This window comes from Pseudorca crassidens, chromosome 12 (genome assembly GCF_039906515.1).
Source record: "Pseudorca crassidens isolate mPseCra1 chromosome 12, mPseCra1.hap1, whole genome shotgun sequence".
NCBI classification, from domain to species: Eukaryota; Metazoa; Chordata; class Mammalia; order Artiodactyla; family Delphinidae; genus Pseudorca; species Pseudorca crassidens.
In genome coordinates, this window is record NC_090307.1 from 31,145,389 (window position 1) to 31,214,893 (window position 69,505).

Consider the following 69,505-nt stretch of genomic DNA (forward strand, 5'->3'; position numbering starts at 1 on the left):
CTCCTCAGGCTGGGCCCACAGCCTAGCTTTCGCTTCTGAGAGAGTGCTGTCCCGAGTCTCTTCCTGGAGCCAGTCGTCAGCGCGGTGTCTTTTGGCACCGCAGTTCTCTTTCCGTCAAGGAGGCCGTGCGACTGACTGGCAAATGGAGTCCGCCCAGCGCTGCTTTTGCCAGTCTCTCTGACGACTGGGCCGCTCAACCTGGGCAACCCAGAGAGGAGTACACTGCCCTAGCTATGAATGTGAAGAGCTGTCTCCAGGGGCCTTCTTACGCTAAGGTTCCTCAGAAGCTAGAGGCCGCCGTTCCGGCACGGAGAGAGGTCATCCTGCGAAACTGGTGAATGGGCTCCTACCCTGTGTGTCCCCAGGAGCGTCACAGGGTTAAGGCACTCCGAGGTGGAGTATGGCCTCATTGGAGACCCCTGCACACCCAAGTCCCCTGACGTGAAACACTGGAACTTCACCTTGAGGCCCGAGGTCACCTTTCTTTTGGCCGGAGCCGAACCTGGGGTGCCGTGGGAGGAGTTCCTAGAAAGGGATTGCCAGCACGGTTTTCGCTTTGGGAGAACGCGCAGCCTCGGCCCACAACGACAGTCCTGCCGTGCAGAGACGTCGGGCCGCTAGTGCTGTTCCAGGCAGCCGTGAAGCCAAGCGCAAGGCGCCTCCAAACGGGGAGAAAGCGTCCTCTCCCCTCCGCGTCCCACGTTCACGCTGAATGACGCAGCATGTTTCTCGGAAGGCTCTGCCGAGCTATCTAGTACAAGGGAGAGGGTGCCTGCCTCTGCCGAGAAAGGTTTTGACGTGGGGATTGCTGGACAGGCGGAAGAGCGTTCCCCAGGCCGTGCAAAGTTGAGGCCTTGGTGATTCTGGATGGTCCCAAGGGTCCAGAATTGTCCCTAGGAAAGCTGTCCTTTTCCATCTTTTTCCGGCTGGAAGTACACCTCTGGCATCCGACTGCCGTTCGGCGACGTCCTGGGGGAGACGCCCCGGTTTCACTTGGGACGCACACTGGTGTTTCTCAGAAGAGCCCAAGTTCCTCCCTGCGGGTGGGTGGGGGGCTGGGCACACCAGCCTGGAATGTAAGGCTGTTTAGAACTGCGTACCTTGAGGCCGTGTGAAGGCCGCACGAACGAGAGCTTTCGAGCGAACAGGGCAGCGCTTCGCCATCACCGTTGCACATTCACGGAGCTTAGTCAAACGAACGCATTTACTTCCTGGGGCTCCAACACAGCCGAGGAGTTGGAAGGCATACAGTGAGGGCCCTTTGACAGTTGTTACAACGAACGTGAGGGCACAGTGTCTCGTGAAATACCTTCCACGGTTGAAGCATTCCGTTAACGCATGCCCCTCCGCTCCCTCTGGCGCTCCGAGGTGTTACTGTCGGGGGAAATCTGGACTTTTGCTTGAGGCCGGGGTGGGGCGGGGGGACTCACAATTCTTCTGCCGGCGAGCTCCAGAGCGCTCCTGCTGAAGCTCCCAGCAAGGAACTGAGAGCAGCAGGCCTCACACGAGTCAACTCAGACTTCTTCTGTCACGAGTCAACTCAGACTTCTCATGGGAGGCCTTCCGGCAGCAAAGAGAAGGTGCGCGCGAGGAGTGTGCTTCAGGCAGCTTAGGACCCGCCACTGTCTCGTCTACCACGGAGGGGAATCAGGTTTGGCCAGGGTCGCCCAGCTTCATACCTGAGCTCCTACAGGTATCCTCAGTGGTTTCTGAGTACCTCAAGGAAACACAACGGGAGGAACAGGGCCCTTCCGTGGAGGCCCTTTTGGGCACAGGGACCTCTGCGTGGGATCTACTGGGTAAGTATGGCAGTACCTCAGGTAGGCCTCAGTGACCAAGGCTCTCTGGCTCACGCCTAGCTGTGTAAAGAAGTGTGGCAAACGTACGTACTGCTCCTCAGGCTGGGCCCACAGCCTAGCTTTCGCTTCTGTGAGAGTGCTGTCCCGAGTCTCTTCCTGGAGCGAGTCCTCAGCGCGGTGTCTTTTGGCACCGCAGTTCTCTTTCCGACAAGGAGGCCGTGTGACTGACTGGCAAAGGGAGTCCGCCCAGCGCTGCTTTCGCCAGTCTCTCTGACGACTGGGCCGCTCAACCTGGGCAACCCAGAAAGGAGTACACTGCCCTAGCTATGAATGTGAAGAGCTGTCTCCAGGGGCCTGCTTACGCTAAGGTTCCTCAGAAGCCAGAGGCCGCCGTTCCGGCACGGAGAGAGGTCATCCTGCGAAACTGGTGAATGGGCTCCTACCGGGTGTGTCCCCAGGAGCGTCGCAGGGTTAAGGCACTCCGGGGTGGAGTATGGCCTCATTGGAGACCCCTGCACACCCAAGTCCCCTGACGTGAAACACTGGAACTTCACCTTGAGGCCCGAGGTCACCTTTCGTTCGGCCGGAGCCGAACCTGGGGTGCCGTGGGAGGAGTTCCTAGAAAGGGATTGCCAGCACGGTTTTCGCTTTGGGAGAACACGCAGCCTCGGCCCACAACGACAGTCCTGCCGTGCAGAGACGTCGGGCCGCTAGTGCTGTTCCAGGCAGCTGTGAAGCCAAGCGCAAGGCGCCTCCAAACGGGGAGAAAGCGTCCTCTCCCCTCCGCGTCCCACGTTCACGCTGAATGACGCAGCATGTTTCTCGGAAGGCTCTGCCGAGCTATCTAGTACAAGGGAGAGGGTGCCTGCCTCTGCCGAGAAAGGTTTTGACGTGGGGATTGCTGGACAGGCGGAAGAGCGTTCCCCAGGCCGTGCAAAGTTGAGGCCTTGGTGATTCTGGATGGTCCCAAGGGTCCAGAATTGTCCCTAGGAAAGCTGTCCTTTTCCATCTTTTTCCGGCTGGAAGTACACCTCTGGCATCCGACTGCCGTTCGGCGACGTCCTGGGGGAGACGCCCCGGTTTCACTTGGGACGCACACTGGTGTTTCTCAGAAGAGCCCAAGTTCCTCCCTGCGGGTGGGTGGGGGGCTGGGCACACCAGCCTGGAATGTAAGGCTGTTTAGAACTGCGTACCTTGAGGCCGTGTGAAGGCCGCACGAACGAGAGCTTTCGAGCGAACAGGGCAGCGCTTCGCCATCACCGTTGCACATTCACGGAGCTTAGTCAAACGAACGCATTTACTTCCTGGGGCTCCAACACAGCCGAGGAGTTGGAAGGCATACAGTGAGGGCCCTTTGACAGTTGTTACAACGAACGTGAGGGCACAGTGTCTCGTGAAATACCTTCCACGGTTGAAGCATTCCGTTAACGCATGCCCCTCCGCTCCCTCTGGCGCTCCGAGGTGTTACTGTCGGGGGAAATCTGGACTTTTGCTTGAGGCCGGGGTGGGGCGGGGGGACTCACAATTCTTCTGCCGGCGAGCTCCAGAGCGCTCCTGCTGAAGCTCCCAGCAAGGAACTGAGAGCAGCAGGCCTCACACGAGTCAACTCAGACTTCTTCTGTCACGAGTCAACTCAGACTTCTCATGGGAGGCCTTCCGGCAGCAAAGAGAAGGTGCGCGCGAGGAGTGTGCTTCAGGCAGCTTAGGACCCGCCACTGTCTCGTCTACCACGGAGGGGAATCAGGTTTGGCCAGGGTCGCCCAGCTTCATACCTGAGCTCCTACAGGTATCCTCAGTGGTTTCTGAGTACCTCAAGGAAACACAACGGGAGGAACAGGGCCCTTCCGTGGAGGCCCTTTTGGGCACAGGGACCTCTGCATGGGATCTACTGGGTTAGTATGGCAGTACCTCAGGTAGGCCTCAGTGACCAAGGCTCTCCGGCTCACGCCTAGCTGTGTAAAGAAGTGTGGCGAACGTACGTACTGCTCCTCAGGCTGGGCCCACAGCCTAGCTTTCGCTTCTGAGAGAGTGCTGTCCCGAGTCTCTTCCTGGAGCCAGTCGTCAGCGCGGTGTCTTTTGGCACCGCAGTTCTCTTTCCGTCAAGGAGGCCGTGCGACTGACTGGCAAATGGAGTCCGCCCAGCGCTGCTTTTGCCAGTCTCTCTGACGACTGGGCCGCTCAACCTGGGCAACCCAGAGAGGAGTACACTGCCCTAGCTATGAATGTGAAGAGCTGTCTCCAGGGGCCTTCTTACGCTAAGGTTCCTCAGAAGCTAGAGGCCGCCGTTCCGGCACGGAGAGAGGTCATCCTGCGAAACTGGTGAATGGGCTCCTACCCTGTGTGTCCCCAGGAGCGTCACAGGGTTAAGGCACTCCGAGGTGGAGTATGGCCTCATTGGAGACCCCTGCACACCCAAGTCCCCTGACGTGAAACACTGGAACTTCACCTTGAGGCCCGAGGTCACCTTTCTTTTGGCCGGAGCCGAACCTGGGGTGCCGTGGGAGGAGTTCCTAGAAAGGGATTGCCAGCACGGTTTTCGCTTTGGGAGAACGCGCAGCCTCGGCCCACAACGACAGTCCTGCCGTGCAGAGACGTCGGGCCGCTAGTGCTGTTCCAGGCAGCCGTGAAGCCAAGCGCAAGGCGCCTCCAAACGGGGAGAAAGCGTCCTCTCCCCTCCGCGTCCCACGTTCACGCTGAATGACGCAGCATGTTTCTCGGAAGGCTCTGCCGAGCTATCTAGTACAAGGGAGAGGGTGCCTGCCTCTGCCGAGAAAGGTTTTGACGTGGGGATTGCTGGACAGGCGGAAGAGCGTTCCCCAGGCCGTGCAAAGTTGAGGCCTTGGTGATTCTGGATGGTCCCAAGGGTCCAGAATTGTCCCTAGGAAAGCTGTCCTTTTCCATCTTTTTCCGGCTGGAAGTACACCTCTGGCATCCGACTGCCGTTCGGCGACGTCCTGGGGGAGACGCCCCGGTTTCACTTGGGACGCACACTGGTGTTTCTCAGAAGAGCCCAAGTTCCTCCCTGCGGGTGGGTGGGGGGCTGGGCACACCAGCCTGGAATGTAAGGCTGTTTAGAACTGCGTACCTTGAGGCCGTGTGAAGGCCGCACGAACGAGAGCTTTCGAGCGAACAGGGCAGCGCTTCGCCATCACCGTTGCACATTCACGGAGCTTAGTCAAACGAACGCATTTACTTCCTGGGGCTCCAACACAGCCGAGGAGTTGGAAGGCATACAGTGAGGGCCCTTTGACAGTTGTTACAACGAACGTGAGGGCACAGTGTCTCGTGAAATACCTTCCACGGTTGAAGCATTCCGTTAACGCATGCCCCTCCGCTCCCTCTGGCGCTCCGAGGTGTTACTGTCGGGGGAAATCTGGACTTTTGCTTGAGGCCGGGGTGGGGCGGGGGGACTCACAATTCTTCTGCCGGCGAGCTCCAGAGCGCTCCTGCTGAAGCTCCCAGCAAGGAACTGAGAGCAGCAGGCCTCACACGAGTCAACTCAGACTTCTGTCACGAGTCAACTCAGACTTCTCATGGGAGGCCTTCCGGCAGCAAAGAGAAGGTGCGCGCGAGGAGTGTGCTTCAGGCAGCTTAGGACCCGCCACTGTCTCGTCTACCACGGAGGGGAATCAGGTTTGGCCAGGGTCGCCCAGCTTCATACCTGAGCTCCTACAGGTATCCTCAGTGGTTTCTGAGTACCTCAAGGAAACACAACGGGAGGAACAGGGCCCTTCCGTGGAGGCCCTTTTGGGCACAGGGACCTCTGCGTGGGATCTACTGGGTAAGTATGGCAGTACCTCAGGTAGGCCTCAGTGACCAAGGCTCTCTGGCTCACGCCTAGCTGTGTAAAGAAGTGTGGCAAACGTACGTACTGCTCCTCAGGCTGGGCCCACAGCCTAGCTTTCGCTTCTGTGAGAGTGCTGTCCCGAGTCTCTTCCTGGAGCGAGTCCTCAGCGCGGTGTCTTTTGGCACCGCAGTTCTCTTTCCGACAAGGAGGCCGTGTGACTGACTGGCAAAGGGAGTCCGCCCAGCGCTGCTTTCGCCAGTCTCTCTGACGACTGGGCCGCTCAACCTGGGCAACCCAGAAAGGAGTACACTGCCCTAGCTATGAATGTGAAGAGCTGTCTCCAGGGGCCTGCTTACGCTAAGGTTCCTCAGAAGCCAGAGGCCGCCGTTCCGGCACGGAGAGAGGTCATCCTGCGAAACTGGTGAATGGGCTCCTACCGGGTGTGTCCCCAGGAGCGTCGCAGGGTTAAGGCACTCCGGGGTGGAGTATGGCCTCATTGGAGACCCCTGCACACCCAAGTCCCCTGACGTGAAACACTGGAACTTCACCTTGAGGCCCGAGGTCACCTTTCGTTCGGCCGGAGCCGAACCTGGGGTGCCGTGGGAGGAGTTCCTAGAAAGGGATTGCCAGCACGGTTTTCGCTTTGGGAGAACACGCAGCCTCGGCCCACAACGACAGTCCTGCCGTGCAGAGACGTCGGGCCGCTAGTGCTGTTCCAGGCAGCTGTGAAGCCAAGCGCAAGGCGCCTCCAAACGGGGAGAAAGCGTCCTCTCCCCTCCGCGTCCCACGTTCACGCTGAATGACGCAGCATGTTTCTCGGAAGGCTCTGCCGAGCTATCTAGTACAAGGGAGAGGGTGCCTGCCTCTGCCGAGAAAGGTTTTGACGTGGGGATTGCTGGACAGGCGGAAGAGCGTTCCCCAGGCCGTGCAAAGTTGAGGCCTTGGTGATTCTGGATGGTCCCAAGGGTCCAGAATTGTCCCTAGGAAAGCTGTCCTTTTCCATCTTTTTCCGGCTGGAAGTACACCTCTGGCATCCGACTGCCGTTCGGCGACGTCCTGGGGGAGACGCCCCGGTTTCACTTGGGACGCACACTGGTGTTTCTCAGAAGAGCCCAAGTACCTCCCTGCGGGTGGGTGGGGGGCTGGGCACACCAGCCTGGAATGTAAGGCTGTTTAGAACTGCGTACCTTGAGGCCGTGTGAAGGCCGCACGAACGAGAGCTTTCGAGCGAACAGGGCAGCGCTTCGCCATCACCGTTGCACATTCACGGAGCTTAGTCAAACGAACGCATTTACTTCCTGGGGCTCCAACACAGCCGAGGAGTTGGAAGGCATACAGTGAGGGCCCTTTGACAGTTGTTACAACGAACGTGAGGGCACAGTGTCTCGTGAAATACCTTCCACGGTTGAAGCATTCCGTTAACGCATGCCCCTCCGCTCCCTCTGGCGCTCCGAGGTGTTACTGTCGGGGGAAATCTGGACTTTTGCTTGAGGCCGGGGTGGGGCGGGGGGACTCACAATTCTTCTGCCGGCGAGCTCCAGAGCGCTCCTGCTGAAGCTCCCAGCAAGGAACTGAGAGCAGCAGGCCTCACACGAGTCAACTCAGACTTCTTCTGTCACGAGTCAACTCAGACTTCTCATGGGAGGCCTTCCGGCAGCAAAGAGAAGGTGCGCGCGAGGAGTGTGCTTCAGGCAGCTTAGGACCCGCCACTGTCTCGTCTACCACGGAGGGGAATCAGGTTTGGCCAGGGTCGCCCAGCTTCATACCTGAGCTCCTACAGGTATCCTCAGTGGTTTCTGAGTACCTCAAGGAAACACAACGGGAGGAACAGGGCCCTTCCGTGGAGGCCCTTTTGGGCACAGGGACCTCTGCATGGGATCTACTGGGTAAGTATGGCAGTACCTCAGGTAGGCCTCAGTGACCAAGGCTCTCTGGCTCACGCCTAGCTGTGTAAAGAAGTGTGGCGAACGTACGTACTGCTCCTCAGGCTGGGCCCACAGCCTAGCTTTCGCTTCTGAGAGAGTGCTGTCCCGAGTCTCTTCCTGGAGCCAGTCGTCAGCGCGGTGTCTTTTGGCACCGCAGTTCTCTTTCCGTCAAGGAGGCCGTGCGACTGACTGGCAAAGGGAGTCCGCCCAGCGCTGCTTTTGCCAGTCTCTCTGACGACTGGGCTGCTCAACCTGGGCAACCCAGAGAGGAGTACACTGCCCTAGCTATGAATGTGAAGAGCTGTCTCCAGGGGCCTTCTTACGCTAAGGTTCCTCAGAAGCTAGAGGCCGCCGTTCCGGCACGGAGAGAGGTCATCCTGCGAAACTGGTGAATGGGCTCCTACCCTGTGTGTCCCCAGGAGCGTCACAGGGTTAAGGCACTCCGAGGTGGAGTATGGCCTCATTGGAGACCCCTGCACACCCAAGTCCCCTGACGTGAAACACTGGAACTTCACCTTGAGGCCCGAGGTCACCTTTCTTTTGGCCGGAGCCGAACCTGGGGTGCCGTGGGAGGAGTTCCTAGAAAGGGATTGCCAGCACGGTTTTCGCTTTGGGAGAACGCGCAGCCTCGGCCCACAACGACAGTCCTGCCGTGCAGAGACGTCGGGCCGCTAGTGCTGTTCCAGGCAGCCGTGAAGCCAAGCGCAAGGCGCCTCCAAACGGGGAGAAAGCGTCCTCTCCCCTCCGCGTCCCACGTTCACGCTGAATGACGCAGCATGTTTCTCGGAAGGCTCTGCCGAGCTATCTAGTACAAGGGAGAGGGTGCCTGCCTCTGCCGAGAAAGGTTTTGACGTGGGGATTGCTGGACAGGCGGAAGAGCGTTCCCCAGGCCGTGCAAAGTTGAGGCCTTGGTGATTCTGGATGGTCCCAAGGGTCCAGAATTGTCCCTGGGAAAGCTGTCCTTTTCCATCTTTTTCCGGCTGGAAGTACACCTCTGGCATCCGACTGCCGTTCGGCGACGTCCTGGGGGAGACGCCCCGGTTTCACTTGGGACGCACACTGGTGTTTCTCAGAAGAGCCCAAGTTCCTCCCTGCGGGTGGGTGGGGGGCTGGGCACACCAGCCTGGAATGTAAGGCTGTTTAGAACTGCGTACCTTGAGGCCGTGTGAAGGCCGCACGAACGAGAGCTTTCGAGCGAACAGGGCAGCGCTTCGCCATCACCGTTGCACATTCACGGAGCTTAGTCAAACGAACGCATTTACTTCCTGGGGCTCCAACACAGCCGAGGAGTTGGAAGGCATACAGTGAGGGCCCTTTGACAGTTGTTACAACGAACGTGAGGGCACAGTGTCTCGTGAAATACCTTCCACGGTTGAAGCATTCCGTTAACGCATGCCCCTCCGCTCCCTCTGGCGCTCCGAGGTGTTACTGTCGGGGGAAATCTGGACTTTTGCTTGAGGCCGGGGTGGGGCGGGGGGACTCACAATTCTTCTGCCGGCGAGCTCCAGAGCGCTCCTGCTGAAGCTCCCAGCAAGGAACTGAGAGCAGCAGGCCTCACACGAGTCAACTCAGACTTCTGTCACGAGTCAACTCAGACTTCTCATGGGAGGCCTTCCGGCAGCAAAGAGAAGGTGCGCGCGAGGAGTGTGCTTCAGGCAGCTTAGGACCCGCCACTGTCTCGTCTACCACGGAGGGGAATCAGGTTTGGCCAGGGTCGCCCAGCTTCATACCTGAGCTCCTACAGGTATCCTCAGTGGTTTCTGAGTACCTCAAGGAAACACAACGGGAGGAACAGGGCCCTTCCGTGGAGGCCCTTTTGGGCACAGGGACCTCTGCGTGGGATCTACTGGGTAAGTATGGCAGTACCTCAGGTAGGCCTCAGTGACCAAGGCTCTCTGGCTCACGCCTAGCTGTGTAAAGAAGTGTGGCAAACGTACGTACTGCTCCTCAGGCTGGGCCCACAGCCTAGCTTTCGCTTCTGTGAGAGTGCTGTCCCGAGTCTCTTCCTGGAGCGAGTCCTCAGCGCGGTGTCTTTTGGCACCGCAGTTCTCTTTCCGACAAGGAGGCCGTGTGACTGACTGGCAAAGGGAGTCCGCCCAGCGCTGCTTTCGCCAGTCTCTCTGACGACTGGGCCGCTCAACCTGGGCAACCCAGAAAGGAGTACACTGCCCTAGCTATGAATGTGAAGAGCTGTCTCCAGGGGCCTGCTTACGCTAAGGTTCCTCAGAAGCCAGAGGCCGCCGTTCCGGCACGGAGAGAGGTCATCCTGCGAAACTGGTGAATGGGCTCCTACCGGGTGTGTCCCCAGGAGCGTCGCAGGGTTAAGGCACTCCGGGGTGGAGTATGGCCTCATTGGAGACCCCTGCACACCCAAGTCCCCTGACGTGAAACACTGGAACTTCACCTTGAGGCCCGAGGTCACCTTTCGTTCGGCCGGAGCCGAACCTGGGGTGCCGTGGGAGGAGTTCCTAGAAAGGGATTGCCAGCACGGTTTTCGCTTTGGGAGAACACGCAGCCTCGGCCCACAACGACAGTCCTGCCGTGCAGAGACGTCGGGCCGCTAGTGCTGTTCCAGGCAGCTGTGAAGCCAAGCGCAAGGCGCCTCCAAACGGGGAGAAAGCGTCCTCTCCCCTCCGCGTCCCACGTTCACGCTGAATGACGCAGCATGTTTCTCGGAAGGCTCTGCCGAGCTATCTAGTACAAGGGAGAGGGTGCCTGCCTCTGCCGAGAAAGGTTTTGACGTGGGGATTGCTGGACAGGCGGAAGAGCGTTCCCCAGGCCGTGCAAAGTTGAGGCCTTGGTGATTCTGGATGGTCCCAAGGGTCCAGAATTGTCCCTAGGAAAGCTGTCCTTTTCCATCTTTTTCCGGCTGGAAGTACACCTCTGGCATCCGACTGCCGTTCGGCGACGTCCTGGGGGAGACGCCCCGGTTTCACTTGGGACGCACACTGGTGTTTCTCAGAAGAGCCCAAGTACCTCCCTGCGGGTGGGTGGGGGGCTGGGCACACCAGCCTGGAATGTAAGGCTGTTTAGAACTGCGTACCTTGAGGCCGTGTGAAGGCCGCACGAACGAGAGCTTTCGAGCGAACAGGGCAGCGCTTCGCCATCACCGTTGCACATTCACGGAGCTTAGTCAAACGAACGCATTTACTTCCTGGGGCTCCAACACAGCCGAGGAGTTGGAAGGCATACAGTGAGGGCCCTTTGACAGTTGTTACAACGAACGTGAGGGCACAGTGTCTCGTGAAATACCTTCCACGGTTGAAGCATTCCGTTAACGCATGCCCCTCCGCTCCCTCTGGCGCTCCGAGGTGTTACTGTCGGGGGAAATCTGGACTTTTGCTTGAGGCCGGGGTGGGGCGGGGGGACTCACAATTCTTCTGCCGGCGAGCTCCAGAGCGCTCCTGCTGAAGCTCCCAGCAAGGAACTGAGAGCAGCAGGCCTCACACGAGTCAACTCAGACTTCTTCTGTCACGAGTCAACTCAGACTTCTCATGGGAGGCCTTCCGGCAGCAAAGAGAAGGTGCGCGCGAGGAGTGTGCTTCAGGCAGCTTAGGACCCGCCACTGTCTCGTCTACCACGGAGGGGAATCAGGTTTGGCCAGGGTCGCCCAGCTTCATACCTGAGCTCCTACAGGTATCCTCAGTGGTTTCTGAGTACCTCAAGGAAACACAACGGGAGGAACAGGGCCCTTCCGTGGAGGCCCTTTTGGGCACAGGGACCTCTGCGTGGGATCTACTGGGTAAGTATGGCAGTACCTCAGGTAGGCCTCAGTGACCAAGGCTCTCTGGCTCACGCCTAGCTGTGTAAAGAAGTGTGGCAAACGTACGTACTGCTCCTCAGGCTGGGCCCACAGCCTAGCTTTCGCTTCTGTGAGAGTGCTGTCCCGAGTCTCTTCCTGGAGCGAGTCCTCAGCGCGGTGTCTTTTGGCACCGCAGTTCTCTTTCCGACAAGGAGGCCGTGTGACTGACTGGCAAAGGGAGTCCGCCCAGCGCTGCTTTCGCCAGTCTCTCTGACGACTGGGCCGCTCAACCTGGGCAACCCAGAAAGGAGTACACTGCCCTAGCTATGAATGTGAAGAGCTGTCTCCAGGGGCCTGCTTACGCTAAGGTTCCTCAGAAGCCAGAGGCCGCCGTTCCGGCACGGAGAGAGGTCATCCTGCGAAACTGGTGAATGGGCTCCTACCGGGTGTGTCCCCAGGAGCGTCGCAGGGTTAAGGCACTCCGGGGTGGAGTATGGCCTCATTGGAGACCCCTGCACACCCAAGTCCCCTGACGTGAAACACTGGAACTTCACCTTGAGGCCCGAGGTCACCTTTCGTTCGGCCGGAGCCGAACCTGGGGTGCCGTGGGAGGAGTTCCTAGAAAGGGATTGCCAGCACGGTTTTCGCTTTGGGAGAACACGCAGCCTCGGCCCACAACGACAGTCCTGCCGTGCAGAGACGTCGGGCCGCTAGTGCTGTTCCAGGCAGCTGTGAAGCCAAGCGCAAGGCGCCTCCAAACGGGGAGAAAGCGTCCTCTCCCCTCCGCGTCCCACGTTCACGCTGAATGACGCAGCATGTTTCTCGGAAGGCTCTGCCGAGCTATCTAGTACAAGGGAGAGGGTGCCTGCCTCTGCCGAGAAAGGTTTTGACGTGGGGATTGCTGGACAGGCGGAAGAGCGTTCCCCAGGCCGTGCAAAGTTGAGGCCTTGGTGATTCTGGATGGTCCCAAGGGTCCAGAATTGTCCCTAGGAAAGCTGTCCTTTTCCATCTTTTTCCGGCTGGAAGTACACCTCTGGCATCCGACTGCCGTTCGGCGACGTCCTGGGGGAGACGCCCCGGTTTCACTTGGGACGCACACTGGTGTTTCTCAGAAGAGCCCAAGTTCCTCCCTGCGGGTGGGTGGGGGGCTGGGCACACCAGCCTGGAATGTAAGGCTGTTTAGAACTGCGTACCTTGAGGCCGTGTGAAGGCCGCACGAACGAGAGCTTTCGAGCGAACAGGGCAGCGCTTCGCCATCACCGTTGCACATTCACGGAGCTTAGTCAAACGAACGCATTTACTTCCTGGGGCTCCAACACAGCCGAGGAGTTGGAAGGCATACAGTGAGGGCCCTTTGACAGTTGTTACAACGAACGTGAGGGCACAGTGTCTCGTGAAATACCTTCCACGGTTGAAGCATTCCGTTAACGCATGCCCCTCCGCTCCCTCTGGCGCTCCGAGGTGTTACTGTCGGGGGAAATCTGGACTTTTGCTTGAGGCCGGGGTGGGGCGGGGGGACTCACAATTCTTCTGCCGGCGAGCTCCAGAGCGCTCCTGCTGAAGCTCCCAGCAAGGAACTGAGAGCAGCAGGCCTCACACGAGTCAACTCAGACTTCTTCTGTCACGAGTCAACTCAGACTTCTCATGGGAGGCCTTCCGGCAGCAAAGAGAAGGTGCGCGCGAGGAGTGTGCTTCAGGCAGCTTAGGACCCGCCACTGTCTCGTCTACCACGGAGGGGAATCAGGTTTGGCCAGGGTCGCCCAGCTTCATACCTGAGCTCCTACAGGTATCCTCAGTGGTTTCTGAGTACCTCAAGGAAACACAACGGGAGGAACAGGGCCCTTCCGTGGAGGCCCTTTTGGGCACAGGGACCTCTGCATGGGATCTACTGGGTAAGTATGGCAGTACCTCAGGTAGGCCTCAGTGACCAAGGCTCTCTGGCTCACGCCTAGCTGTGTAAAGAAGTGTGGCGAACGTACGTACTGCTCCTCAGGCTGGGCCCACAGCCTAGCTTTCGCTTCTGAGAGAGTGCTGTCCCGAGTCTCTTCCTGGAGCCAGTCGTCAGCGCGGTGTCTTTTGGCACCGCAGTTCTCTTTCCGTCAAGGAGGCCGTGCGACTGACTGGCAAAGGGAGTCCGCCCAGCGCTGCTTTTGCCAGTCTCTCTGACGACTGGGCTGCTCAACCTGGGCAACCCAGAGAGGAGTACACTGCCCTAGCTATGAATGTGAAGAGCTGTCTCCAGGGGCCTTCTTACGCTAAGGTTCCTCAGAAGCTAGAGGCCGCCGTTCCGGCACGGAGAGAGGTCATCCTGCGAAACTGGTGAATGGGCTCCTACCCTGTGTGTCCCCAGGAGCGTCACAGGGTTAAGGCACTCCGAGGTGGAGTATGGCCTCATTGGAGACCCCTGCACACCCAAGTCCCCTGACGTGAAACACTGGAACTTCACCTTGAGGCCCGAGGTCACCTTTCTTTTGGCCGGAGCCGAACCTGGGGTGCCGTGGGAGGAGTTCCTAGAAAGGGATTGCCAGCACGGTTTTCGCTTTGGGAGAACGCGCAGCCTCGGCCCACAACGACAGTCCTGCCGTGCAGAGACGTCGGGCCGCTAGTGCTGTTCCAGGCAGCCGTGAAGCCAAGCGCAAGGCGCCTCCAAACGGGGAGAAAGCGTCCTCTCCCCTCCGCGTCCCACGTTCACGCTGAATGACGCAGCATGTTTCTCGGAAGGCTCTGCCGAGCTATCTAGTACAAGGGAGAGGGTGCCTGCCTCTGCCGAGAAAGGTTTTGACGTGGGGATTGCTGGACAGGCGGAAGAGCGTTCCCCAGGCCGTGCAAAGTTGAGGCCTTGGTGATTCTGGATGGTCCCAAGGGTCCAGAATTGTCCCTGGGAAAGCTGTCCTTTTCCATCTTTTTCCGGCTGGAAGTACACCTCTGGCATCCGACTGCCGTTCGGCGACGTCCTGGGGGAGACGCCCCGGTTTCACTTGGGACGCACACTGGTGTTTCTCAGAAGAGCCCAAGTTCCTCCCTGCGGGTGGGTGGGGGGCTGGGCACACCAGCCTGGAATGTAAGGCTGTTTAGAACTGCGTACCTTGAGGCCGTGTGAAGGCCGCACGAACGAGAGCTTTCGAGCGAACAGGGCAGCGCTTCGCCATCACCGTTGCACATTCACGGAGCTTAGTCAAACGAACGCATTTACTTCCTGGGGCTCCAACACAGCCGAGGAGTTGGAAGGCATACAGTGAGGGCCCTTTGACAGTTGTTACAACGAACGTGAGGGCACAGTGTCTCGTGAAATACCTTCCACGGTTGAAGCATTCCGTTAACGCATGCCCCTCCGCTCCCTCTGGCGCTCCGAGGTGTTACTGTCGGGGGAAATCTGGACTTTTGCTTGAGGCCGGGGTGGGGCGGGGGGACTCACAATTCTTCTGCCGGCGAGCTCCAGAGCGCTCCTGCTGAAGCTCCCAGCAAGGAACTGAGAGCAGCAGGCCTCACACGAGTCAACTCAGACTTCTGTCACGAGTCAACTCAGACTTCTCATGGGAGGCCTTCCGGCAGCAAAGAGAAGGTGCGCGCGAGGAGTGTGCTTCAGGCAGCTTAGGACCCGCCACTGTCTCGTCTACCACGGAGGGGAATCAGGTTTGGCCAGGGTCGCCCAGCTTCATACCTGAGCTCCTACAGGTATCCTCAGTGGTTTCTGAGTACCTCAAGGAAACACAACGGGAGGAACAGGGCCCTTCCGTGGAGGCCCTTTTGGGCACAGGGACCTCTGCGTGGGATCTACTGGGTAAGTATGGCAGTACCTCAGGTAGGCCTCAGTGACCAAGGCTCTCTGGCTCACGCCTAGCTGTGTAAAGAAGTGTGGCAAACGTACGTACTGCTCCTCAGGCTGGGCCCACAGCCTAGCTTTCGCTTCTGTGAGAGTGCTGTCCCGAGTCTCTTCCTGGAGCGAGTCCTCAGCGCGGTGTCTTTTGGCACCGCAGTTCTCTTTCCGACAAGGAGGCCGTGTGACTGACTGGCAAAGGGAGTCCGCCCAGCGCTGCTTTCGCCAGTCTCTCTGACGACTGGGCCGCTCAACCTGGGCAACCCAGAAAGGAGTACACTGCCCTAGCTATGAATGTGAAGAGCTGTCTCCAGGGGCCTGCTTACGCTAAGGTTCCTCAGAAGCCAGAGGCCGCCGTTCCGGCACGGAGAGAGGTCATCCTGCGAAACTGGTGAATGGGCTCCTACCGGGTGTGTCCCCAGGAGCGTCGCAGGGTTAAGGCACTCCGGGGTGGAGTATGGCCTCATTGGAGACCCCTGCACACCCAAGTCCCCTGACGTGAAACACTGGAACTTCACCTTGAGGCCCGAGGTCACCTTTCGTTCGGCCGGAGCCGAACCTGGGGTGCCGTGGGAGGAGTTCCTAGAAAGGGATTGCCAGCACGGTTTTCGCTTTGGGAGAACACGCAGCCTCGGCCCACAACGACAGTCCTGCCGTGCAGAGACGTCGGGCCGCTAGTGCTGTTCCAGGCAGCTGTGAAGCCAAGCGCAAGGCGCCTCCAAACGGGGAGAAAGCGTCCTCTCCCCTCCGCGTCCCACGTTCACGCTGAATGACGCAGCATGTTTCTCGGAAGGCTCTGCCGAGCTATCTAGTACAAGGGAGAGGGTGCCTGCCTCTGCCGAGAAAGGTTTTGACGTGGGGATTGCTGGACAGGCGGAAGAGCGTTCCCCAGGCCGTGCAAAGTTGAGGCCTTGGTGATTCTGGATGGTCCCAAGGGTCCAGAATTGTCCCTAGGAAAGCTGTCCTTTTCCATCTTTTTCCGGCTGGAAGTACACCTCTGGCATCCGACTGCCGTTCGGCGACGTCCTGGGGGAGACGCCCCGGTTTCACTTGGGACGCACACTGGTGTTTCTCAGAAGAGCCCAAGTACCTCCCTGCGGGTGGGTGGGGGGCTGGGCACACCAGCCTGGAATGTAAGGCTGTTTAGAACTGCGTACCTTGAGGCCGTGTGAAGGCCGCACGAACGAGAGCTTTCGAGCGAACAGGGCAGCGCTTCGCCATCACCGTTGCACATTCACGGAGCTTAGTCAAACGAACGCATTTACTTCCTGGGGCTCCAACACAGCCGAGGAGTTGGAAGGCATACAGTGAGGGCCCTTTGACAGTTGTTACAACGAACGTGAGGGCACAGTGTCTCGTGAAATACCTTCCACGGTTGAAGCATTCCGTTAACGCATGCCCCTCCGCTCCCTCTGGCGCTCCGAGGTGTTACTGTCGGGGGAAATCTGGACTTTTGCTTGAGGCCGGGGTGGGGCGGGGGGACTCACAATTCTTCTGCCGGCGAGCTCCAGAGCGCTCCTGCTGAAGCTCCCAGCAAGGAACTGAGAGCAGCAGGCCTCACACGAGTCAACTCAGACTTCTTCTGTCACGAGTCAACTCAGACTTCTCATGGGAGGCCTTCCGGCAGCAAAGAGAAGGTGCGCGCGAGGAGTGTGCTTCAGGCAGCTTAGGACCCGCCACTGTCTCGTCTACCACGGAGGGGAATCAGGTTTGGCCAGGGTCGCCCAGCTTCATACCTGAGCTCCTACAGGTATCCTCAGTGGTTTCTGAGTACCTCAAGGAAACACAACGGGAGGAACAGGGCCCTTCCGTGGAGGCCCTTTTGGGCACAGGGACCTCTGCATGGGATCTACTGGGTAAGTATGGCAGTACCTCAGGTAGGCCTCAGTGACCAAGGCTCTCTGGCTCACGCCTAGCTGTGTAAAGAAGTGTGGCGAACGTACGTACTGCTCCTCAGGCTGGGCCCACAGCCTAGCTTTCGCTTCTGAGAGAGTGCTGTCCCGAGTCTCTTCCTGGAGCCAGTCGTCAGCGCGGTGTCTTTTGGCACCGCAGTTCTCTTTCCGTCAAGGAGGCCGTGCGACTGACTGGCAAAGGGAGTCCGCCCAGCGCTGCTTTTGCCAGTCTCTCTGACGACTGGGCTGCTCAACCTGGGCAACCCAGAGAGGAGTACACTGCCCTAGCTATGAATGTGAAGAGCTGTCTCCAGGGGCCTTCTTACGCTAAGGTTCCTCAGAAGCTAGAGGCCGCCGTTCCGGCACGGAGAGAGGTCATCCTGCGAAACTGGTGAATGGGCTCCTACCCTGTGTGTCCCCAGGAGCGTCACAGGGTTAAGGCACTCCGAGGTGGAGTATGGCCTCATTGGAGACCCCTGCACACCCAAGTCCCCTGACGTGAAACACTGGAACTTCACCTTGAGGCCCGAGGTCACCTTTCTTTTGGCCGGAGCCGAACCTGGGGTGCCGTGGGAGGAGTTCCTAGAAAGGGATTGCCAGCACGGTTTTCGCTTTGGGAGAACGCGCAGCCTCGGCCCACAACGACAGTCCTGCCGTGCAGAGACGTCGGGCCGCTAGTGCTGTTCCAGGCAGCCGTGAAGCCAAGCGCAAGGCGCCTCCAAACGGGGAGAAAGCGTCCTCTCCCCTCCGCGTCCCACGTTCACGCTGAATGACGCAGCATGTTTCTCGGAAGGCTCTGCCGAGCTATCTAGTACAAGGGAGAGGGTGCCTGCCTCTGCCGAGAAAGGTTTTGACGTGGGGATTGCTGGACAGGCGGAAGAGCGTTCCCCAGGCCGTGCAAAGTTGAGGCCTTGGTGATTCTGGATGGTCCCAAGGGTCCAGAATTGTCCCTGGGAAAGCTGTCCTTTTCCATCTTTTTCCGGCTGGAAGTACACCTCTGGCATCCGACTGCCGTTCGGCGACGTCCTGGGGGAGACGCCCCGGTTTCACTTGGGACGCACACTGGTGTTTCTCAGAAGAGCCCAAGTTCCTCCCTGCGGGTGGGTGGGGGGCTGGGCACACCAGCCTGGAATGTAAGGCTGTTTAGAACTGCGTACCTTGAGGCCGTGTGAAGGCCGCACGAACGAGAGCTTTCGAGCGAACAGGGCAGCGCTTCGCCATCACCGTTGCACATTCACGGAGCTTAGTCAAACGAACGCATTTACTTCCTGGGGCTCCAACACAGCCGAGGAGTTGGAAGGCATACAGTGAGGGCCCTTTGACAGTTGTTACAACGAACGTGAGGGCACAGTGTCTCGTGAAATACCTTCCACGGTTGAAGCATTCCGTTAACGCATGCCCCTCCGCTCCCTCTGGCGCTCCGAGGTGTTACTGTCGGGGGAAATCTGGACTTTTGCTTGAGGCCGGGGTGGGGCGGGGGGACTCACAATTCTTCTGCCGGCGAGCTCCAGAGCGCTCCTGCTGAAGCTCCCAGCAAGGAACTGAGAGCAGCAGGCCTCACACGAGTCAACTCAGACTTCTTCTGTCACGAGTCAACTCAGACTTCTCATGGGAGGCCTTCCGGCAGCAAAGAGAAGGTGCGCGCGAGGAGTGTGCTTCAGGCAGCTTAGGACCCGCCACTGTCTCGTCTACCACGGAGGGGAATCAGGTTTGGCCAGGGTCGCCCAGCTTCATACCTGAGCTCCTACAGGTATCCTCAGTGGTTTCTGAGTACCTCAAGGAAACACAACGGGAGGAACAGGGCCCTTCCGTGGAGGCCCTTTTGGGCACAGGGACCTCTGCGTGGGATCTACTGGGTAAGTATGGCAGTACCTCAGGTAGGCCTCAGTGACCAAGGCTCTCTGGCTCACGCCTAGCTGTGTAAAGAAGTGTGGCGAACGTACGTACTGCTCCTCAGGCTGGGCCCACAGCCTAGCTTTCGCTTCTGAGAGAGTGCTGTCCCGAGTCTCTTCCTGGAGCCAGTCGTCAGCGCGGTGTCTTTTGGCACCGCAGTTCTCTTTCAGTCAAGGAGGCCGTGTGACTGACTGGCAAAGGGAGTCCGCCCAGCGCTGCTTTCGCCAGTCTCTCTGACGACTGGGCCGCTCAACCTGGGCAACCCAGAGAGGAGTACACTGCCCTAGCTATGAATGTGAAGAGCTGTCTCCAGGGGCCTTCTTACGCTAAGGTTCCTCAGAAGCTAGAGGCCGCCGTTCCGGCACGGAGAGAGGTCATCCTGCGAAACTGGTGAATGGGCTCCTACCCTGTGTGTCCCCAGGAGCGTCACAGGGTTAAGGCACTCCGAGGTGGAGTATGGCCTCATTGGAGACCCCTGCACACCCAAGTCCCCTGACGTGAAACACTGGAACTTCACCTTGAGGCCCGAGGTCACCTTTCTTTTGGCCGGAGCCGAACCTGGGGTGCCGTGGGAGGAGTTCCTAGAAAGGGATTGCCAGCACGGTTTTCGCTTTGGGAGAACGCGCAGCCTCGGCCCACAACGACAGTCCTGCCGTGCAGAGACGTCGGGCCGCTAGTGCTGTTCCAGGCAGCCGTGAAGCCAAGCGCAAGGCGCCTCCAAACGGGGAGAAAGCGTCCTCTCCCCTCCGCGTCCCACGTTCACGCTGAATGACGCAGCATGTTTCTCGGAAGGCTCTGCCGAGCTATCTAGTACAAGGGAGAGGGTGCCTGCCTCTGCCGAGAAAGGTTTTGACGTGGGGATTGCTGGACAGGCGGAAGAGCGTTCCCCAGGCCGTGCAAAGTTGAGGCCTTGGTGATTCTGGATGGTCCCAAGGGTCCAGAATTGTCCCTGGGAAAGCTGTCCTTTTCCATCTTTTTCCGGCTGGAAGTACACCTCTGGCATCCGACTGCCGTTCGGCGACGTCCTGGGGGAGACGCCCCGGTTTCACTTGGGACGCACACTGGTGTTTCTCAGAAGAGCCCAAGTTCCTCCCTGCGGGTGGGTGGGGGGCTGGGCACACCAGCCTGGAATGTAAGGCTGTTTAGAACTGCGTACCTTGAGGCCGTGTGAAGGCCGCACGAACGAGAGCTTTCGAGCGAACAGGGCAGCGCTTCGCCATCACCGTTGCACATTCACGGAGCTTAGTCAAACGAACGCATTTACTTCCTGGGGCTCCAACACAGCCGAGGAGTTGGAAGGCATACAGTGAGGGCCCTTTGACAGTTGTTACAACGAACGTGAGGGCACAGTGTCTCGTGAAATACCTTCCACGGTTGAAGCATTCCGTTAACGCATGCCCCTCCGCTCCCTCTGGCGCTCCGAGGTGTTACTGTCGGGGGAAATCTGGACTTTTGCTTGAGGCCGGGGTGGGGCGGGGGGACTCACAATTCTTCTGCCGGCGAGCTCCAGAGCGCTCCTGCTGAAGCTCCCAGCAAGGAACTGTGAGCAGCAGGCCTCACACGAGTCAACTCAGACTTCTGTCACGAGTCAACTCAGACTTCTCATGGGAGGCCTTCCGGCAGCAAAGAGAAGGTGCGCGCGAGGAGTGTGCTTCAGGCAGCTTAGGACCCGCCACTGTCTCGTCTACCACGGAGGGGAATCAGGTTTGGCCAGGGTCGCCCAGCTTCATACCTGAGCTCCTACAGGTATCCTCAGTGGTTTCTGAGTACCTCAAGGAAACACAACGGGAGGAACAGGGCCCTTCCGTGGAGGCCCTTTTGGGCACAGGGACCTCTGCGTGGGATCTACTGGGTAAGTATGGCAGTACCTCAGGTAGGCCTCAGTGACCAAGGCTGTCGTCTGGCTCACGCCTAGCTGTGTACAGAAGTGCGGCGAACGTACGTACTGCTCCTCAGGCTGGGCCCACAGCCTGGCTTTCGCTTCTGTGAGAGTGCTGTCCCGAGTCTCTTCCTGGAGCCAGTCGTCAGCGCGGTGTCTTTTGGCACCGCAGTTCTCTTTCAGTCAAGGAGGCCGTGCGACTGACTGGCAAAGGGAGTCCGCCCAGCGCTGCTTTCGCCAGTCTCTCTGACGACTGGGCCGCTCAACCTGGGCAACCCGGGGAGGAGTACACTGCCCTAGCTATGAATGTGAAGAGCTGTCTCCAGGGGCCTGCTTACGCTAAGGTTCCTCAGAAGCCAGAGGCCGCCGTTCCGGCACGGAGAGAGGTCATCCTGCGAAACTGGTGAATGGGCTCCTACCCTGTGTGTCCCCAGGAGCGTCGCAGGGTTAAGGCACTCCGGGGTGGAGTATGGCCTCATTGGAGACCCCTGCACACCCAAGTCCCCTGACGTGAAACACTGGAACTTCACCTTGAGGCCCGAGGTCACCTTTCGTTCGGCCGGAGCCGAACCTGGGGTGCCGTGGGAGGAGTTCCTAGAAAGGGATTGCCAGCACGGTTTTCGCTTTGGGAGAACGCGCAGCCTCGGCCCACAGCGACAGTCCTGCCGTGCAGAGACGTCGGGCCGCTAGTGCTGTTCCAGGCAGCTGTGAAGCCAAGCGCAAGGCGCCTCCAAACGGGGAGAAAGCGTCCTCTCCCCTCCGCGTCCCACGTTCACGCTGAACGACGCAGCATGTTTCTCGGAAGGCTCTGCCGAGCTATCTAGTACAAGGGAGAGGGTGCCTGCCTCTGCCGAGAAAGGTTTTGACGTGGGGATTGCTGGACAGGCGGAAGAGCGTTCCCCAGGCCGTGCAAAGTTGAGGCCTTGGTGATTCTGGATGGTCCCAAGGGTCCAGAACTGTCCCTGGGAAAGCTGTCCTTTTCCCCCTTTTTCCGGCTGGAAGTACACCTCTGGCATCCGACTGCCGTTCGGCGACGTCCTGGGGGAGACGCCCCGGTTTCACTTGGGACGCACACTGGTGTTTCTCAGAAGAGCCCAAATTCCTCCCTGCGGGTGGGTGGGGGGCTGGGCACACCAGCATGGAATGTAAGGCTGTTCAGAACTGCGTACCTTGAGGCCGTGTGAAGGCCGCACGAACGAGAGCTTTCGAGCGAACAGGGCAGCGCTTCGCCATCACCGTTGCACATTCACGGAGCTTAGTCAAACGAACGCATTTACTTCCCGGGGCTCCAACACAGCCGAGGAGTTGGAAGGCATACAGTGAGGGCCCTTTGACAGTTGTTACAACGAACGTGAGGGCACAGTGTCTCGTGAAATACCTTCCACGGTTGAAGCATTCCGTGAACGCATGCCCCTCCGCTCCCTCTGGCGCTCCGAGGTGTTCCTAACGGGGGAAATCTGGACTTTTGCTCGAGGCCGGGGTGGGGCGGGGGGCACTCACAATTCTTCTGCCGGCGAGCTCCAGAGCGCTCCTGCCGAAGCTCCCAGCAAGGAACTGAGAGCAGCAGGCCTCACACGAGTCAACTCAGACTTCTCCTGTCACGAGTCAACTCAGACTTCTCATGGGAGGCCTTCCGGCAGCAAAGAGAAGGTGCGCGCGAGGAGTGTGCTTCAGGCAGCTTAGGACCCGCCACTGTCTCGTCTACCACGGAGGGGAATCAGGTTTGGCCAGGGTCGCCCAGCTTCATACCTGAGCTCCTACAGGTATCCTCAGTGGTTTCTGAGTACCTCAAGGAAACACAACGGGAGGAACAGGGCCCTTCCGTGGAGGCCCTTTTGGGCACAGGGACCTCTGCGTGGGATCTACTGGGTAAGTATGGCAGTACCTCAGGTAGGCCTCAGTGACCAAGGCTGTCGTCTGGCTCACGCCTAGCTGTGTACAGAAGTGCGGCGAACGTACGTACTGCTCCTCAGGCTGGGCCCACAGCCTGGCTTTCGCTTCTGTGAGAGTGCTGTCCCGAGTCTCTTCCTGGAGCCAGTCGTCAGCGCGGTGTCTTTTGGCACCGCAGTTCTCTTTCAGTCAAGGAGGCCGTGCGACTGACTGGCAAAGGGAGTCCGCCCAGCGCTGCTTTCGCCAGTCTCTCTGACGACTGGGCCGCTCAACCTGGGCAACCCGGGGAGGAGTACACTGCCCTAGCTATGAATGTGAAGAGCTGTCTCCAGGGGCCTGCTTACGCTAAGGTTCCTCAGAAGCCAGAGGCCGCCGTTCCGGCACGGAGAGAGGTCATCCTGCGAAACTGGTGAATGGGCTCCTACCCTGTGTGTCCCCAGGAGCGTCGCAGGGTTAAGGCACTCCGGGGTGGAGTATGGCCTCATTGGAGACCCCTGCACACCCAAGTCCCCTGACGTGAAACACTGGAACTTCACCTTGAGGCCCGAGGTCACCTTTCGTTCGGCCGGAGCCGAACCTGGGGTGCCGTGGGAGGAGTTCCTAGAAAGGGATTGCCAGCACGGTTTTCGCTTTGGGAGAACGCGCAGCCTCGGCCCACAGCGACAGTCCTGCCGTGCAGAGACGTCGGGCCGCTAGTGCTGTTCCAGGCAGCTGTGAAGCCAAGCGCAAGGCGCCTCCAAACGGGGAGAAAGCGTCCTCTCCCCTCCGCGTCCCACGTTCACGCTGAACGACGCAGCATGTTTCTCGGAAGGCTCTGCCGAGCTATCTAGTACAAGGGAGAGGGTGCCTGCCTCTGCCGAGAAAGGTTTTGACGTGGGGATTGCTGGACAGGCGGAAGAGCGTTCCCCAGGCCGTGCAAAGTTGAGGCCTTGGTGATTCTGGATGGTCCCAAGGGTCCAGAACTGTCCCTGGGAAAGCTGTCCTTTTCCCCCTTTTTCCGGCTGGAAGTACACCTCTGGCATCCGACTGCCGTTCGGCGACGTCCTGGGGGAGACGCCCCGGTTTCACTTGGGACGCACACTGGTGTTTCTCAGAAGAGCCCAAATTCCTCCCTGCGGGTGGGTGGGGGGCTGGGCACACCAGCATGGAATGTAAGGCTGTTCAGAACTGCGTACCTTGAGGCCGTGTGAAGGCCGCACGAACGAGAGCTTTCGAGCGAACAGGGCAGCGCTTCGCCATCACCGTTGCACATTCACGGAGCTTAGTCAAACGAACGCATTTACTTCCCGGGGCTCCAACACAGCCGAGGAGTTGGAAGGCATACAGTGAGGGCCCTTTGACAGTTGTTACAACGAACGTGAGGGCACAGTGTCTCGTGAAATACCTTCCACGGTTGAAGCATTCCGTGAACGCATGCCCCTCCGCTCCCTCTGGCGCTCCGAGGTGTTCCTAACGGGGGAAATCTGGACTTTTGCTCGAGGCCGGGGTGGGGCGGGGGGCACTCACAATTCTTCTGCCGGCGAGCTCCAGAGCGCTCCTGCCGAAGCTCCCAGCAAGGAACTGAGAGCAGCAGGCCTCACACGAGTCAACTCAGACTTCTCCTGTCACGAGTCAACTCAGACTTCTCATGGGAGGCCTTCCGGCAGCAAAGAGAAGGTGCGCGCGAGGAGTGTGCTTCAGGCAGCTTAGGACCCGCCACTGTCTCGTCTACCACGGAGGGGAATCAGGTTTGGCCAGGGTCGCCCAGCTTCATACCTGAGCTCCTACAGGTATCCTCAGTGGTTTCTGAGTACCTCAAGGAAACACAACGGGAGGAACAGGGCCCTTCCGTGGAGGCCCTTTTGGGCACAGGGACCTCTGCGTGGGATCTACTGGGTAAGTATGGCAGTACCTCAGGTAGGCCTCAGTGACCAAGGCTGTCGTCTGGCTCACGCCTAGCTGTGTACAGAAGTGCGGCGAACGTACGTACTGCTCCTCAGGCTGGGCCCACAGCCTGGCTTTCGCTTCTGTGAGAGTGCTGTCCCGAGTCTCTTCCTGGAGCCAGTCGTCAGCGCGGTGTCTTTTGGCACCGCAGTTCTCTTTCAGTCAAGGAGGCCGTGCGACTGACTGGCAAAGGGAGTCCGCCCAGCGCTGCTTTCGCCAGTCTCTCTGACGACTGGGCCGCTCAACCTGGGCAACCCGGGGAGGAGTACACTGCCCTAGCTATGAATGTGAAGAGCTGTCTCCAGGGGCCTGCTTACGCTAAGGTTCCTCAGAAGCCAGAGGCCGCCGTTCCGGCACGGAGAGAGGTCATCCTGCGAAACTGGTGAATGGGCTCCTACCCTGTGTGTCCCCAGGAGCGTCGCAGGGTTAAGGCACTCCGTGGTGGAGTATGGCCTCATTGGAGACCCCTGCACACCCAAGTCCCCTGACGTGAAACACTGGAACTTCACCTTGAGGCCCGAGGTCACCTTTCGTTCGGCCGGAGCCGAACCTGGGGTGCCGTGGGAGGAGTTCCTAGAAAGGGATTGCCAGCACGGTTTTCGCTTTGGGAGAACGCGCAGCCTCGGCCCACAGCGACAGTCCTGCCGTGCAGAGACGTCGGGCCGCTAGTGCTGTTCCAGGCAGCTGTGAAGCCAAGCGCAAGGCGCCTCCAAACGGGGAGAAAGCGTCCTCTCCCCTCCGCGTCCCACGTTCACGCTGAACGACGCAGCATGTTTCTCGGAAGGCTCTGCCGAGCTATCTAGTACAAGGGAGAGGGTGCCTGCCTCTGCCGAGAAAGGTTTTGACGTGGGGATTGCTGGACAGGCGGAAGAGCGTTCCCCAGGCCGTGCAAAGTTGAGGCCTTGGTGATTCTGGATGGTCCCAAGGGTCCAGAACTGTCCCTGGGAAAGCTGTCCTTTTCCCCCTTTTTCCGGCTGGAAGTACACCTCTGGCATCCGACTGCCGTTCGGCGACGTCCTGGGGGAGACGCCCCGGTTTCACTTGGGACGCACACTGGTGTTTCTCAGAAGAGCCCAAATTCCTCCCTGCGGGTGGGTGGGGGGCTGGGCACACCAGCATGGAATGTAAGGCTGTTCAGAACTGCGTACCTTGAGGCCGTGTGAAGGCCGCACGAACGAGAGCTTTCGAGCGAACAGGGCAGCGCTTCGCCATCACCGTTGCACATTCACGGAGCTTAGTCAAACGAACGCATTTACTTCCCGGGGCTCCAACACAGCCGAGGAGTTGGAAGGCATACAGTGAGGGCCCTTTGACAGTTGTTACAACGAACGTGAGGGCACAGTGTCTCGTGAAATACCTTCCACGGTTGAAGCATTCCGTGAACGCATGCCCCTCCGCTCCCTCTGGCGCTCCGAGGTGTTCCTAACGGGGGAAATCTGGACTTTTGCTCGAGGCCGGGGTGGGGCGGGGGGCACTCACAATTCTTCTGCCGGCGAGCTCCAGAGCGCTCCTGCCGAAGCTCCCAGCAAGGAACTGAGAGCAGCAGGCCTCACACGAGTCAACTCAGACTTCTCCTGTCACGAGTCAACTCAGACTTCTCATGGGAGGCCTTCCGGCAGCAAAGAGAAGGTGCGCGCGAGGAGTGTGCTTCAGGCAGCTTAGGACCCGCCACTGTCTCGTCTACCACGGAGGGGAATCAGGTTTGGCCAGGGTCGCCCAGCTTCATACCTGAGCTCCTACAGGTATCCTCAGTGGTTTCTGAGTACCTCAAGGAAACACAACGGGAGGAACAGGGCCCTTCCGTGGAGGCCCTTTTGGGCACAGGGACCTCTGCGTGGGATCTACTGGGTAAGTATGGCAGTACCTCAGGTAGGCCTCAGTGACCAAGGCTGTCGTCTGGCTCACGCCTAGCTGTGTACAGAAGTGCGGCGAACGTACGTACTGCTCCTCAGGCTGGGCCCACAGCCTGGCTTTCGCTTCTGTGAGAGTGCTGTCCCGAGTCTCTTCCTGGAGCCAGTCGTCAGCGCGGTGTCTTTTGGCACCGCAGTTCTCTTTCAGTCAAGGAGGCCGTGCGACTGACTGGCAAAGGGAGTCCGCCCAGCGCTGCTTTCGCCAGTCTCTCTGACGACTGGGCCGCTCAACCTGGGCAACCCGGGGAGGAGTACACTGCCCTAGCTATGAATGTGAAGAGCTGTCTCCAGGGGCCTGCTTACGCTAAGGTTCCTCAGAAGCCAGAGGCCGCCGTTCCGGCACGGAGAGAGGTCATCCTGCGAAACTGGTGAATGGGCTCCTACCCTGTGTGTCCCCAGGAGCGTCGCAGGGTTAAGGCACTCCGGGGTGGAGTATGGCCTCATTGGAGACCCCTGCACACCCAAGTCCCCTGACGTGAAACACTGGAACTTCACCTTGAGGCCCGAGGTCACCTTTCGTTCGGCCGGAGCCGAACCTGGGGTGCCGTGGGAGGAGTTCCTAGAAAGGGATTGCCAGCACGGTTTTCGCTTTGGGAGAACGCGCAGCCTCGGCCCACAGCGACAGTCCTGCCGTGCAGAGACGTCGGGCCGCTAGTGCTGTTCCAGGCAGCTGTGAAGCCAAGCGCAAGGCGCCTCCAAACGGGGAGAAAGCGTCCTCTCCCCTCCGCGTCCCACGTTCACGCTGAACGACGCAGCATGTTTCTCGGAAGGCTCTGCCAAGCTATCTAGTACAAGGGAGAGGGTGCCTGCCTCTGCCGAGAAAGGTTTTGACGTGGGGATTGCTGGACAGGCGGAAGAGCGTTCCCCAGGCCGTGCAAAGTTGAGGCCTTGGTGATTCTGGATGGTCCCAAGGGTCCAGAACTGTCCCTGGGAAAGCTGTCCTTTTCCCCCTTTTTCCGGCTGGAAGTACACCTCTGGCATCCGACTGCCGTTCGGCGACGTCCTGGGGGAGACGCCCCGGTTTCACTTGGGACGCACACTGGTGTTTCTCAGAAGAGCCCAAATTCCTCCCTGCGGGTGGGTGGGGGGCTGGGCACACCAGCATGGAATGTAAGGCTGTTCAGAACTGCGTACCTTGAGGCCGTGTGAAGGCCGCACGAACGAGAGCTTTCGAGCGAACAGGGCAGCGCTTCGCCATCACCGTTGCACATTCACGGAGCTTAGTCAAACGAACGCATTTACTTCCCGGGGCTCCAACACAGCCGAGGAGTTGGAAGGCATACAGTGAGGGCCCTTTGACAGTTGTTACAACGAACGTGAGGGCACAGTGTCTCGTGAAATACCTTCCACGGTTGAAGCATTCCGTGAACGCATGCCCCTCCGCTCCCTCTGGCGCTCCGAGGTGTTCCTAACGGGGGAAATCTGGACTTTTGCTCGAGGCCGGGGTGGGGCGGGGGGCACTCACAATTCTTCTGCCGGCGAGCTCCAGAGCGCTCCTGCCGAAGCTCCCAGCAAGGAACTGAGAGCAGCAGGCCTCACACGAGTCAACTCAGACTTCTCCTGTCACGAGTCAACTCAGACTTCTCATGGGAGGCCTTCCGGCAGCAAAGAGAAGGTGCGCGCGAGGAGTGTGCTTCAGGCAGCTTAGGACCCGCCACTGTCTCGTCTACCACGGAGGGGAATCAGGTTTGGCCAGGGTCGCCCAGCTTCATACCTGAGCTCCTACAGGTATCCTCAGTGGTTTCTGAGTACCTCAAGGAAACACAACGGGAGGAACAGGGCCCTTCCGTGGAGGCCCTTTTGGGCACAGGGACCTCTGCGTGGGATCTACTGGGTAAGTATGGCAGTACCTCAGGTAGGCCTCAGTGACCAAGGCTGTCGTCTGGCTCACGCCTAGCTGTGTACAGAAGTGCGGCGAACGTACGTACTGCTCCTCAGGCTGGGCCCACAGCCTGGCTTTCGCTTCTGTGAGAGTGCTGTCCCGAGTCTCTTCCTGGAGCCAGTCGTCAGCGCGGTGTCTTTTGGCACCGCAGTTCTCTTTCAGTCAAGGAGGCCGTGCGACTGACTGGCAAAGGGAGTCCGCCCAGCGCTGCTTTCGCCAGTCTCTCTGACGACTGGGCCGCTCAACCTGGGCAACCCGGGGAGGAGTACACTGCCCTAGCTATGAATGTGAAGAGCTGTCTCCAGGGGCCTGCTTACGCTAAGGTTCCTCAGAAGCCAGAGGCCGCCGTTCCGGCACGGAGAGAGGTCATCCTGCGAAACTGGTGAATGGGCTCCTACCCTGTGTGTCCCCAGGAGCGTCGCAGGGTTAAGGCACTCCGTGGTGGAGTATGGCCTCATTGGAGACCCCTGCACACCCAAGTCCCCTGACGTGAAACACTGGAACTTCACCTTGAGGCCCGAGGTCACCTTTCGTTCGGCCGGAGCCGAACCTGGGGTGCCGTGGGAGGAGTTCCTAGAAAGGGATTGCCAGCACGGTTTTCGCTTTGGGAGAACGCGCAGCCTCGGCCCACAGCGACAGTCCTGCCGTGCAGAGACGTCGGGCCGCTAGTGCTGTTCCAGGCAGCTGTGAAGCCAAGCGCAAGGCGCCTCCAAACGGGGAGAAAGCGTCCTCTCCCCTCCGCGTCCCACGTTCACGCTGAACGACGCAGCATGTTTCTCGGAAGGCTCTGCCGAGCTATCTAGTACAAGGGAGAGGGTGCCTGCCTCTGCCGAGAAAGGTTTTGACGTGGGGATTGCTGGACAGGCGGAAGAGCGTTCCCCAGGCCGTGCAAAGTTGAGGCCTTGGTGATTCTGGATGGTCCCAAGGGTCCAGAACTGTCCCTGGGAAAGCTGTCCTTTTCCCCCTTTTTCCGGCTGGAAGTACACCTCTGGCATCCGACTGCCGTTCGGCGACGTCCTGGGGGAGACGCCCCGGTTTCACTTGGGACGCACACTGGTGTTTCTCAGAAGAGCCCAAATTCCTCCCTGCGGGTGGGTGGGGGGCTGGGCACACCAGCATGGAATGTAAGGCTGTTCAGAACTGCGTACCTTGAGGCCGTGTGAAGGCCGCACGAACGAGAGCTTTCGAGCGAACAGGGCAGCGCTTCGCCATCACCGTTGCACATTCACGGAGCTTAGTCAAACGAACGCATTTACTTCCCGGGGCTCCAACACAGCCGAGGAGTTGGAAGGCATACAGTGAGGGCCCTTTGACAGTTGTTACAACGAACGTGAGGGCACAGTGTCTCGTGAAATACCTTCCACGGTTGAAGCATTCCGTGAACGCATGCCCCTCCGCTCCCTCTGGCGCTCCGAGGTGTTCCTAACGGGGGAAATCTGGACTTTTGCTCGAGGCCGGGGTGGGGCGGGGGGCACTCACAATTCTTCTGCCGGCGAGCTCCAGAGCGCTCCTGCCGAAGCTCCCAGCAAGGAACTGAGAGCAGCAGGCCTCACACGAGTCAACTCAGACTTCTCCTGTCACGAGTCAACTCAGACTTCTCATGGGAGGCCTTCCGGCAGCAAAGAGAAGGTGCGCGCGAGGAGTGTGCTTCAGGCAGCTTAGGACCCGCCACTGTCTCGTCTACCACGGAGGGGAATCAGGTTTGGCCAGGGTCGCCCAGCTTCATACCTGAGCTCCTACAGGTATCCTCAGTGGTTTCTGAGTACCTCAAGGAAACACAACGGGAGGAACAGGGCCCTTCCGTGGAGGCCCTTTTGGGCACAGGGACCTCTGCGTGGGATCTACTGGGTAAGTATGGCAGTACCTCAGGTAGGCCTCAGTGACCAAGGCTGTCGTCTGGCTCACGCCTAGCTGTGTACAGAAGTGCGGCGAACGTACGTACTGCTCCTCAGGCTGGGCCCACAGCCTGGCTTTCGCTTCTGTGAGAGTGCTGTCCCGAGTCTCTTCCTGGAGCCAGTCGTCAGCGCGGTGTCTTTTGGCACCGCAGTTCTCTTTCAGTCAAGGAGGCCGTGCGACTGACTGGCAAAGGGAGTCCGCCCAGCGCTGCTTTCGCCAGTCTCTCTGACGACTGGGCCGCTCAACCTGGGCAACCCGGGGAGGAGTACACTGCCCTAGCTATGAATGTGAAGAGCTGTCTCCAGGGGCCTGCTTACGCTAAGGTTCCTCAGAAGCCAGAGGCCGCCGTTCCGGCACGGAGAGAGGTCATCCTGCGAAACTGGTGAATGGGCTCCTACCCTGTGTGTCCCCAGGAGCGTCGCAGGGTTAAGGCACTCCGTGGTGGAGTATGGCCTCATTGGAGACCCCTGCACACCCAAGTCCCCTGACGTGAAACACTGGAACTTCACCTTGAGGCCCGAGGTCACCTTTCGTTCGGCCGGAGCCGAACCTGGGGTGCCGTGGGAGGAGTTCCTAGAAAGGGATTGCCAGCACGGTTTTCGCTTTGGGAGAACGCGCAGCCTCGGCCCACAGCGACAGTCCTGCCGTGCAGAGACGTCGGGCCGCTAGTGCTGTTCCAGGCAGCTGTGAAGCCAAGCGCAAGGCGCCTCCAAACGGGGAGAAAGCGTCCTCTCCCCTCCGCGTCCCACGTTCACGCTGAACGACGCAGCATGTTTCTCGGAAGGCTCTGCCGAGCTATCTAGTACAAGGGAGAGGGTGCCTGCCTCTGCCGAGAAAGGTTTTGACGTGGGGATTGCTGGACAGGCGGAAGAGCGTTCCCCAGGCCGTGCAAAGTTGAGGCCTTGGTGATTCTGGATGGTCCCAAGGGTCCAGAACTGTCCCTGGGAAAGCTGTCCTTTTCCCCCTTTTTCCGGCTGGAAGTACACCTCTGGCATCCGACTGCCGTTCGGCGACGTCCTGGGGGAGACGCCCCGGTTTCACTTGGGACGCACACTGGTGTTTCTCAGAAGAGCCCAAATTCCTCCCTGCGGGTGGGTGGGGGGCTGGGCACACCAGCATGGAATGTAAGGCTGTTCAGAACTGCGTACCTTGAGGCCGTGTGAAGGCCGCACGAACGAGAGCTTTCGAGCGAACAGGGCAGCGCTTCGCCATCACCGTTGCACATTCACGGAGCTTAGTCAAACGAACGCATTTACTTCCCGGGGCTCCAACACAGCCGAGGAGTTGGAAGGCATACAGTGAGGGCCCTTTGACAGTTGTTACAACGAACGTGAGGGCACAGTGTCTCGTGAAATACCTTCCACGGTTGAAGCATTCCGTGAACGCATGCCCCTCCGCTCCCTCTGGCGCTCCGAGGTGTTCCTAACGGGGGAAATCTGGACTTTTGCTCGAGGCCGGGGTGGGGCGGGGGGCACTCACAATTCTTCTGCCGGCGAGCTCCAGAGCGCTCCTGCCGAAGCTCCCAGCAAGGAACTGAGAGCAGCAGGCCTCACACGAGTCAACTCAGACTTCTCCTGTCACGAGTCAACTCAGACTTCTCATGGGAGGCCTTCCGGCAGCAAAGAGAAGGTGCGCGCGAGGAGTGTGCTTCAGGCAGCTTAGGACCCGCCACTGTCTCGTCTACCACGGAGGGGAATCAGGTTTGGCCAGGGTCGCCCAGCTTCATACCTGAGCTCCTACAGGTATCCTCAGTGGTTTCTGAGTACCTCAAGGAAACACAACGGGAGGAACAGGGCCCTTCCGTGGAGGCCCTTTTGGGCACAGGGACCTCTGCGTGGGATCTACTGGGTAAGTATGGCAGTACCTCAGGTAGGCCTCAGTGACCAAGGCTGTCGTCTGGCTCACGCCTAGCTGTGTACAGAAGTGCGGCGAACGTACGTACTGCTCCTCAGGCTGGGCCCACAGCCTGGCTTTCGCTTCTGTGAGAGTGCTGTCCCGAGTCTCTTCCTGGAGCCAGTCGTCAGCGCGGTGTCTTTTGGCACCGCAGTTCTCTTTCAGTCAAGGAGGCCGTGCGACTGACTGGCAAAGGGAGTCCGCCCAGCGCTGCTTTCGCCAGTCTCTCTGACGACTGGGCCGCTCAACCTGGGCAACCCGGGGAGGAGTACACTGCCCTAGCTATGAATGTGAAGAGCTGTCTCCAGGGGCCTGCTTACGCTAAGGTTCCTCAGAAGCCAGAGGCCGCCGTTCCGGCACGGAGAGAGGTCATCCTGCGAAACTGGTGAATGGGCTCCTACCCTGTGTGTCCCCAGGAGCGTCGCAGGGTTAAGGCACTCCGTGGTGGAGTATGGCCTCATTGGAGACCCCTGCACACCCAAGTCCCCTGACGTGAAACACTGGAACTTCACCTTGAGGCCCGAGGTCACCTTTCGTTCGGCCGGAGCCGAACCTGGGGTGCCGTGGGAGGAGTTCCTAGAAAGGGATTGCCAGCACGGTTTTCGCTTTGGGAGAACGCGCAGCCTCGGCCCACAGCGACAGTCCTGCCGTGCAGAGACGTCGGGCCGCTAGTGCTGTTCCAGGCAGCTGTGAAGCCAAGCGCAAGGCGCCTCCAAACGGGGAGAAAGCGTCCTCTCCCCTCCGCGTCCCACGTTCACGCTGAACGACGCAGCATGTTTCTCGGAAGGCTCTGCCGAGCTATCTAGTACAAGGGAGAGGGTGCCTGCCTCTGCCGAGAAAGGTTTTGACGTGGGGATTGCTGGACAGGCGGAAGAGCGTTCCCCAGGCCGTGCAAAGTTGAGGCCTTGGTGATTCTGGATGGTCCCAAGGGTCCAGAACTGTCCCTGGGAAAGCTGTCCTTTTCCCCCTTTTTCCGGCTGGAAGTACACCTCTGGCATCCGACTGCCGTTCGGCGACGTCCTGGGGGAGACGCCCCGGTTTCACTTGGGACGCACACTGGTGTTTCTCAGAAGAGCCCAAATTCCTCCCTGCGGGTGGGTGGGGGGCTGGGCACACCAGCATGGAATGTAAGGCTGTTCAGAACTGCGTACCTTGAGGCCGTGTGAAGGCCGCACGAACGAGAGCTTTCGAGCGAACAGGGCAGCGCTTCGCCATCACCGTTGCACATTCACGGAGCTTAGTCAAACGAACGCATTTACTTCCCGGGGCTCCAACACAGCCGAGGAGTTGGAAGGCATACAGTGAGGGCCCTTTGACAGTTGTTACAACGAACGTGAGGGCACAGTGTCTCGTGAAATACCTTCCACGGTTGAAGCATTCCGTGAACGCATGCCCCTCCGCTCCCTCTGGCGCTCCGAGGTGTTCCTAACGGGGGAAATCTGGACTTTTGCTCGAGGCCGGGGTGGGGCGGGGGGCACTCACAATTCTTCTGCCGGCGAGCTCCAGAGCGCTCCTGCCGAAGCTCCCAGCAAGGAACTGAGAGCAGCAGGCCTCACACGAGTCAACTCAGACTTCTCCTGTCACGAGTCAACTCAGACTTCTCATGGGAGGCCTTCCGGCAGCAAAGAGAAGGTGCGCGCGAGGAGTGTGCTTCAGGCAGCTTAGGACCCGCCACTGTCTCGTCTACCACGGAGGGGAATCAGGTTTGGCCAGGGTCGCCCAGCTTCATACCTGAGATCCTACAGGTATCCTCAGTGGTTTCTGAGTACCTCAAGGAAACACAACGGGAGGAACAGGGCCCTTCCGTGGAGGCCCTTTTGGGCACAGGGACCTCTGCGAGGGATCTACTGGGTAAGTATGGCAGTACCTCAGGTAGGCCTCAGTGACCAAGGCTGTCGTCTGGCTCACGCCTAGCTGTGTACAGAAGTGCGGCGAACGTACGTACTGCTCCTCAGGCTGGGCCCACAGCCTGGCTTTCGCTTCTGTGAGAGTGCTGTCCCGAGTCTCTTCCTGGAGCCAGTCGTCAGCGCGGTGTCTTTTGGCACCGCAGTTCTCTTTCAGTCAAGGAGGCCGTGCGACTGACTGGCAAAGGGAGTCCGCCCAGCGCTGCTTTCGCCAGTCTCTCTGACGACTGGGCCGCTCAACCTGGGCAACCCGGGGAGGAGTACACTGCCCTAGCTATGAATGTGAAGAGCTGTCTCCAGGGGCCTGCTTACGCTAAGGTTCCTCAGAAGCCAGAGGCCGCCGTTCCGGCACGGAGAGAGGTCATCCTGCGAAACTGGTGAATGGGCTCCTACCCTGTGTGTCCCCAGGAGCGTCGCAGGGTTAAGGCACTCCGTGGTGGAGTATGACCTCATTGGAGACCCCTGCACACCCAAGTCCCCTGACGTGAAACACTGGAACTTCACCTTGAGGCCCGAGGTCACCTTTCGTTCGGCCGGAGCCGAACCTGGGGTGCCGTGGGAGGAGTTCCTAGAAAGGGATTGCCAGCACGGTTTTCGCTTTGGGAGAACGCGCAGCCTCGGCCCACAGCGACAGTCCTGCCGTGCAGAGACGTCGGGCCGCTAGTGCTGTTCCAGGCAGCTGTGAAGCCAAGCGCAAGGCGCCTCCAAACGGGGAGAAAGCGTCCTCTCCCCTCCGCGTCCCACGTTCACGCTGAACGACGCAGCATGTTTCTCGGAAGGCTCTGCCGAGCTATCTAGTACAAGGGAGAGGGTGCCTGCCTCTGCCGAGAAAGGTTTTGACGTGGGGATTGCTGGACAGGCGGAAGAGCGTTCCCCAGGCCGTGCAAAGTTGAGGCCTTGGTGATTCTGGATGGTCCCAAGGGTCCAGAACTGTCCCTGGGAAAGCTGTCCTTTTCCCCCTTTTTCCGGCTGGAAGTACACCTCTGGCATCCGACTGCCGTTCGGCGACGTCCTGGGGGAGACGCCCCGGTTTCACTTGGGACGCACACTGGTGTTTCTCAGAAGAGCCCAAATTCCTCCCTGCGGGTGGGTGGGGGGCTGGGCACACCAGCATGGAATGTAAGGCTGTTCAGAACTGCGTACCTTGAGGCCGTGTGAAGGCCGCACGAACGAGAGCTTTCGAGCGAACAGGGCAGCGCTTCGCCATCACCGTTGCACATTCACGGAGCTTAGTCAAACGAACGCATTTACTTCCCGGGGCTCCAACACAGCCGAGGAGTTGGAAGGCATACAGTGAGGGCCCTTTGACAGTTGTTACAACGAACGTGAGGGCACAGTGTCTCGTGAAATACCTTCCACGGTTGAAGCATTCCGTGAACGCATGCCCCTCCGCTCCCTCTGGCGCTCCGAGGTGTTCCTAACGGGGGAAATCTGGACTTTTGCTCGAGGCCGGGGTGGGGCGGGGGGCACTCACAATTCTTCTGCCGGCGAGCTCCAGAGCGCTCCTGCCGAAGCTCCCAGCAAGGAACTGAGAGCAGCAGGCCTCACACGAGTCAACTCAGACTTCTCCTGTCACGAGTCAACTCAGACTTCTCATGGGAGGCCTTCCGGCAGCAAAGAGAAGGTGCGCGCGAGGAGTGTGCTTCAGGCAGCTTAGGACCCGCCACTGTCTCGTCTACCACGGAGGGGAATCAGGTTTGGCCAGGGTCGCCCAGCTTCATACCTGAGCTCCTACAGGTATCCTCAGTGGTTTCTGAGTACCTCAAGGAAACACATCGGGAGGAACAGGGCCCTTCCGTGGAGGCCCTTTTGGGCACAGGGACCTCTGCGTGGGATCTACTGGGTAAGTATGGCAGTACATCAGGTAGGCCTCAGTGACCAAGGCTCTCGTCTGGCTCACGCCTAGCTGTGTACAGAAGTGCGGCGAACGTACGTACTGCTCCTCAGGCTGGGCCCACAGCCTGGCTTTCGCTTCTGTGAGAGTGCTGTCCCGAGTCTCTTCCTGGAGCCAGTCGTCAGCGCGGTGTCTTTTGGCACCGCAGTTCTCTTTCAGTCAAGGAGGCCGTGCGACTGACTGGCAAAGGGAGTCCGCCCAGCGCTGCTTTCGCCAGTCTCTCTGACGACTGGGCCGCTCAACCTGGGCAACCCAGGGAGGAGTACACTGCCCTAGCTATGAATGTGAAGAGCTGTCTCCTGGGGCCTGCTTACGCTAAGGTTCCTCAGAAGCCAGAGGCCGCCGTTCCGGCACGGAGAGAGGTCATCCTGCGAAACTGGTGAATGGGCTCCTACCCTGTGTGTCCCCAGGAGCGTCGCAGGGTTAAGGCACTCCGTGGTGGAGTATGGCCTCATTGGAGACCCCTGCACACCCAAGTCCCCTGACGTGAAACACTGGAACTTCACCTTGAGGCCCGAGGTCACCTTTCGTTCGGCCGGAGCCGAACCTGGGGTGCCGTGGGAGGAGTTCCTAGAAAGGGATTGCCAGCACGGTTTTCGCTTTGGGAGAACGCGCAGCCTCGGCCCACAGCGACAGTCCTGCCGTGCAGAGACGTCGGGCCGCTAGTGCTGTTCCAGGCAGCTGTGAAGCCAAGCGCAAGGCGCCTCCAAACGGGGAGAAAGCGTCCTCTCCTCTCCGCGTCCCACGTTCACGCTGAACGACGCAGCATGTTTCTCGGAAGGCTCTGCCGAGCTATCTAGTACAAGGGAGAGGGTGCCTGCCTCTGCCGAGAAAGGTTTTGACGTGGGGATTGCTGGACAGGCGGAAGAGCGTTCCCCAGGCCGTGCAAAGTTGAGGCCTTGGTGATTCTGGATGGTCCCAAGGGTCCAGAACTGTCCCTGGGAAAGCTGTCCTTTTCCCCCTTTTTCCGGCTGGAAGTACACCTCTGGCATCCGACTGCCGTTCGGCGACGTCCTGGGGGAGACGCCCCGGTTTCACTTGGGACGCACACTGGTGTTTCTCAGAAGAGCCCAAATTCCTCCCTGCGGGTGGGTGGGGGGCTGGGCACACCAGCATGGAATGTAAGGCTGTTCAGAACTGCGTACCTTGAGGCCGTGTGAAGGCCGCACGAACGAGAGCTTTCGAGCGAACAGGGCAGCGCTTCGCCATCACCGTTGCACATTCACGGAGCTTAGTCAAACGAACGCATTTACTTCCCGGGGCTCCAACACAGCCGAGGAGTTGGAAGGCATACAGTGAGGGCCCTTTGACAGTTGTTACAACGAACGTGAGGGCACAGTGTCTCGTGAAATACCTTCCACGGTTGAAGCATTCCGTGAACGCATGCCCCTCCGCTCCCTCTGGCGCTCCGAGGTGTTCCTAACGGGGGAAATCTGGACTTTTGCTCGAGGCCGGGGTGGGGCGGGGGGCACTCACAATTCTTCTGCCGGCGAGCTCCAGAGCGCTCCTGCCGAAGCTCCCAGCAAGGAACTGAGAGCAGCAGGCCTCACACGAGTCAACTCAGACTTCTCCTGTCACGAGTCAACTCAGACTTCTCATGGGAGGCCTTCCGGCAGCAAAGAGAAGGTGCGCGCGAGGAGTGTGCTTCAGGCAGCTTAGGACCCGCCACTGTCTCGTCTACCACGGAGGGGAATCAGGTTTGGCCAGGGTCGCCCAGCTTCATACCTGAGCTCCCACAGGTATCCTCAGTGGTTTCTGAGTACCTCAAGGAAACACAACGGGAGGAACAGGGCCCTTCTGTGGAGGCCCTTTTGGGCACAGGGACCTCTGCATGGGATCTACTGGGTAAGTATGGCAGTACCTCAGGTAGGCCTCAGTGACCAAGGCTCTCTGGCTCACGCCTAGCTGTGTAAAGAAGTGTGGCGAACGTACGTACTGCTCCTCAGGCTGGGCCCACAGCCCAGCTTTCGCTTCTGAGAGAGTGCTGTCCCGAGTCTCTTCCTGGAGCCAGTCGTCAGCGCGTTGTCTTTTGGCACCGCAGTTCTCTTTCCGTCAAGGAGGCCGTGCGACTGACTGGCAAAGGGAGTCCGCCCAGCGCTGCTTTCGCCAGTCTCTCTGACGACTGGGCCGCTCAACCTGGGCAACCCAGAGAGGAGTACACTGCCCTAGCTATGAATGTGAAGAGCTGTCTCCAGGGGCCTTCTTACGCTAAGGTTCCTCAGAAGCTAGAGGCCGCCGTTCCGGCACGGAGAGAGGTCATCCTGCGAAACTGGTGAATGGGCTCCTACCCTGTGTGTCCCCAGGAGCGTCACAGGGTTAAGGCACTCCGTGGTGGAGTATGGCCTCATTGGAGACCCCTGCACACCCAAGTCCCCTGACGTGAAACACTGGAACTTCACCTTGAGGCCCGAGGTCACCTTTCGTTCGGCCGGAGCCGAACCTGGGGTGCCGTGGGAGGAGTTCCTAGAAAGGGATTGCCAGCACGGTTTTCGCTTTGGGAGAACGCGCAGCCTCGGCCCACAGCGACAGTCCTGCCGTGCAGAGACGTCGGGCCGCTAGTGCTGTTCCAGGCAGCTTTGAAGCCAAGCGCAAGGCGCCTCCAAACGGGGAGAAAGCGTCCTCTCCCCTCCGCGTCCCTCGTTCACGCTGAACGACGCAGCATGTTTCTCGGAAGGCTCTGCCGAGCTATCTAGTACAAGGGAGAGGGTGCCTGCCTCTGCCGAGAAAGGTTTTGACGTGGGGATTGCTGGACAGGCGGAAGAGCGTTCCCCAGGCCGTGCAAAGTTGAGGCCTTGGTGATTCTGGGTGGTCCCAAGGGTCCAGAACTGTCCCTGGGAAAGCTGTCCTTTTCCCCCTTTTTCCGGCTGGAAGTACACCTCTGGCATCCGACTGCCGTTCGGCGACGTCCTGGGGGAGACGCCCCGGTTTCACTTGGGACGCACACTGGTGTTTCTCAGAAGAGCCCAAATTCCTCCCTGCGGGTGGGTGGGGGGCAGGGCACACCAGCATGGAATGTAAGGCTGTTCAGAACTGCGTACCTTGAGGCCGTGTGAAGGCCGCACGAACGAGAGCTTTCGAGCGAACAGGGCAGCGCTTCGCCATCACCGTTGCACATTCACGGAGCTTAGTCAAACGAACGCATTTACTTCCCGGGGCTCCAACACAGCCGAGGAGTTGGAAGGCATACAGTGAGGGCCCTTTGACAGTTGTTACAACGAACGTGAGGGCACAGTGTCTCGTGAAATACCTTCCACGGTTGAAGCATTCCGTGAACGCATGCCCCTCCGCTCCCTCTGGCGCTCCGAGGTGTTCCTAACGGGGGAAATCTGGACTTTTGCTCGAGGCCGGGGTGGGGCGGGGGGCACTCACAATTCTTCTGCCGGCGAGCTCCAGAGCGCTCCTGCCGAAGCTCCCAGCAAGGAACTGAGAGCAGCAGGCCTCACACGAGTCAACTCAGACTTCTCCTGTCACGAGTCAACTCAGACTTCTCATGGGAGGCCTTCCGGCAGCAAAGAGAAGGTGCGCGCGAGGAGTGTGCTTCAGGCAGCTTAGGACCCGCCACTGTCTCGTCTACCACGGAGGGGAATCAGGTTTGGCCAGGGTCGCCCAGCTTCATACCTGAGCTCCTACAGGTATCCTCAGTGGTTTCTGAGTACCTCAAGGAAACACATCGGGAGGAACAGGGCCCTTCCGTGGAGGCCCTTTTGGGCACAGGGACCTCTGCGTGGGATCTACTGGGTAAGTATGGCAGTACATCAGGTAGGCCTCAGTGACCAAGGCTCTCGTCTGGCTCACGCCTAGCTGTGTACAGAAGTGCGGCGAACGTACGTACTGCTCCTCAGGCTGGGCCCACAGCCTGGCTTTCGCTTCTGTGAGAGTGCTGTCCCGAGTCTCTTCCTGGAGCCAGTCGTCAGCGCGGTGTCTTTTGGCACCGCAGTTCTCTTTCAGTCAAGGAGGCCGTGCGACTGACTGGCAAAGGGAGTCCGCCCAGCGCTGCTTTCGCCAGTCTCTCTGACGACTGGGCCGCTCAACCTGGGCAACCCAGGGAGGAGTACACTGCCCTAGCTATGAATGTGAAGAGCTGTCTCCTGGGGCCTGCTTACGCTAAGGTTCCTCAGAAGCCAGAGGCCGCCGTTCCGGCACGGAGAGAGGTCATCCTGCGAAACTGGTGAATGGGCTCCTACCCTGTGTGTCCCCAGGAGCGTCGCAGGGTTAAGGCACTCCGTGGTGGAGTATGGCCTCATTGGAGACCCCTGCACACCCAAGTCCCCTGACGTGAAACACTGGAACTTCACCTTGAGGCCCGAGGTCACCTTTCGTTCGGCCGGAGCCGAACCTGGGGTGCCGTGGGAGGAGTTCCTAGAAAGGGATTGCCAGCACGGTTTTCGCTTTGGGAGAACGCGCAGCCTCGGCCCACAGCGACAGTCCTGCCGTGCAGAGACGTCGGGCCGCTAGTGCTGTTCCAGGCAGCTGTGAAGCCAAGCGCAAGGCGCCTCCAAACGGGGAGAAAGCGTCCTCTCCCCTCCGCGTCCCACGTTCACGCTGAACGACGCAGCATGTTTCTCGGAAGGCTCTGCCGAGCTATCTAGTACAAGGGAGAGGGTGCCTGCCTCTGCCGAGAAAGGTTTTGACGTGGGGATTGCTGGACAGGCGGAAGAGCGTTCCCCAGGCCGTGCAAAGTTGAGGCCTTGGTGATTCTGGATGGTCCCAAGGGTCCAGAACTGTCCCTGGGAAAGCTGTCCTTTTCCCCCTTTTTCCGGCTGGAAGTACACCTCTGGCATCCGACTGCCGTTCGGCGACGTCCTGGGGGAGACGCCCCGGTTTCACTTGGGACGCACACTGGTGTTTCTCAGAAGAGCCCAAATTCCTCCCTGCGGGTGGGTGGGGGGCTGGGCACACCAGCATGGAATGTAAGGCTGTTCAGAACTGCGTACCTTGAGGCCGTGTGAAGGCCGCACGAACGAGAGCTTTCGAGCGAACAGGGCAGCGCTTCGCCATCACCGTTGCACATTCACGGAGCTTAGTCAAACGAACGCATTTACTTCCCGGGGCTCCAACACAGCCGAGGAGTTGGAAGGCATACAGTGAGGGCCCTTTGACAGTTGTTACAACGAACGTGAGGGCACAGTGTCTCGTGAAATACCTTCCACGGTTGAAGCATTCCGTGAACGCATGCCCCTCCGCTCCCTCTGGCGCTCCGAGGTGTTCCTAACGGGGGAAATCTGGACTTTTGCTCGAGGCCGGGGTGGGGCGGGGGGCACTCACAATTCTTCTGCCGGCGAGCTCCAGAGCGCTCCTGCCGAAGCTCCCAGCAAGGAACTGAGAGCAGCAGGCCTCACACGAGTCAACTCAGACTTCTCCTGTCACGAGTCAACTCAGACTTCTCATGGGAGGCCTTCCGGCAGCAAAGAGAAGGTGCGCGCGAGGAGTGTGCTTCAGGCAGCTTAGGACCCGCCACTGTCTCGTCTACCACGGAGGGGAATCAGGTTTGGCCAGGGTCGCCCAGCTTCATACCTGAGATCCTACAGGTATCCTCAGTGGTTTCTGAGTACCTCAAGGAAACACAACGGGAGGAACAGGGCCCTTCCGTGGAGGCCCTTTTGGGCACAGGGACCTCTGCGAGGGATCTACTGGGTAAGTATGGCAGTACCTCAGGTAGGCCTCAGTGACCAAGGCTGTCGTCTGGCTCACGCCTAGCTGTGTACAGAAGTGCGGCGAACGTACGTACTGCTCCTCAGGCTGGGCCCACAGCCTGGCTTTCGCTTCTGTGAGAGTGCTGTCCCGAGTCTCTTCCTGGAGCCAGTCGTCAGCGCGGTGTCTTTTGGCACCGCAGTTCTCTTTCAGTCAAGGAGGCCGTGCGACTGACTGGCAAAGGGAGTCCGCCCAGCGCTGCTTTCGCCAGTCTCTCTGACGACTGGGCCGCTCAACCTGGGCAACCCGGGGAGGAGTACACTGCCCTAGCTATGAATGTGAAGAGCTGTCTCCAGGGGCCTGCTTACGCTAAGGTTCCTCAGAAGCCAGAGGCCGCCGTTCCGGCACGGAGAGAGGTCATCCTGCGAAACTGGTGAATGGGCTCCTACCCTGTGTGTCCCCAGGAGCGTCGCAGGGTTAAGGCACTCCGTGGTGGAGTATGACCTCATTGGAGACCCCTGCACACCCAAGTCCCCTGACGTGAAACACTGGAACTTCACCTTGAGGCCCGAGGTCACCTTTCGTTCGGCCGGAGCCGAACCTGGGGTGCCGTGGGAGGAGTTCCTAGAAAGGGATTGCCAGCACGGTTTTCGCTTTGGGAGAACGCGCAGCCTCGGCCCACAGCGACAGTCCTGCCGTGCAGAGACGTCGGGCCGCTAGTGCTGTTCCAGGCAGCTGTGAAGCCAAGCGCAAGGCGCCTCCAAACGGGGAGAAAGCGTCCTCTCCCCTCCGCGTCCCACGTTCACGCTGAACGACGCAGCATGTTTCTCGGAAGGCTCTGCCGAGCTATCTAGTACAAGGGAGAGGGTGCCTGCCTCTGCCGAGAAAGGTTTTGACGTGGGGATTGCTGGACAGGCGGAAGAGCGTTCCCCAGGCCGTGCAAAGTTGAGGCCTTGGTGATTCTGGATGGTCCCAAGGGTCCAGAACTGTCCCTGGGAAAGCTGTCCTTTTCCCCCTTTTTCCGGCTGGAAGTACACCTCTGGCATCCGACTGCCGTTCGGCGACGTCCTGGGGGAGACGCCCCGGTTTCACTTGGGACGCACACTGGTGTTTCTCAGAAGAGCCCAAATTCCTCCCTGCGGGTGGGTGGGGGGCTGGGCACACCAGCATGGAATGTAAGGCTGTTCAGAACTGCGTACCTTGAGGCCGTGTGAAGGCCGCACGAACGAGAGCTTTCGAGCAAACAGGGCAGCGCTTCGCCATCACCGTTGCACATTCACGGAGCTTAGTCAAACGAACGCATTTACTTCCCGGGGCTCCAACACAGCCGAGGAGTTGGAAGGCATACAGTGAGGGCCCTTTGACAGTTGTTACAACGAACGTGAGGGCACAGTGCCTCGTGAAATACCTTCCACGGTTGAAGCATTCCGTGAACGCATGCCCCTCCGCTCCCTCTGGCGCTCCGAGGTGTTCCTAACGGGGGAAATCTGGACTTTTGCTCGAGGCCGGGGTGGGGCGGGGGGCACTCACAATTCTTCTGCCGGCGAGCTCCAGAGCGCTCCTGCCGAAGCTCCCAGCAAGGAACTGAGAGCAGCAGGCCTCACACGAGTCAACTCAGACTTCTCCTGTCACGAGTCAACTCAGACTTCTCATGGGAGGCCTTCCGGCAGCAAAGAGAAGGTGCGCGCGAGGAGTGTGCTTCAGGCAGCTTAGGACCCGCCACTGTCTCGTCTACCACGGAGGGGAATCAGGTTTGGCCAGGGTCGCCCAGCTTCATACCTGAGCTCCCACAGGTATCCTCAGTGGTTTCTGAGTACCTCAAGGAAACACAACGGGAGGAACAGGGCCCTTCTGTGGAGGCCCTTTTGGGCACAGGGACCTCTGCATGGGATCTACTGGGTAAGTATGGCAGTACCTCAGGTAGGCCTCAGTGACCAAGGCTCTCTGGCTCACGCCTAGCTGTGTAAAGAAGTGTGGCGAACGTACGTACTGCTCCTCAGGCTGGGCCCACAGCCCAGCTTTCGCTTCTGAGAGAGTGCTGTCCCGAGTCTCTTCCTGGAGCCAGTCGTCAGCGCGTTGTCTTTTGGCACCGCAGTTCTCTTTCCGTCAAGGAGGCCGTGCGACTGACTGGCAAAGGGAGTCCGCCCAGCGCTGCTTTCGCCAGTCTCTCTGACGACTGGGCCGCTCAACCTGGGCAACCCAGAGAGGAGTACACTGCCCTAGCTATGAATGTGAAGAGCTGTCTCCAGGGGCCTTCTTACGCTAAGGTTCCTCAGAAGCTAGAGGCCGCCGTTCCGGCACGGAGAGAGGTCATCCTGCGAAACTGGTGAATGGGCTCCTACCCTGTGTGTCCCCAGGAGCGTCACAGGGTTAAGGCACTCCGTGGTGGAGTATGGCCTCATTGGAGACCCCTGCACACCCAAGTCCCCTGACGTGAAACACTGGAACTTCACCTTGAGGCCCGAGGTCACCTTTCGTTCGGCCGGAGCCGAACCTGGGGTGCCGTGGGAGGAGTTCCTAGAAAGGGATTGCCAGCACGGTTTTCGCTTTGGGAGAACGCGCAGCCTCGGCCCACAGCGACAGTCCTGCCGTGCAGAGACGTCGGGCCGCTAGTGCTGTTCCAGGCAGCTTTGAAGCCAAGCGCAAGGCGCCTTCAAACGGGGAGAAAGCGTCCTCTCCCCTCCGCGTCCCTCGTTCACGCTGAACGACGCAGCATGTTTCTCGGAAGGCTCTGCCGAGCTATCTAGTACAAGGGAGAGGGTGCCTGCCTCTGCCGAGAAAGGTTTTGACGTGGGGATTGCTGGACAGGCGGAAGAGCGTTCCCCAGGCCGTGCAAAGTTGAGGCCTTGGTGATTCTGGGTGGTCCCAAGGGTCCAGAACTGTCCCTGGGAAAGCTGTCCTTTTCCCCCTTTTTCCGGCTGGAAGTACACCTCTGGCATCCGACTGCCGTTCGGCGACGTCCTGGGGGAGACGCCCCGGTTTCACTTGGGACGCACACTGGTGTTTCTCAGAAGAGCCCAAGTTCCTCCCTGCGGGTGGGTGGGGGGCTGGGCACAACAGCCTGGAATGTAAGGCTGTTTAGAACTGCGTACCTTGAGGCCGTGTGAAGGCCGCACGAACGAGAGCTTTCGAGCGAACAGGGCAGCGCTTCGCCATCACCGTTGCACATTCACGGAGCTTAGTCAAACGAACGCATTTACTTCCTGGGGCTCCAACACAGCCGAGGAGTTGGAAGGCATACAGTGAGGGCCCTTTGACAGTTGTTACAACGAATGTGAGGGCACAGTGTCTCGTGAAATACCTTCCACGGTCGAAGCATTCCGTTAACGCATGCCCCTCCGCTCCCTCTGGTGCTCCGAGGTGTTACTGTCGGGGGAAATCTGGACTTTTGCTTGAGGCCGGGGTGGGGCGGGGGGACTCACAATTCTTCTGCCGGCGAGCTCCAGAGCGCTCCTGCTGAAGCTCCCAGCAAGGAACTGAGAGCAGCAGGCCTCACACGAGTCAACTCAGACTTCTTCTGTCACGAGTCAACTCAGACTTCTCATGGGAGGCCTTCCGGCAGCAAAGAGAAGGGGCGCGCGAGGAGTGTGCTTCAGGCAGCTTAGGACCCGCCACTGTCTCGTCTACCACGGAGGGGAATCAGGTTTGGCCAGGGTCACCCAGCTTCATACCTGAGCTCCTACAGGTATCCTCAGTGGTTTCTGAGTACCTCAAGGAAACACAACAGGAGGAACAGGGCCCTTCCGTGGAGGCCCTTTTGGGCACAGGGACCTCTGCGTGGGATCTACTGGGTAAGTATGGCAGTATCTCAGGTAGGCCTCAGTGACCAAGGCTCTCTGGCTCACGCCTAGCTGTGTAAAGAAGTGTGGCAAACGTACGTACTGCTCCTCAGGCTGGGCCCACAGCCTGGCTTTCGCTTCTGTGAGAGTGCTGTCCCGAGTCTCTTCCTGGAGCCAGTCGTCAGCGCGGTGTCTTTTGGCACCGCAGTTCTCTTTCAGTCAAGGAGGCCGTGTGACTGACTGGCAAAGGGAGTCCGCCCAGCGCTGCTTTCGCCAGTCTCTCTGACGACTGGGCCGCTCAACCTGGGCAACCCAGAGAGGAGTACACTGCCCTAGCTATGAATGTGAAGAGCTGTCTCCAGGGGCCTGCTTACGCTAAGGTTCCTCAGAAGCCAGAGGCCGCCGTTCCGGCACGGAGAGAGGTCATCCTGCGAAACTGGTGAATGGGCTCCTACCGGGTGTGTCCCCAGGAGCGTCGCAGGGTTAAGGCACTCCGGGGTGGAGTATGGCCTCATTGGAGACCCCTGCACACCCAAGTCCCCTGACGTGAAACACTGGAACTTCACCTTGAGGCCCGAGGTCACCTTTCGTTCGGCCGGAGCCGAACCTGGGGTGCCGTGGGAGGAGTTCCTAGAAAGGGATTGCCAGCACGGTTTTCGCTTTGGGAGAACACGCAGCCTCGGCCCACAACGACAGTCCTGCCGTGCAGAGACGTCGGGCCGCTAGTGCTGTTCCAGGCAGCTGTGAAGCCAAGCGCAAGGCGCCTCCAAACGGGGAGAAAGCGTCCTGTCCCCTCCGCGTCCCACGTTCACGCTGAATGACGCAGCATGTTTCTCGGAAGGCTCTGCCGAGCTATCTAGTACAAGGGAGAGGGTGCCTGCCTCTGCCGAGAAAGGTTTTGACGTGGGGATTGCTGGACAGGCGGAAGAGCGTTCCCCAGGCCGTGCAAAGTTGAGGCCTTGGTGATTCTGGATGGTCCCAAGGGTCCAGAATTGTCCCTAGGAAAGCTGTCCTTTTCCATCTTTTTCCGGCTGGAAGTACACCTCTGGCATCCGACTGCCGTTCGGCGACGTCCTGGGGGAGACGCCCCGGTTTCACTTGGGACGCACACTGGTGTTTCTCAGAAGAGCCCAAGTTCCTCCCTGCGGGTGGGTGGGGGGCTGGGCACACCAGCCTGGAATGTAAGGCTGTTTAGAACTGCGTACCTTGAGGCCGTGTGAAGGCCGCACGAACGAGAGCTTTCGAGCGAACAGGGCAGCGCTTCGCCATCACCGTTGCACATTCACGGAGCTTAGTCAAACGAACGCATTTACTTCCTGGGGCTCCAACACAGCCGAGGAGTTGGAAGGCATACAGTGAGGGCCCTTTGACAGTTGTTACAACGAACGTGAGGGCACAGTGTCTCGTGAAATACCTTCCACGGTTGAAGCATTCCGTTAACGCATGCCCCTCCGCTCCCTCTGGCGCTCCGAGGTGTTACTGTCGGGGGAAATCTGGACTTTTGCTTGAGGCCGGGGTGGGGCGGGGGGACTCACAATTCTTCTGCCGGCGAGCTCCAGAGCGCTCCTGCTGAAGCTCCCAGCAAGGAACTGAGAGCAGCAGGCCTCACACGAGTCAACTCAGACTTCTGTCACGAGTCAACTCAGACTTCTCATGGGAGGCCTTCCGGCAGCAAAGAGAAGGTGCGCGCGAGGAGTGTGCTTCAGGCAGCTTAGGACCCGCCACTGTCTCGTCTACCACGGAGGGGAATCAGGTTTGGCCAGGGTCGCCCAGCTTCATACCTGAGCTCCTACAGGTATCCTCAGTGGTTTCTGAGTACCTCAAGGAAACACAACGGGAGGAACAGGGCCCTTCCGTGGAGGCCCTTTTGGGCACAGGGACCTCTGCGTGGGATCTACTGGGTAAGTATGGCAGTACCTCAGGTAGGCCTCAGTGACCAAGGCTCTCTGGCTCACGCCTAGCTGTGTAAAGAAGTGTGGCAAACGTACGTACTGCTCCTCAGGCTGGGCCCACAGCCTAGCTTTCGCTTCTGTGAGAGTGCTGTCCCGAGTCTCTTCCTGGAGCGAGTCCTCAGCGCGGTGTCTTTTGGCACCGCAGTTCTCTTTCCGACAAGGAGGCCGTGTGACTGACTGGCAAAGGGAGTCCGCCCAGCGCTGCTTTCGCCAGTCTCTCTGACGACTGGGCCGCTCAACCTGGGCAACCCAGAGAGGAGTACACTGCCCTAGCTATGAATGTGAAGAGCTGTCTCCAGGGGCCTGCTTACGCTAAGGTTCCTCAGAAGCCAGAGGCCGCCGTTCCGGCACGGAGAGAGGTCATCCTGCGAAACTGGTGAATGGGCTCCTACCCTGTGTGTCCCCAGGAGCGTCGCAGGGTTAAGGCACTCCGTGGTGGAGTATGGCCTCATTGGAGACCCCTGCACACCCAAGTCCCCTGACGTGAAACACTGGAACTTCACCTTGAGGCCCGAGGTCACCTTTCGTTCGGCCGGAGCCGAACCTGGGGTGCCGTGGGAGGAGTTCCTAGAAAGGGATTGCCAGCACGGTTTTCGCTTTGGGAGAACACGCAGCCTCGGCCCACAGCGACAGTCCTGCCGTGCAGAGACGTCGGGCCGCTAGTGCTGTTCCAGGCAGCCGTGAAGCCAAGCGCAAGGCGCCTCCAAACGGGGAGAAAGCGTCCTCTCCCCTCCGCGTCCCACGTTCACGCTGAATGACGCAGCATGTTTCTCGGAAGGCTCTGCCGAGCTATCTAGTACAAGGGAGAGGGTGCCTGCCTCTGCCGAGAAAGGTTTTGACGTGGGGATTGCTGGACAGGCGGAAGAGCGTTCCCCAGGCCGTGCAAAGTTGAGGCCTTGGTGATTCTGGATGGTCCCAAGGGTCCAGAATTGTCCCTAGGAAAGCTGTCCTTTTCCATCTTTTTCCGGCTGGAAGTACACCTCTGGCATCCGACTGCCGTTCGGCGACGTCCTGGGGGAGACGCCCCGGTTTCACTTGGGACGCACACTGGTGTTTCTCAGAAGAGCCCAAGTTCCTCCCTGCGGGTGGGTGGGGGGCTGGGCACACCAGCCTGGAATGTAAGGCTGTTTAGAACTGCGTACCTTGAGGCCGTGTGAAGGCCGCACGAACGAGAGCTTTCGAGCGAACAGGGCAGCGCTTCGCCATCACCGTTGCACATTCACGGAGCTTAGTCAAACGAAAGCATTTACTTCCTGGGGCTCCAACACAGCCGAGGAGTTGGAAGGCATACAGTGAGGGCCCTTTGACAGTTGTTACAACGAACGTGAGGGCACAGTGTCTCGTGAAATACCTTCCACGGTTGAAGCATTCCGTTAACGCATGCCCCTCCGCTCCCTCTGGCGCTCCGAGGTGTTACTGTCGGGGGAAATCTGGACTTTTGCTTGAGGCCGGGGTGGGGCGGGGGGACTCACAATTCTTCTGCCGGCGAGCTCCAGAGCGCTCCTGCTGAAGCTCCCAGCAAGGAACTGAGAGCAGCAGGCCTCACACGAGTCAACTCAGACTTCTGTCACGAGTCAACTCAGACTTCTCATGGGAGGCCTTCCGGCAGCAAAGAGAAGGTGCGCGCGAGGAGTGTGCTTCAGGCAGCTTAGGACCCGCCACTGTCTCGTCTACCACGGAGGGGAATCAGGTTTGGCCAGGGTCGCCCAGCTTCATACCTGAGCTCCTACAGGTATCCTCAGTGGTTTCTGAGTACCTCAAGGAAACACAACGGGAGGAACAGGGCCCTTCCGTGGAGGCCCTTTTGGGCACAGGGACCTCTGCGTGGGATCTACTGGGTAAGTATGGCAGTACCTCAGGTAGGCCTCAGTGACCAAGGCTCTCTGGCTCACGCCTAGCTGTGTAAAGAAGTGTGGCAAACGTACGTACTGCTCCTCAGGCTGGGCCCACAGCCTAGCTTTCGCTTCTGTGAGAGTGCTGTCCCGAGTCTCTTCCTGGAGCGAGTCCTCAGCGCGGTGTCTTTTGGCACCGCAGTTCTCTTTCAGTCAAGGAGGCCGTGTGACTGACTGGCAAAGGGAGTCCGCCCAGCGCTGCTTTCGCCAGTCTCTCTGACGACTGGGCCGCTCAACCTGGGCAACCCAGAGAGGAGTACACTGCCCTAGCTATGAATGTGAAGAGCTGTCTCCAGGGGCCTTCTTACGCTAAGGTTCCTCAGAAGCTAGAGGCTGCCGTTCCGGCACGGAGAGAGGTCATCCTGCGAAACTGGTGAATGGGCTCCTACCCTGTGTGTCCCCAGGAGCGTCACAGGGTTAAGGCACTCCGAGGTGGAGTATGGCCTCATTGGAGACCCCTGCACACCCAAGTCCCCTGACGTGAAACACTGGAACTTCACCTTGAGGCCCGAGGTCACCTTTCTTTTGGCCGGAGCCGAACCTGGGGTGCCGTGGGAGGAGTTCCTAGAAAGGGATTGCCAGCACGGTTTTCGCTTTGGGAGAACGCGCAGCCTCGGCCCACAACGACAGTCCTGCCGTGCAGAGACGTCGGGCCGCTAGTGCTGTTCCAGGCAGCCGTGAAGCCAAGCGCAAGGCGCCTCCAAACGGGGAGAAAGCGTCCTCTCCCCTCCGCGTCCCACGTTCACGCTGAATGACGCAGCATGTTTCTCGGAAGGCTCTGCCGAGCTATCTAGTACAAGGGAGAGGGTGCCTGCCTCTGCCGAGAAAGGTTTTGACGTGGGGATTGCTGGACAGGCGGAAGAGCGTTCCCCAGGCCGTGCAAAGTTGAGGCCTTGGTGATTCTGGATGGTCCCAAGGGTCCAGAATTGTCCCTGGGAAAGCTGTCCTTTTCCATCTTTTTCCGGCTGGAAGTACACCTCTGGCATCCGACTGCCGTTCGGCGACGTCCTGGGGGAGACGCCCCGGTTTCACTTGGGACGCACACTGGTGTTTCTCAGAAGAGCCCAAGTTCCTCCCTGCGGGTGGGTGGGGGGCTGGGCACACCAGCCTGGAATGTAAGGCTGTTTAGAACTGCGTACCTTGAGGCCGTGTGAAGGCCGCACGAACGAGAGCTTTCGAGCGAACAGGGCAGCGCTTCGCCATCACCGTTGCACATTCACGGAGCTTAGTCAAACGAACGCATTTACTTCCTGGGGCTCCAACACAGCCGAGGAGTTGGAAGGCATACAGTGAGGGCCCTTTGACAGTTGTTACAACGAACGTGAGGGCACAGTGTCTCGTGAAATACCTTCCACGGTTGAAGCATTCCGTTAACGCATGCCCCTCCGCTCCCTCTGGCGCTCCGAGGTGTTACTGTCGGGGGAAATCTGGACTTTTGCTTGAGGCCGGGGTGGGGCGGGGGGACTCACAATTCTTCTGCCGGCGAGCTCCAGAGCGCTCCTGCTGAAGCTCCCAGCAAGGAACTGTGAGCAGCAGGCCTCACACGAGTCAACTCAGACTTCTGTCACGAGTCAACTCAGACTTCTCATGGGAGGCCTTCCGGCAGCAAAGAGAAGGTGCGCGCGAGGAGTGTGCTTCAGGCAGCTTAGGACCCGCCACTGTCTCGTCTACCACGGAGGGGAATCAGGTTTGGCCAGGGTCGCCCAGCTTCATACCTGAGCTCCTACAGGTATCCTCAGTGGTTTCTGAGTACCTCAAGGAAACACAACGGGAGGAACAGGGCCCTTCCGTGGAGGCCCTTTTGGGCACAGGGACCTCTGCGTGGGATCTACTGGGTAAGTATGGCAGTACCTCAGGTAGGCCTCAGTGACCAAGGCTCTCTGGCTCACGCCTAGCTGTGTAAAGAAGTGTGGCAAACGTACGTACTGCTCCTCAGGCTGGGCCCACAGCCTAGCTTTCGCTTCTGTGAGAGTGCTGTCCCGAGTCTCTTCCTGGAGCGAGTCCTCAGCGCGGTGTCTTTTGGCACCGCAGTTCTCTTTCCGACAAGGAGGCCGTGCGACTGACTGGCAAAGGGAGTCCGCCCAGCGCTGCTTTCGCCAGTCTTTCTGACGACTGGGCCGCTCATCCTGGGCAACCCAGAAAGGAGTACACTGCCCTAGCTATGAATGTGAAGAGCTGTCTCCAGGGGCCTGCTTACGCTAAGGTTCCTCAGAAGCCAGAGGCCGCCGTTCCGGCACGGAGAGAGGTCATCCTGCGAAACTGGTGAATGGGCTCCTACCGGGTGTGTCCCCAGGAGCGTCGCAGGGTTAAGGCACTCCGGGGTGGAGTATGGCCTCATTGGAGACCCCTGCACACCCAAGTCCCCTGACGTGAAACACTGGAACTTCACCTTGAGGCCCGAGGTCACCTTTCGTTCGGCCGGAGCCGAACCTGGGGTGCCGTGGGAGGAGTTCCTAGAAAGGGATTGCCAGCACGGTTTTCGCTTTGGGAGAACACGCAGCCTCGGCCCACAACGACAGTCCTGCCGTGCAGAGACGTCGGGCCGCTAGTGCTGTTCCAGGCAGCTGTGAAGCCAAGCGCAAGGCGCCTCCAAACGGGGAGAAAGCGTCCTGTCCCCTCCGCGTCCCACGTTCACGCTGAATGACGCAGCATGTTTCTCGGAAGGCTCTGCCGAGCTATCTAGTACAAGGGAGAGGGTGCCTGCCTCTGCCGAGAAAGGTTTTGACGTGGGGATTGCTGGACAGGCGGAAGAGCGTTCCCCAGGCCGTGCAAAGTTGAGGCCTTGGTGATTCTGGATGGTCCCAAGGGTCCAGAATTGTCCCTAGGAAAGCTGTCCTTTTCCATCTTTTTCCGGCTGGAAGTACACCTCTGGCATCCGACTGCCGTTCGGCGACGTCCTGGGGGAGACGCCCCGGTTTCACTTGGGACGCACACTGGTGTTTCTCAGAAGAGCCCAAGTTCCTCCCTGCGGGTGGGTGGGGGGCTGGGCACACCAGCCTGGAATGTAAGGCTGTTTAGAACTGCGTACCTTGAGGCCGTGTGAAGGCCGCACGAACGAGAGCTTTCGAGCGAACAGGGCAGCGCTTCGCCATCACCGTTGCACATTCACGGAGCTTAGTCAAACGAACGCATTTACTTCCTGGGGCTCCAACACAGCCGAGGAGTTGGAAGGCATACAGTGAGGGCCCTTTGACAGTTGTTACAACGAACGTGAGGGCACAGTGTCTCGTGAAATACCTTCCACGGTTGAAGCATTCCGTTAACGCATGCCCCTCCGCTCCCTCTGGCGCTCCGAGGTGTTACTGTCGGGGGAAATCTGGACTTTTGCTTGAGGCCGGGGTGGGGCGGGGGGACTCACAATTCTTCTGCCGGCGAGCTCCAGAGCGCTCCTGCTGAAGCTCCCAGCAAGGAACTGAGAGCAGCAGGCCTCACACGAGTCAACTCAGACTTCTTCTGTCACGAGTCAACTCAGACTTCTCATGGGAGGCCTTCCGGCAGCAAAGAGAAGGTGCGCGCGAGGAGTGTGCTTCAGGCAGCTTAGGACCCGCCACTGTCTCGTCTACCACGGAGGGGAATCAGGTTTGGCCAGGGTCGCCCAGCTTCATACCTGAGCTCCTACAGGTATCCTCAGTGGTTTCTGAGTACCTCAAGGAAACACAACGGGAGGAACAGGGCCCTTCCGTGGAGGCCCTTTTGGGCACAGGGACCTCTGCATGGGATCTACTGGGTTAGTATGGCAGTACCTCAGGTAGGCCTCAGTGACCAAGGCTCTCCGGCTCACGCCTAGCTGTGTAAAGAAGTGTGGCGAACGTACGTACTGCTCCTCAGGCTGGGCCCACAGCCTAGCTTTCGCTTCTGAGAGAGTGCTGTCCCGAGTCTCTTCCTGGAGCCAGTCGTCAGCGCGGTGTCTTTTGGCACCGCAGTTCTCTTTCCGTCAAGGAGGCCGTGCGACTGACTGGCAAATGGAGTCCGCCCAGCGCTGCTTTTGCCAGTCTCTCTGACGACTGGGCCGCTCAACCTGGGCAACCCAGAGAGGAGTACACTGCCCTAGCTATGAATGTGAAGAGCTGTCTCCAGGGGCCTTCTTACGCTAAGGTTCCTCAGAAGCTAGAGGCCGCCGTTCCGGCACGGAGAGAGGTCATCCTGCGAAACTGGTGAATGGGCTCCTACCCTGTGTGTCCCCAGGAGCGTCACAGGGTTAAGGCACTCCGAGGTGGAGTATGGCCTCATTGGAGACCCCTGCACACCCAAGTCCCCTGACGTGAAACACTGGAACTTCACCTTGAGGCCCGAGGTCACCTTTCTTTTGGCCGGAGCCGAACCTGGGGTGCCGTGGGAGGAGTTCCTAGAAAGGGATTGCCAGCACGGTTTTCGCTTTGGGAGAACGCGCAGCCTCGGCCCACAACGACAGTCCTGCCGTGCAGAGACGTCGGGCCGCTAGTGCTGTTCCAGGCAGCCGTGAAGCCAAGCGCAAGGCGCCTCCAAACGGGGAGAAAGCGTCCTCTCCCCTCCGCGTCCCACGTTCACGCTGAATGACGCAGCATGTTTCTCGGAAGGCTCTGCCGAGCTATCTAGTACAAGGGAGAGGGTGCCTGCCTCTGCCGAGAAAGGTTTTGACGTGGGGATTGCTGGACAGGCGGAAGAGCGTTCCCCAGGCCGTGCAAAGTTGAGGCCTTGGTGATTCTGGATGGTCCCAAGGGTCCAGAATTGTCCCTAGGAAAGCTGTCCTTTTCCATCTTTTTCCGGCTGGAAGTACACCTCTGGCATCCGACTGCCGTTCGGCGACGTCCTGGGGGAGACGCCCCGGTTTCACTTGGGACGCACACTGGTGTTTCTCAGAAGAGCCCAAGTTCCTCCCTGCGGGTGGGTGGGGGGCTGGGCACACCAGCCTGGAATGTAAGGCTGTTTAGAACTGCGTACCTTGAGGCCGTGTGAAGGCTGCACGAACGAGAGCTTTCGAGCGAACAGGGCAGCGCTTCGCCATCACCGTTGCACATTCACGGAGCTTAGTCAAACGAACGCATTTACTTCCTGGGGCTCCAACACAGCCGAGGAGTTGGAAGGCATACAGTGAGGGCCCTTTGACAGTTGTTACAACGAACGTGAGGGCACAGTGTCTCGTGAAATACCTTCCACGGTTGAAGCATTCCGTTAACGCATGCCCCTCCGCTCCCTCTGGCGCTCCGAGGTGTTACTGTCGGGGGAAATCTGGACTTTTGCTTGAGGCCGGGGTGGGGCGGGGGGACTCACAATTCTTCTGCCGGCGAGCTCCAGAGCGCTCCTGCTGAAGCTCCCAGCAAGGAACTGAGAGCAGCAGGCCTCACACGAGTCAACTCAGACTTCTTCTGTCACGAGTCAACTCAGACTTCTCATGGGAGGCCTTCCGGCAGCAAAGAGAAGGTGCGCGCGAGGAGTGTGCTTCAGGCAGCTTAGGACCCGCCACTGTCTCGTCTACCACGGAGGGGAATCAGGTTTGGCCAGGGTCGCCCAGCTTCATACCTGAGCTCCTACAGGTATCCTCAGTGGTTTCTGAGTACCTCAAGGAAACACAACGGGAGGAACAGGGCCCTTCCGTGGAGGCCCTTTTGGGCACAGGGACCTCTGCGTGGGATCTACTGGGTAAGTATGGCAGTACCTCAGGTAGGCCTCAGTGACCAAGGCTCTCTGGCTCACGCCTAGCTGTGTAAAGAAGTGTGGCAAACGTACGTACTGCTCCTCAGGCTGGGCCCACAGCCTAGCTTTCGCTTCTGTGAGAGTGCTGTCCCGAGTCTCTTCCTGGAGCGAGTCCTCAGCGCGGTGTCTTTTGGCACCGCAGTTCTCTTTCCGACAAGGAGGCCGTGTGACTGACTGGCAAAGGGAGTCCGCCCAGCGCTGCTTTCGCCAGTCTCTCTGACGACTGGGCCGCTCAACCTGGGCAACCCAGAAAGGAGTACACTGCCCTAGCTATGAATGTGAAGAGCTGTCTCCAGGGGCCTGCTTACGCTAAGGTTCCTCAGAAGCCAGAGGCCGCCGTTCCGGCACGGAGAGAGGTCATCCTGCGAAACTGGTGAATGGGCTCCTACCGGGTGTGTCCCCAGGAGCGTCGCAGGGTTAAGGCACTCCGGGGTGGAGTATGGCCTCATTGGAGACCCCTGCACACCCAAGTCCCCTGACGTGAAACACTGGAACTTCACCTTGAGGCCCGAGGTCACCTTTCGTTCGGCCGGAGCCGAACCTGGGGTGCCGTGGGAGGAGTTCCTAGAAAGGGATTGCCAGCACGGTTTTCGCTTTGGGAGAACACGCAGCCTCGGCCCACAACGACAGTCCTGCCGTGCAGAGACGTCGGGCCGCTAGTGCTGTTCCAGGCAGCTGTGAAGCCAAGCGCAAGGCGCCTCCAAACGGGGAGAAAGCGTCCTCTCCCCTCCGCGTCCCACGTTCACGCTGAATGACGCAGCATGTTTCTCGGAAGGCTCTGCCGAGCTATCTAGTACAAGGGAGAGGGTGCCTGCCTCTGCCGAGAAAGGTTTTGACGTGGGGATTGCTGGACAGGCGGAAGAGCGTTCCCCAGGCCGTGCAAAGTTGAGGCCTTGGTGATTCTGGATGGTCCCAAGGGTCCAGAATTGTCCCTAGGAAAGCTGTCCTTTTCCATCTTTTTCCGGCTGGAAGTACACCTCTGGCATCCGACTGCCGTTCGGCGACGTCCTGGGGGAGACGCCCCGGTTTCACTTGGGACGCACACTGGTGTTTCTCAGAAGAGCCCAAGTTCCTCCCTGCGGGTGGGTGGGGGGCTGGGCACACCAGCCTGGAATGTAAGGCTGTTTAGAACTGCGTACCTTGAGGCCGTGTGAAGGCCGCACGAACGAGAGCTTTCGAGCGAACAGGGCAGCGCTTCGCCATCACCGTTGCACATTCACGGAGCTTAGTCAAACGAACGCATTTACTTCCTGGGGCTCCAACACAGCCGAGGAGTTGGAAGGCATACAGTGAGGGCCCTTTGACAGTTGTTACAACGAACGTGAGGGCACAGTGTCTCGTGAAATACCTTCCACGGTTGAAGCATTCCGTTAACGCATGCCCCTCCGCTCCCTCTGGCGCTCCGAGGTGTTACTGTCGGGGGAAATCTGGACTTTTGCTTGAGGCCGGGGTGGGGCGGGGGGACTCACAATTCTTCTGCCGGCGAGCTCCAGAGCGCTCCTGCTGAAGCTCCCAGCAAGGAACTGAGAGCAGCAGGCCTCACACGAGTCAACTCAGACTTCTTCTGTCACGAGTCAACTCAGACTTCTCATGGGAGGCCTTCCGGCAGCAAAGAGAAGGTGCGCGCGAGGAGTGTGCTTCAGGCAGCTTAGGACCCGCCACTGTCTCGTCTACCACGGAGGGGAATCAGGTTTGGCCAGGGTCGCCCAGCTTCATACCTGAGCTCCTACAGGTATCCTCAGTGGTTTCTGAGTACCTCAAGGAAACACAACGGGAGGAACAGGGCCCTTCCGTGGAGGCCCTTTTGGGCACAGGGACCTCTGCATGGGATCTACTGGGTTAGTATGGCAGTACCTCAGGTAGGCCTCAGTGACCAAGGCTCTCCGGCTCACGCCTAGCTGTGTAAAGAAGTGTGGCGAACGTACGTACTGCTCCTCAGGCTGGGCCCACAGCCTAGCTTTCGCTTCTGAGAGAGTGCTGTCCCGAGTCTCTTCCTGGAGCCAGTCGTCAGCGCGGTGTCTTTTGGCACCGCAGTTCTCTTTCCGTCAAGGAGGCCGTGCGACTGACTGGCAAATGGAGTCCGCCCAGCGCTGCTTTTGCCAGTCTCTCTGACGACTGGGCCGCTCAACCTGGGCAACCCAGAGAGGAGTACACTGCCCTAGCTATGAATGTGAAGAGCTGTCTCCAGGGGCCTTCTTACGCTAAGGTTCCTCAGAAGCTAGAGGCCGCCGTTCCGGCACGGAGAGAGGTCATCCTGCGAAACTGGTGAATGGGCTCCTACCCTGTGTGTCCCCAGGAGCGTCACAGGGTTAAGGCACTCCGAGGTGGAGTATGGCCTCATTGGAGACCCCTGCACACCCAAGTCCCCTGACGTGAAACACTGGAACTTCACCTTGAGGCCCGAGGTCACCTTTCTTTTGGCCGGAGCCGAACCTGGGGTGCCGTGGGAGGAGTTCCTAGAAAGGGATTGCCAGCACGGTTTTCGCTTTGGGAGAACGCGCAGCCTCGGCCCACAACGACAGTCCTGCCGTGCAGAGACGTCGGGCCGCTAGTGCTGTTCCAGGCAGCCGTGAAGCCAAGCGCAAGGCGCCTCCAAACGGGGAGAAAGCGTCCTCTCCCCTCCGCGTCCCACGTTCACGCTGAATGACGCAGCATGTTTCTCGGAAGGCTCTGCCGAGCTATCTAGTACAAGGGAGAGGGTGCCTGCCTCTGCCGAGAAAGGTTTTGACGTGGGGATTGCTGGACAGGCGGAAGAGCGTTCCCCAGGCCGTGCAAAGTTGAGGCCTTGGTGATTCTGGATGGTCCCAAGGGTCCAGAATTGTCCCTAGGAAAGCTGTCCTTTTCCATCTTTTTCCGGCTGGAAGTACACCTCTGGCATCCGACTGCCGTTCGGCGACGTCCTGGGGGAGACGCCCCGGTTTCACTTGGGACGCACACTGGTGTTTCTCAGAAGAGCCCAAGTTCCTCCCTGCGGGTGGGTGGGGGGCTGGGCACACCAGCCTGGAATGTAAGGCTGTTTAGAACTGCGTACCTTGAGGCCGTGTGAAGGCCGCACGAACGAGAGCTTTCGAGCGAACAGGGCAGCGCTTCGCCATCACCGTTGCACATTCACGGAGCTTAGTCAAACGAACGCATTTACTTCCTGGGGCTCCAACACAGCCGAGGAGTTGGAAGGCATACAGTGAGGGCCCTTTGACAGTTGTTACAACGAACGTGAGGGCACAGTGTCTCGTGAAATACCTTCCACGGTTGAAGCATTCCGTTAACGCATGCCCCTCCGCTCCCTCTGGCGCTCCGAGGTGTTACTGTCGGGGGAAATCTGGACTTTTGCTTGAGGCCGGGGTGGGGCGGGGGGACTCACAATTCTTCTGCCGGCGAGCTCCAGAGCGCTCCTGCTGAAGCTCCCAGCAAGGAACTGAGAGCAGCAGGCCTCACACGAGTCAACTCAGACTTCTGTCACGAGTCAACTCAGACTTCTCATGGGAGGCCTTCCGGCAGCAAAGAGAAGGTGCGCGCGAGGAGTGTGCTTCAGGCAGCTTAGGACCCGCCACTGTCTCGTCTACCACGGAGGGGAATCAGGTTTGGCCAGGGTCGCCCAGCTTCATACCTGAGCTCCTACAGGTATCCTCAGTGGTTTCTGAGTACCTCAAGGAAACACAACGGGAGGAACAGGGCCCTTCCGTGGAGGCCCTTTTGGGCACAGGGACCTCTGCGTGGGATCTACTGGGTAAGTATGGCAGTACCTCAGGTAGGCCTCAGTGACCAAGGCTCTCTGGCTCACGCCTAGCTGTGTAAAGAAGTGTGGCAAACGTACGTACTGCTCCTCAGGCTGGGCCCACAGCCTAGCTTTCGCTTCTGTGAGAGTGCTGTCCCGAGTCTCTTCCTGGAGCGAGTCCTCAGCGCGGTGTCTTTTGGCACCGCAGTTCTCTTTCCGACAAGGAGGCCGTGTGACTGACTGGCAAAGGGAGTCCGCCCAGCGCTGCTTTCGCCAGTCTCTCTGACGACTGGGCCGCTCAACCTGGGCAACCCAGAAAGGAGTACACTGCCCTAGCTATGAATGTGAAGAGCTGTCTCCAGGGGCCTGCTTACGCTAAGGTTCCTCAGAAGCCAGAGGCCGCCGTTCCGGCACGGAGAGAGGTCATCCTGCGAAACTGGTGAATGGGCTCCTACCGGGTGTGTCCCCAGGAGCGTCGCAGGGTTAAGGCACTCCGGGGTGGAGTATGGCCTCATTGGAGACCCCTGCACACCCAAGTCCCCTGACGTGAAACACTGGAACTTCACCTTGAGGCCCGAGGTCACCTTTCGTTCGGCCGGAGCCGAACCTGGGGTGCCGTGGGAGGAGTTCCTAGAAAGGGATTGCCAGCACGGTTTTCGCTTTGGGAGAACACGCAGCCTCGGCCCACAACGACAGTCCTGCCGTGCAGAGACGTCGGGCCGCTAGTGCTGTTCCAGGCAGCTGTGAAGCCAAGCGCAAGGCGCCTCCAAACGGGGAGAAAGCGTCCTCTCCCCTCCGCGTCCCACGTTCACGCTGAATGACGCAGCATGTTTCTCGGAAGGCTCTGCCGAGCTATCTAGTACAAGGGAGAGGGTGCCTGCCTCTGCCGAGAAAGGTTTTGACGTGGGGATTGCTGGACAGGCGGAAGAGCGTTCCCCAGGCCGTGCAAAGTTGAGGCCTTGGTGATTCTGGATGGTCCCAAGGGTCCAGAATTGTCCCTAGGAAAGCTGTCCTTTTCCATCTTTTTCCGGCTGGAAGTACACCTCTGGCATCCGACTGCCGTTCGGCGACGTCCTGGGGGAGACGCCCCGGTTTCACTTGGGACGCACACTGGTGTTTCTCAGAAGAGCCCAAGTACCTCCCTGCGGGTGGGTGGGGGGCTGGGCACACCAGCCTGGAATGTAAGGCTGTTTAGAACTGCGTACCTTGAGGCCGTGTGAAGGCCGCACGAACGAGAGCTTTCGAGCGAACAGGGCAGCGCTTCGCCATCACCGTTGCACATTCACGGAGCTTAGTCAAACGAACGCATTTACTTCCTGGGGCTCCAACACAGCCGAGGAGTTGGAAGGCATACAGTGAGGGCCCTTTGACAGTTGTTACAACGAACGTGAGGGCACAGTGTCTCGTGAAATACCTTCCACGGTTGAAGCATTCCGTTAACGCATGCCCCTCCGCTCCCTCTGGCGCTCCGAGGTGTTACTGTCGGGGGAAATCTGGACTTTTGCTTGAGGCCGGGGTGGGGCGGGGGGACTCACAATTCTTCTGCCGGCGAGCTCCAGAGCGCTCCTGCTGAAGCTCCCAGCAAGGAACTGAGAGCAGCAGGCCTCACACGAGTCAACTCAGACTTCTTCTGTCACGAGTCAACTCAGACTTCTCATGGGAGGCCTTCCGGCAGCAAAGAGAAGGTGCGCGCGAGGAGTGTGCTTCAGGCAGCTTAGGACCCGCCACTGTCTCGTCTACCACGGAGGGGAATCAGGTTTGGCCAGGGTCGCCCAGCTTCATACCTGAGCTCCTACAGGTATCCTCAGTGGTTTCTGAGTACCTCAAGGAAACACAACGGGAGGAACAGGGCCCTTCCGTGGAGGCCCTTTTGGGCACAGGGACCTCTGCATGGGATCTACTGGGTAAGTATGGCAGTACCTCAGGTAGGCCTCAGTGACCAAGGCTCTCTGGCTCACGCCTAGCTGTGTAAAGAAGTGTGGCGAACGTACGTACTGCTCCTCAGGCTGGGCCCACAGCCTAGCTTTCGCTTCTGAGAGAGTGCTGTCCCGAGTCTCTTCCTGGAGCCAGTCGTCAGCGCGGTGTCTTTTGGCACCGCAGTTCTCTTTCCGTCAAGGAGGCCGTGCGACTGACTGGCAAAGGGAGTCCGCCCAGCGCTGCTTTTGCCAGTCTCTCTGACGACTGGGCTGCTCAACCTGGGCAACCCAGAGAGGAGTACACTGCCCTAGCTATGAATGTGAAGAGCTGTCTCCAGGGGCCTTCTTACGCTAAGGTTCCTCAGAAGCTAGAGGCCGCCGTTCCGGCACGGAGAGAGGTCATCCTGCGAAACTGGTGAATGGGCTCCTACCCTGTGTGTCCCCAGGAGCGTCACAGGGTTAAGGCACTCCGAGGTGGAGTATGGCCTCATTGGAGACCCCTGCACACCCAAGTCCCCTGACGTGAAACACTGGAACTTCACCTTGAGGCCCGAGGTCACCTTTCTTTTGGCCGGAGCCGAACCTGGGGTGCCGTGGGAGGAGTTCCTAGAAAGGGATTGCCAGCACGGTTTTCGCTTTGGGAGAACGCGCAGCCTCGGCCCACAACGACAGTCCTGCCGTGCAGAGACGTCGGGCCGCTAGTGCTGTTCCAGGCAGCCGTGAAGCCAAGCGCAAGGCGCCTCCAAACGGGGAGAAAGCGTCCTCTCCCCTCCGCGTCCCACGTTCACGCTGAATGACGCAGCATGTTTCTCGGAAGGCTCTGCCGAGCTATCTAGTACAAGGGAGAGGGTGCCTGCCTCTGCCGAGAAAGGTTTTGACGTGGGGATTGCTGGACAGGCGGAAGAGCGTTCCCCAGGCCGTGCAAAGTTGAGGCCTTGGTGATTCTGGATGGTCCCAAGGGTCCAGAATTGTCCCTGGGAAAGCTGTCCTTTTCCATCTTTTTCCGGCTGGAAGTACACCTCTGGCATCCGACTGCCGTTCGGCGACGTCCTGGGGGAGACGCCCCGGTTTCACTTGGGACGCACACTGGTGTTTCTCAGAAGAGCCCAAGTTCCTCCCTGCGGGTGGGTGGGGGGCTGGGCACACCAGCCTGGAATGTAAGGCTGTTTAGAACTGCGTACCTTGAGGCCGTGTGAAGGCCGCACGAACGAGAGCTTTCGAGCGAACAGGGCAGCGCTTCGCCATCACCGTTGCACATTCACGGAGCTTAGTCAAACGAACGCATTTACTTCCTGGGGCTCCAACACAGCCGAGGAGTTGGAAGGCATACAGTGAGGGCCCTTTGACAGTTGTTACAACGAACGTGAGGGCACAGTGTCTCGTGAAATACCTTCCACGGTTGAAGCATTCCGTTAACGCATGCCCCTCCGCTCCCTCTGGCGCTCCGAGGTGTTACTGTCGGGGGAAATCTGGACTTTTGCTTGAGGCCGGGGTGGGGCGGGGGGACTCACAATTCTTCTGCCGGCGAGCTCCAGAGCGCTCCTGCTGAAGCTCCCAGCAAGGAACTGAGAGCAGCAGGCCTCACACGAGTCAACTCAGACTTCTTCTGTCACGAGTCAACTCAGACTTCTCATGGGAGGCCTTCCGGCAGCAAAGAGAAGGTGCGCGCGAGGAGTGTGCTTCAGGCAGCTTAGGACCCGCCACTGTCTCGTCTACCACGGAGGGGAATCAGGTTTGGCCAGGGTCGCCCAGCTTCATACCTGAGCTCCTACAGGTATCCTCAGTGGTTTCTGAGTACCTCAAGGAAACACAACGGGAGGAACAGGGCCCTTCCGTGGAGGCCCTTTTGGGCACAGGGACCTCTGCGTGGGATCTACTGGGTAAGTATGGCAGTACCTCAGGTAGGCCTCAGTGACCAAGGCTCTCTGGCTCACGCCTAGCTGTGTAAAGAAGTGTGGCGAACGTACGTACTGCTCCTCAGGCTGGGCCCACAGCCTAGCTTTCGCTTCTGAGAGAGTGCTGTCCCGAGTCTCTTCCTGGAGCCAGTCGTCAGCGCGGTGTCTTTTGGCACCGCAGTTCTCTTTCAGTCAAGGAGGCCGTGTGACTGACTGGCAAAGGGAGTCCGCCCAGCGCTGCTTTCGCCAGTCTCTCTGACGACTGGGCCGCTCAACCTGGGCAACCCAGAGAGGAGTACACTGCCCTAGCTATGAATGTGAAGAGCTGTCTCCAGGGGCCTTCTTACGCTAAGGTTCCTCAGAAGCTAGAGGCCGCCGTTCCGGCACGGAGAGAGGTCATCCTGCGAAACTGGTGAATGGGCTCCTACCCTGTGTGTCCCCAGGAGCGTCACAGGGTTAAGGCACTCCGAGGTGGAGTATGGCCTCATTGGAGACCCCTGCACACCCAAGTCCCCTGACGTGAAACACTGGAACTTCACCTTGAGGCCCGAGGTCACCTTTCTTTTGGCCGGAGCCGAACCTGGGGTGCCGTGGGAGGAGTTCCTAGAAAGGGATTGCCAGCACGGTTTTCGCTTTGGGAGAACGCGCAGCCTCGGCCCACAACGACAGTCCTGCCGTGCAGAGACGTCGGGCCGCTAGTGCTGTTCCAGGCAGCCGTGAAGCCAAGCGCAAGGCGCCTCCAAACGGGGAGAAAGCGTCCTCTCCCCTCCGCGTCCCACGTTCACGCTGAATGACGCAGCATGTTTCTCGGAAGGCTCTGCCGAGCTATCTAGTACAAGGGAGAGGGTGCCTGCCTCTGCCGAGAAAGGTTTTGACGTGGGGATTGCTGGACAGGCGGAAGAGCGTTCCCCAGGCCGTGCAAAGTTGAGGCCTTGGTGATTCTGGATGGTCCCAAGGGTCCAGAATTGTCCCTGGGAAAGCTGTCCTTTTCCATCTTTTTCCGGCTGGAAGTACACCTCTGGCATCCGACTGCCGTTCGGCGACGTCCTGGGGGAGACGCCCCGGTTTCACTTGGGACGCACACTGGTGTTTCTCAGAAGAGCCCAAGTTCCTCCCTGCGGGTGGGTGGGGGGCTGGGCACACCAGCCTGGAATGTAAGGCTGTTTAGAACTGCGTACCTTGAGGCCGTGTGAAGGCCGCACGAACGAGAGCTTTCGAGCGAACAGGGCAGCGCTTCGCCATCACCGTTGCACATTCACGGAGCTTAGTCAAACGAACGCATTTACTTCCTGGGGCTCCAACACAGCCGAGGAGTTGGAAGGCATACAGTGAGGGCCCTTTGACAGTTGTTACAACGAACGTGAGGGCACAGTGTCTCGTGAAATACCTTCCACGCTTGAAGCATTCCGTTAACGCATGCCCCTCCGCTCCCTCTGGCGCTCCGAGGTGTTACTGTCGGGGGAAATCTGGACTTTTGCTTGAGGCCGGGGTGGGGCGGGGGGACTCACAATTCTTCTGCCGGCGAGCTCCAGAGCGCTCCTGCTGAAGCTCCCAGCAAGGAACTGTGAGCAGCAGGCCTCACACGAGTCAACTCAGACTTCTGTCACGAGTCAACTCAGACTTCTCATGGGAGGCCTTCCGGCAGCAAAGAGAAGGTGCGCGCGAGGAGTGTGCTTCAGGCAGCTTAGGACCCGCCACTGTCTCGTCTACCACGGAGGGGAATCAGGTTTGGCCAGGGTCGCCCAGCTTCATACCTGAGCTCCTACAGGTATCCTCAGTGGTTTCTGAGTACCTCAAGGAAACACAACGGGAGGAACAGGGCCCTTCCGTGGAGGCCCTTTTGGGCACAGGGACCTCTGCGTGGGATCTACTGGGTAAGTATGGCAGTACCTCAGGTAGGCCTCAGTGACCAAGGCTCTCTGGCTCACGCCTAGCTGTGTAAAGAAGTGTGGCAAACGTACGTACTGCTCCTCAGGCTGGGCCCACAGCCTAGCTTTCGCTTCTGTGAGAGTGCTGTCCCGAGTCTCTTCCTGGAGCGAGTCCTCAGCGCGGTGTCTTTTGGCACCGCAGTTCTCTTTCCGACAAGGAGGCCGTGCGACTGACTGGCAAAGGGAGTCCGCCCAGCGCTGCTTTCGCCAGTCTTTCTGACGACTGGGCCGCTCATCCTGGGCAACCCAGAAAGGAGTACACTGCCCTAGCTATGAATGTGAAGAGCTGTCTCCAGGGGCCTGCTTACGCTAAGGTTCCTCAGAAGCCAGAGGCCGCCGTTCCGGCACGGAGAGAGGTCATCCTGCGAAACTGGTGAATGGGCTCCTACCGGGTGTGTCCCCAGGAGCGTCGCAGGGTTAAGGCACTCCGGGGTGGAGTATGGCCTCATTGGAGACCCCTGCACACCCAAGTCCCCTGACGTGAAACACTGGAACTTCACCTTGAGGCCCGAGGTCACCTTTCGTTCGGCCGGAGCCGAACCTGGGGTGCCGTGGGAGGAGTTCCTAGAAAGGGATTGCCAGCACGGTTTTCGCTTTGGGAGAACACGCAGCCTCGGCCCACAACGACAGTCCTGCCGTGCAGAGACGTCGGGCCGCTAGTGCTGTTCCAGGCAGCTGTGAAGCCAAGCGCAAGGCGCCTCCAAACGGGGAGAAAGCGTCCTGTCCCCTCCGCGTCCCACGTTCACGCTGAATGACGCAGCATGTTTCTCGGAAGGCTCTGCCGAGCTATCTAGTACAAGGGAGAGGGTGCCTGCCTCTGCCGAGAAAGGTTTTGACGTGGGGATTGCTGGACAGGCGGAAGAGCGTTCCCCAGGCCGTGCAAAGTTGAGGCCTTGGTGATTCTGGATGGTCCCAAGGGTCCAGAATTGTCCCTAGGAAAGCTGTCCTTTTCCATCTTTTTCCGGCTGGAAGTACACCTCTGGCATCCGACTGCCGTTCGGCGACGTCCTGGGGGAGACGCCCCGGTTTCACTTGGGACGCACACTGGTGTTTCTCAGAAGAGCCCAAGTTCCTCCCTGCGGGTGGGTGGGGGGCTGGGCACACCAGCCTGGAATGTAAGGCTGTTTAGAACTGCGTACCTTGAGGCCGTGTGAAGGCCGCACGAACGAGAGCTTTCGAGCGAACAGGGCAGCGCTTCGCCATCACCGTTGCACATTCACGGAGCTTAGTCAAACGAACGCATTTACTTCCTGGGGCTCCAACACAGCCGAGGAGTTGGAAGGCATACAGTGAGGGCCCTTTGACAGTTGTTACAACGAACGTGAGGGCACAGTGTCTCGTGAAATACCTTCCACGGTTGAAGCATTCCGTTAACGCATGCCCCTCCGCTCCCTCTGGCGCTCCGAGGTGTTACTGTCGGGGGAAATCTGGACTTTTGCTTGAGGCCGGGGTGGGGCGGGGGGACTCACAATTCTTCTGCCGGCGAGCTCCAGAGCGCTCCTGCTGAAGCTCCCAGCAAGGAACTGAGAGCAGCAGGCCTCACACGAGTCAACTCAGACTTCTTCTGTCACGAGTCAACTCAGACTTCTCATGGGAGGCCTTCCGGCAGCAAAGAGAAGGTGCGCGCGAGGAGTGTGCTTCAGGCAGCTTAGGACCCGCCACTGTCTCGTCTACCACGGAGGGGAATCAGGTTTGGCCAGGGTCGCCCAGCTTCATACCTGAGCTCCTACAGGTATCCTCAGTGGTTTCTGAGTACCTCAAGGAAACACAACGGGAGGAACAGGGCCCTTCCGTGGAGGCCCTTTTGGGCACAGGGACCTCTGCATGGGATCTACTGGGTAAGTATGGCAGTACCTCAGGTAGGCCTCAGTGACCAAGGCTCTCCGGCTCACGCCTAGCTGTGTAAAGAAGTGTGGCGAACGTACGTACTGCTCCTCAGGCTGGGCCCACAGCCTAGCTTTCGCTTCTGAGAGAGTGCTGTCCCGAGTCTCTTCCTGGAGCCAGTCGTCAGCGCGGTGTCTTTTGGCACCGCAGTTCTCTTTCCGTCAAGGAGGCCGTGCGACTGACTGGCAAAGGGAGTCCGCCCAGCGCTGCTTTCGCCAGTCTCTCTGACGACTGGGCCGCTCAACCTGGGCAACCCAGAGAGGAGTACACTGCCCTAGCTATGAATGTGAAGAGCTGTCTCCAGGGGCCTGCTTACGCTAAGGTTCCTCAGAAGCCAGAGGCCGCCGTTCCGGCACGGAGAGAGGTCATCCTGCGAAACTGGTGAATGGGCTCCTACCCTGTGTGTCCCCAGGAGCGTCGCAGGGTTAAGGCACTCCGGGGTGGAGTATGGCCTCATTGGAGACCCCTGCACACCCAAGTCCCCTGACGTGAAACACTGGAACTTCACCTTGAGGCCCGAGGTCACCTTTCGTTCGGCCGGAGCCGAACCTGGGGTGCCGTGGGAGGAGTTCCTAGAAAGGGATTGCCAGCACGGTTTTCGCTTTGGGAGAACGCGCAGCCTCGGCCCACAACGACAGTCCTGCCGTGCAGAGACGTCGGGCCGCTAGTGCTGTTCCAGGCAGCTGTGAAGCCAAGCGCAAGGCGCCTCCAAACGGGGAGAAAGCGTCCTCTCCCCTCCGCGTCCCACGTTCACGCTGAATGACGCAGCATGTTTCTCGGAAGGCTCTGCCGAGCTATCTAGTACAAGGGAGAGGGTGCCTGCCTCTGCCGAGAAAGGTTTTGACGTGGGGATTGCTGGACAGGCGGAAGAGCGTTCCCCAGGCCGTGCAAAGTTGAGGCCTTGGTGATTCTGGATGGTCCCAAGGGTCCAGAATTGTCCCTAGGAAAGCTGTCCTTTTCCATCTTTTTCCGGCTGGAAGTACACCTCTGACATCCGACTGCCGTTCGGCGACGTCCTGGGGGAGATGCCCCGGTTTCACTTGGGACGCACACTGGTGTTTCTCAGAAGAGCCCAAGTTCCTCCCTGCGGGTGGGTGGGGGGCTGGGCACACCAGCCTGGAATGTAAGGCTGTTTAGAACTGCGTACCTTGAGGCCGTGTGAAGGCCGCACGAACGAGAGCTTTCGAGCGAACAGGGCAGCGCTTCGCCATCACCGTTGCACATTCACGGAGCTTAGTCAAACGAACGCATTTACTTCCTGGGGCTCCAACACAGCCGAGGAGTTGGAAGGCATACAGTGAGGGCCCTTTGACAGTTGTTACAACGAACGTGAGGGCACAGTGTCTCGTGAAATACCTTCCACGGTTGAAGCATTCCGTTAACGCATGCCCCTCCGCTCCCTCTGGCGCTCCGAGGTGTTACTGTCGGGGGAAATCTGGACTTTTGCTTGAGGCCGGGGTGGGGCGGGGGGACTCACAATTCTTCTGCCGGCGAGCTCCAGAGCGCTCCTGCTGAAGCTCCCAGCAAGGAACTGAGAGCAGCAGGCCTCACACGAGTCAACTCAGACTTCTTCTGTCACGAGTCAACTCAGACTTCTCATGGGAGGCCTTCCGGCAGCAAAGAGAAGGTGCGCGCGAGGAGTGTGCTTCAGGCAGCTTAGGACCCGCCACTGTCTCGTCTACCACGGAGGGGAATCAGGTTTGGCCAGGGTCGCCCAGCTTCATACCTGAGCTCCTACAGGTATCCTCAGTGGTTTCTGAGTACCTCAAGGAAACACAACGGGAGGAACAGGGCCCTTCTGTGGAGGCCCTTTTGGGCACAGGGACCTCTGCATGGGATCTACTGGGTAAGTATGGCAGTACCTCAGGTAGGCCTCAGTGACCAAGGCTCTCTGGCTCACGCCTAGCTGTGTAAAGAAGTGTGGCGAACGTACGTACTGCTCCTCAGGCTGGGCCCACAGCCTAGCTTTCGCTTCTGAGAGAGTGCTGTCCCGAGTCTCTTCCTGGAGCCAGTCGTCAGCGCGGTGTCTTTTGGCACCGCAGTTCTCTTTCCGTCAAGGAGGCCGTGCGACTGACTGGCAAAGGGAGTCCGCCCAGCGCTGCTTTTGCCAGTCTCTCTGACGACTGGGCCGCTCAACCTGGGCAACCCAGAGAGGAGTACACTGCCCTAGCTATGAATGTGAAGAGCTGTCTCCAGGGGCCTTCTTACGCTAAGGTTCCTCAGAAGCTAGAGGCCGCCGTTCCGGCACGGAGAGAGGTCATCCTGCGAAACTGGTGAATGGGCTCCTACCCTGTGTGTCCCCAGGAGCGTCACAGGGTTAAGGCACTCCGAGGTGGAGTATGGCCTCATTGGAGACCCCTGCACACCCAAGTCCCCTGACGTGAAACACTGGAACTTCACCTTGAGGCCCGAGGTCACCTTTCTTTTGGCCGGAGCCGAACCTGGGGTGCCGTGGGAGGAGTTCCTAGAAAGGGATTGCCAGCACGGTTTTCGCTTTGGGAGAACGCGCAGCCTCGGCCCACAACGACAGTCCTGCCGTGCAGAGACGTCGGGCCGCTAGTGCTGTTCCAGGCAGCCGTGAAGCCAAGCGCAAGGCGCCTCCAAACGGGGAGAAAGCGTCCTCTCCCCTCCGCGTCCCACGTTCACGCTGAATGACGCAGCATGTTTCTCGGAAGGCTCTGCCGAGCTATCTAGTACAAGGGAGAGGGTGCCTGCCTCTGCCGAGAAAGGTTTTGACGTGGGGATTGCTGGACAGGCGGAAGAGCGTTCCCCAGGCCGTGCAAAGTTGAGGCCTTGGTGATTCTGGATGGTCCCAAGGGTCCAGAATTGTCCCTGGGAAAGCTGTCCTTTTCCATCTTTTTCCGGCTGGAAGTACACCTCTGGCATCCGACTGCCGTTCGGCGACGTCCTGGGGGAGACGCCCCGGTTTCACTTGGGACGCACACTGGTGTTTCTCAGAAGAGCCCAAGTTCCTCCCTGCGGGTGGGTGGGGGGCTGGGCACACCAGCCTGGAATGTAAGGCTGTTTAGAACTGCGTACCTTGAGGCCGTGTGAAGGCCGCACGAACGAGAGCTTTCGAGCGAACAGGGCAGCGCTTCGCCATCACCGTTGCACATTCACGGAGCTTAGTCAAACGAACGCATTTACTTCCTGGGGCTCCAACACAGCCGAGGAGTTGGAAGGCATACAGTGAGGGCCCTTTGACAGTTGTTACAACGAACGTGAGGGCACAGTGTCTCGTGAAATACCTTCCACGGTTGAAGCATTCCGTTAACGCATGCCCCTCCGCTCCCTCTGGCGCTCCGAGGTGTTAC